The following is a 69,711-nucleotide window of genomic DNA, read 5'->3' as shown; positions in this document are numbered from 1 at the left end:
TAGGTTTCACTGGGTAGTAAAAATTCCTATAGAAAGGATGGTAGATCGGTGAGTTGGATGTGTAGCGGTAGTTTGATCAGCGAAAAATTCGTCTTGACTACGGCCCACTGCATCGAAGATCCAAAGTAAATATATTATACACTAATTAATCACTAATGGTAACATCTACAAAACACAATTTGTTTTACAGCGAAATCATAAACGTTGCGATTTTGGGTGATCTAGACTCGGTAGGAAAACCGAATTGTAACTCTCAAGAGTACAGAATTATCAGAAAAGTGGTCCATCCGGATTTCCGAGCTCCATACAGATACAACGATTTGGCGGTTGTAGAACTGGAGAGACCTGTGGAAGTGACGAAGTACGTGAAACCTGCATGTCTTCAGACGCGGTACGATATTGCGGACGCCTGGTGGGAGACCAGCGGATACCAAAATCAACGTCTATACAATATGCGTCTCTATGAAAGCACTTTGTTTAACTGCGATAATTACTTCAAATCAAAACGATTTTCCACTTTCCTACCAAAAGGTGTTAATTATACGACGCAATTCTGCGCTCAGAAATCATCAGAGGAGACTCAGATTCAGGTTGTTAATAATGTTCATCAGTTTGTAGTTGGGTGTTTAGATTTATGATTTATTTGCAGGAAGGAACTGGAGGACCACTGCAAACCATTAATTGGCATTATTTGGATGGATGGACTGTAATAGGTGTGACAGTGATTGATGCCGTCAAGGGTATCGGATTGTATACTAGATTATCTCATTATATTCCATGGATTGAATCCGTTGTTTGGCCATGAGATATCTAAGATTCAATTAACATTTATTTTCTAATTACTTAGTACATTTACAGCTCAAATTAAGCGCAAAATAAGTAACATGTAAATGTAAATAATAAACAATAATTCTTACAATTAGTTTCTTATAATATGAACAAATAAACATTAAAAGGGCAGAAAGACCCATCAATACACTTTTGGAGCAGTTTAATTTGATTTTGTTTTTGATATTATAAATATTATTATTATTTTTATTACTTTCAAACTTTTTCTTGTTTCAATTTGATAGGCAACCAAACTTTCGTTATTTATTACTACGAGTTCACGTATATTTAAATCAAGAAAAAGAACATCTTCTAAATAAACTCAATGTTTTATTAAAAAGTTTTTAAATATTTTCTATTACAAATAATTTATTTGTATCAAGATCAATTTTTATTCATTAGGCAACCAAACTTTCCCTATTTTCTCGCATGTGGTTAATATAGGTTATGTTTTGAAGTAAGCAAGCGTAAGAGTAACTAGTAACAAAAACGCGTACTTAGTGTACATATCTATTTTCTACAGTGTTTAAATTTTGTTTTTATTGGTTCTATTACATGTAAGTATATTTAATTATTATTAATTAAGGAATTACTATATAGTATTTTCTGCAATTTTGCACTTAAATAATGAATGTAACAACAGCTTGGTGAATCAAAACTAATTATAATTTGTTGTAGTATTCAACATGACTACATCTTTAGCACAGCAGTTGCTGCAATTGCAAGTGCCACAAACCTCTTTGGAGATTGGCAAAAAGAAGAGGGCTTCTCTGTTGTTTGATCCGAAAGAAGCAGCAAACATATCCAAAGAGATATTCTTTGAGTTGGGACTTGATGGCTTCGAGGAACTTAAGAACAAGAATCCACAGTTTGCTATATTTGAATCCACATTGTTTCACATCTCCTCCAAGGATTTTGAAAGGACATTGAAAACAGCCTCAGAGAATGAGACTTTGGACAGTATTATAAGGAAATTCTTCTACCATCTATCACCATACTTTTTACTGTCATGCTCACACAAGGCCCTCGAATGGCTTATATACAGATATTACATTCACCAATTTAACAAAGAGGATTTCTTGATGCTTATATTGCCATACCATGAGACGAATATCTTCGTGAGGGCATTGCAAACGATGAAGTTCAAGGAAGGCGAGAAATTCGCATGGTTGAAGCCGTTGCAGAGCACCGGCGTTCAGTTGCCGAAGAGCACATTGTATGGCCATGCGGCGAGTCAACAGTATTTCTTGAATTTCGTTTCCACAAATATTATTAACGCAGTGAAGGAAGTCCAAAAGCCGTCGACGTTAACGGTGATGTTCAATTTCTATTGCACGGTTTTCACTGGCGCTTTGGATGTTTGCGACAATATACAGGAAACGCATATCTCGCAAATGATTCCCGCAATTACCAAAGGATTGAAGTCTGAAATCCCAGATTTTTGTGCCTCTTCTTACATTATTCTATCAAAGATGCTGACTAACGTTACACTGTCTGAGAAGATTTTGGACTCTGTAGTGCAGAGATTGACTAATTGCAATGTTTCCACGTTGAACAACGAATCTGTTTTGGCGTTGGTTATTTTGTATCAATCTCAAGAGGAGTACACAACGATGCCTATCGCGGCAATTAAGAAATGGACGCAAAAGGTTTGGGTTCCAAAGACTTTGCAGAGGTTGAGTGATCAAGGATATCTGATTCAACCACTGCTACTTGCACTCTTCAATGGAAGCATTCCATTAGCTATGGAAGAGGTCTCAACTGATTCATGCAGGACGTTTGTTGATAACCTTATGAATGAACTAAAACTTGATGATTCTATTGCACAACAAGTTTTTAAGTAAGTTTTTTTAAAATTATTAATAACAACATTTTTGTCTTTATAATTATGGAAATGTAATATTTATATTAATTAATTTGTTTTAGTATATTACTGGATTCATATGATACTGAAACAATGTATGAGCCTGAGAACAAAGTTTGGATGAGCAAATTGCTGGAGACTATTGATAAACAGAATCCGTGCGCATTCGACAAAGAAATCAGTAATTTGATGGCGAAAAGCGATGGCAATACATCGAAGCAATTGGCGCTGAAGTTGATCATGAATTCTATGGAGGGAAAGAACGGAGGTTTGGACTTCGAGAAGCTTTATCATCCTTCAGCTGAAATCCGCAAAATGGCAATCAACAGTATGGTGAAGAAGTTCGATCAGCTAAAAGACAGGCAAAGGGAGGCAATCCAGGATTCGCTTCTTGATCGATTACAGGACATAGACTCGAGCGTCGTCAATGAAACTTTAAAGATTCAAGGTCTGTCTGAGATAATAGGCGAGCAACAGTTTATAAAGATTTTAATCTCTGTATTAACGAAGAAATATGCTGAAGTCAACAGCGAATTAATATCGACCGCTTTGGGATTGCTTTGCAAGTACAATCCGGATGAGAATGTTCAAGTATTTTTAACGATTCTGGCTTTCTTCTTGCCGATGACCACCGAAGATGTAAAGTACTTGCAGATATTAAAGACGAATCTAACGAAATCGAAGTGCTTCAAACCTCTGCTACAACAGCTGAAAAACGATTCAAACCCAGAGAACATTTCCAATACTGTGCATAAGTATTTATCCGAAAATAAATTGAATATCGATTGCGGAAAATTGCTGGAAACAATGCAATCTGTAAATTTAGAACGAGCCATCCATAAATATTTGGCCATGTTAGTTTTGAGCAATTCAATGGACGAAGCCAAGGCCGAAGACAATTACAAAGTTCTTCAAATCTTCTTCAGTTACTTTAACGGACTCAAAGTAAAGACGAGCAAGAAAATCCTTAACTGCGCCTTCAACGATAAATTACCTTTGGACGGATTTCTGTTGTGCCTCAACAAACTAATGATTAAAACCGAGAAGATCTCCAAGATCAGCTTATTGGACTTTTATACGGAATCTGATGATAACAAGTTCGTTATACTTCTCTTAGAATTCTTGCTGATGGGCGCTTTCCATCCGGCTCAATCCAAAGCGTACGAGACTAGTTTCAAACTGTTTTTGAACCATTTCTGCGTCGATTCAAACGAAAAAACTGGTTTACTGTTGAACCTCTCGACGGCCGACTCGAAACTATTGAATAACAGCACGAAATTGAGAAGTCTGAAGTGCGTTTCCGTAATTCTGACTAACAGCAAATTGGATTTAAACTCGCTGATCGCTTTGGACAAAGTAACGGTTCCATATTTACTAGTGGGATTGCAAAATGAGTTTCCGGAAATTAGAAATCAAGTGTTCGATATCTTGGAAACATTTTTGACTTGCAAGAAAGAGAATTATCATGATTTGATCACTGGATTGATCAATAGGAAGGAGGAAATATTCACCGATAATGAGCAATTGCCTTTTGCTGTTAATATCATATTAAATGAGAAGAAGAAAGTGAAGATTTTGGATGCTTTATTGAATATTTGCGGAGGTGTATATCCCATCTATTTGAAGTCCGGTATGGTAAAGGCGTTATCATCATTTGAAGAAATCAAGGTTTACGATCAAATTGCGAAGATCGGTATTGATATTTTGGACGGATCGGATTGGAACTCGCAGAATTGCAAGATCATCTCGGAGAGTATAAAGCAATTTGGTGAAGTTTTAGCTAAGCGAATTGACGCGAAGAGTGTGTCTTGGGAGTACATTCAAAAGGTGTTGAAAAACGATAAGATGTGTTTGATTCACGACGATGAAGAGTTCGATGAGATTCCTCCAACGATTATGTTGATGAAGCGCATTAATAAAGAGGTATTTGAGAATCTCAAAGATGAAGTGAAGAAAACCCTGTTGGCAATTATTATAGATATGTCGACGCATTCATCCAACACTTCGTTGCCTTCTGCAGCTGGTAAATTATTTAAACATATCGATTTGGATGCCGTGCTAGTGTTGGATATACTGCAGAAAATGAGGGATGCTCAATCACCAAAGATGAACGAAGCCAAGTTGAAGAGGCGCGTTAACATCACACCGACAATTGATATTTTGGACACGAGCGTTTGGAAGTACGGAATAACGATGCTGGAGTTCATCCAGGACAAGAAGAAGATGAGAAACGCTGATAAACTGATTCCTGTTCTCTTTGATATTTTGAAAAAGTGCTTGGAATTCGAGGAACAGGCAAGTCTCGAGTACACCAAGCAGCTTGTATTATCGACGATTTTGCACTATTGCCATAAATTGAATGTGTCCGATGTGCCAAAGAGTGTATTCAATATGGAATTGGTGGTGCAATGCATCAGAGCTTCGCAGAATCCTCAGACCCATCATCACGCGTTACTTCTTCTGGCACACACCGCCAAGTTTCTACCGGATCATGTGTTGCAGCATACAATTGCAATTTTCACCTTCATGGGATCTTCCGTTTTACGTCACGATGATTCTTACAGTTTCCAAATTATCAACAAGACCATCGAAACTGTTATTCCGATTTTGACGGCTGAAGGAACTGATGCTGATTATCTCAATGTGCTGCGCGTCTTCGCCGGAGCGTTTATGGATGTCCCTGAGCATAGGAGATTCCCATTATACAAAGCGTTCCTGGAACAAATCGGCCTTAAGGATAAACTGCACGTTTTCCTGCTGCTGATTTGCGAGCACATCGTAAAATTCGCTCATAACAAGGATAAAAAATCGCCTCGATTGGAGAACGCGACCAATCTGTGTCTGCTCTTCCCGCTGGAGGTAATCTTCCACGCTTGCTGCGAAATCTTGAATTACATAAAGAATATTCCTGAATTGAAAGATGAAGCAGTTTCCGAGAAGAATGTGCATTTGATTCCAATTGATCATTTGTCGGAGAAGGAGTTCAGACATTACAGATACACCGCCCTGCAATTTGTATCCGGACTTCTTGTAAATCCACGATTAGTTAGTATGGTGGCTTCCGTTGAGGGAGAATCTCTGTTGGAATTGGAGCCCATCTTCAAGCAAAGTATTGTTTACGTCTTGTCCATCATCCAAAAGACAACGCAGATTTCCACCGAGCATCCATACAATATGTTAACAAAGTATTGGAAATTCACTTTGCATCTTTTGTACGATGTGCTGGATGGAATCAACGCTCTATTAACCGTTGACATGTTCCTACTGGTAATCAAAGGTTTGATAACGCACAGCTTCTTCAACGTGAGAAAGCGAGCATTGGAGCTACTCAACTCGAAACTGACGCATTCGCCGGAGTATTTCGCCGAGTGCAAGGATGACGATATGTGCGCAATGCTTGGACCGATCGTCGGCATTTTCAAGATTCTCCAAGAAGAAAACTTAGACAGCGAGCAAGAGATGTCCGTGCAACTCGCTCTGATTTCCATCAAGCTATTCGCAAGATATCTGTGCGAGACGAAGACGGAGAACTTCGAGACCATCCTCGACCTCGTCACCGATATCATAAAATCGAATGATTCACCGAACATCCTCGCCTGCGCTTTGCTTTGCTACGGAGATCTCTGCACACACCTCAAAGCCAAAGCTATCACGACGTTGGAGAGATCTATGAATGTTATTATTAAGGTAATTATGTTGCACAAGAACAATCCGCCAGGCACCCCACCCTCGATGTTACTATTGAGTACTATGACGGCCTTGAGTAAAATAATGGAGACCTTGTATCTCTTCCTGAACCCGTACATCGAAAGACTGTTGTTTGCGCTCACCTCCATTGGAGGCACCTGGGCAGTACACGACACCGATCCGAAGGTGATCCAACTCTACGCGAAACTTACAATCATAAAGAAGAAAATGTCATCCATCCCAATGCGTTCACTTATATCAGGCGTGGAATCCTGCTTCCTGTTACTCGTGGCCAACGACAAGTTGGAGGGCGTCGGCATGTTAATGGAAATCCTATCCGATGGACTGCAAATTATTTCCAACTCGGAGATGAAGTCGGTCGTGTCCGAACTCACCGAGTTCTTCCTGACAGCTTTGGCGTACCGAGAGGTTGTGCGACCGGATGTGATTTTCTTCGATGTCGAAGGATCTGTACTGGATGCTCTCATGCAATTGGTTCTTAAGATGTCCGAATCTTCGTTCAGACCCATCTTCTACCAGATATTCGATTGGGCTTGCCACGACTCTGAGGACACTGAACGAATCATCACCTTCTATCGGATGGCCTACAAAATTGCTGATAATCTCAAAGGGTTGTTCGCCCTCTTTGTCGGACATTTCCTGCAGAACGCCGCAACTCTCCTCGACGCCTGCCATTCCAAGAAGTCGAGCTTGTATTACAACGAAGAGAATAAAGTTATTCGATTGGTAGAGAATATCCTGGAGACGATAAACTCTGTCTGTATATACGATTTCAGGCATTTCATGCGTGTACGTTTCGATATAATGTGCCAGCCGCTGGTCGATCAATTGGAGAACGAAATCGGTGATATGAATGGCAGATGCACGGAGGTTGTGATTCCTGCTATTGTGAACTTCACCGTCGCCGTTGCCGACGAGGCCCTCTGGAAACAACTTATCTACCAGATTTTGTTGAAGATGCGCAACCCGAAACCTCAGATCCGTTCCATCTCTTTGATCTGCTTGCGCGACATCGTCAAGAAGTTGGGTGAAGAATTCCTGCCGCTGCTTCCCGAAACCATACCATTCCTAGCAGAGTTGTTGGAGGACGAAGAGGAGAGCGTCGAGAAGCTGTGCCAGAAGGTCGTCCAAGAAATGGAAGTTGTTCTCGGGGAACCCATCCAGAAATATTTTTAAACAAAATTTTTCATAAAAGAAATAAATATACGTTTACTGTTACAATTTGTATATACCATTTCCATACCATAATCTAATCCGAGATAAATGTATTTCTAGTTTTATAATTGGTTTTACATATTAAATTATATATATTTGCGATTTTATCCATAAAATTGTGAAATTCTATAAATCTTTTTATTATTAATTCTATACATAAATAATTTGTATAGAAGATAAAAATAAATATGAAATTTTATGATTTGTTTTTCATTTCTTTTATATTCATTCAATTATTATATTCATCTTTAAATATAGAAATATCAATATTTATTTTTATAATTAGATTACATTTTTAATATAAAAATAATTTACATTACATAATTTCATATACGTGATTCAATTTATATTTTAAATTAAAAAAATTATATCAATTTATTATTGATATACAGTGAAACCTCGCTTAACAAGTTTAATCCGTTCCAAAATTTCCGGATTTTTACTCGTATAGTGAAACACGTTTTCCCATATAAACGGAAAAAAAGTATAACTTGGTCTCGATTTTTAATGATTTTGCTTTTCATATCTTTATTCTTTTTATTCATAGACATGTTAAATTTTGCACAAAAAAATCACAAGTTTGGAAATTTTGTGATCACAAACAAAACTAAGATGCAACTAGAATGAGCACTAATACTAGGAACTGTTTTCCAGTTTATATTACTTGTATCAATTCGGATACTTGTTGGAAATCTCTTTATACTTTTAATATTTGTTTATATAAAAAAGCGTTTATATATTATAATTATGGTTGGACAAAATACATTTGTGTTTTGCATTTATAGCAATATATTTGCTTCTCTTCTCATCGTCACTCGTTATGCGAAACGTCGCGCGTTAGCGAAATGTTCGTTATGCGAGGTTCCACTGTAAATCTCTTTTAGCCCTATTTCTACTCCTTTCGGGTTTATCAGCTTCCACAAACTTTTTGTATCAGATTTTCGTGATACATGCGACCATAGCCAGGCATGATTCAATTTATATTATAAAGTTAACTGTCAGGTATACCAACACATTTTATATATTCATCCAAAAAGATTAGGTTGGTAGTCCGATGACATTGAAGCTGCAACTATATTTATACTAATTTTTCAAATTTTTAAAAAGTATATAAAGAAATCTTTTATTTTATTACGCATACGACCCTATTTGAAGTCCCCCAAAACAGAACAACTTATAAATCTACCAAAATGAATTTACTAATTCAAATTGATGATTCTAATGCACGTTCCAGGCTAAAAATAAATAACTTTTATCAATGTCCTCCTACTTTGGACAACTTTCAAAACTCACTCGTTTCTGTTGCTTTTATCTCTTCTAACCATACGCATTTTCCTTTGCCGATCACAAGAGCTTGAACATTTCAGCTGGCATTTTCTCAATTATTCTATTTCTCTCGATGTAAAATAAGAGACGCGGAGGTAGGATAATTAAGAGGACGCTCGTGTCAACTGCGAGACCATCGACTAAGAATAGATCTCGAGCAAATTTGGGACAGTCCAGAGAAGATAATCTCTTTTATTTCCGTAAAGACGAGACACGTTCCTCTTATAAATGAAGAATATTCGCGAAGGACATATAAAAACAAAGCAGTTTAATATGCATATATCCTTGGAGATGTTATAAATTTGAAAGACAAGACACGTTGATTCCTAATTTGATGATTTCCGAAGGACGAATAAAAACAAAGTGGTTGGTGTTTATTTAATATACATATATTTGGGGTTTCAATAAATATTTTCTTGTTGTTAATTCATAATTTGTATAAAGAGCATTATTATTATTTGTTTTCATTCGGTTTCGACAAGCGCTCGAAGCTCAGCTCTCCAACGCCTCCTCCCACCCAACAGACAAACAAACAAATAAATAAAACAACAACAATTGACCGACATTTCTCTCGTTAATTTTTTTTTTTTTGGAATACGATGTAATCTTATAAATTATTCAAATAGTATAGACCGTTGCTTATATAATAGGAGCGAAATGGCATCTGCAGCAGTTCAATTCAACTACGTTCGAGGATCAAGGCAGATCGCACGTGCGCTCCACCGAAATCGTGCCGAGTTCCTCTTCAGTGTACAACGCCGTTTTCCTGTAAAAATATCTAAAATCAAATTTTAATTTTTCATTTCGAAAAGCGGATGGTAAAAGTTTGGGTTTCGATTTGGATTGCGTTAATTAAATTTTAAAGAAAACGTTACCTCTTCTTGTATTTGTAAATAACAAATACTATAATAGAATTTATAACAAACAGTGCTAGGATGATTATGGAGGGGACCACGACATCTGCAAAAGAAAAAAATGAAATTATTTTAGTTCAATCTTTGTTTTGTTATGATTTTGAAAACAGTTTTTTTTTTTTGTTATTGATTAAGTTTAAATTTAAAAAAGAATAGTGTTGTATCTCACCGGAAAGGCTTTCTTCGGTCATCTTGCCTGTCGAAGGTTGTTTGGTTTCTCTGGAGAATAGGTCCTTGGTTTGATCTGGAAATTAGGGTAGAAATTTGCGAGTGAGTATAAGGCCGTGCGGATCTATTGATTTTTTCTTTGAAAAGCACATGTGCGACCCTACATAACCTGAAGCGTCTGACTCGGTCTGGATGCGTGGAAAATGTTACTAAAAAAGAGTCGCGGCCTCGCGCTAATCAGTTACAAAACATCGTAGGAGCTGATGAGCAAACGCTTTACAACAACAGAAACCTTATCAACAATTTGTACGATGTTTCGATTATCTATGAAGCCCACACGCGTTCAAAAAAAAAAACAAGATCTATTTGCATTGTATTTCTCGAATGGAAATGGATCTTGTGCTTCGTTATAATTTTGATATTTCGAGGGGGATATTTCTGCTGCACATGCAAACGGACCAACGCGAAACTCTGGTACGCATCGAGTCGCGCGCGGTATCAAAATAAAACGGCCACTTCCGCTTCCGGTCAGCGCAACCGTCTATCCACGTGACTCATTCAAATTTGCGAATACAAAAATTACATTCCCTATCCAATTTAGTAACTATTCCGAATTGCAATATATGAAAAAACGATTGCGATTACAAAAACGATTGCAAACTGCGATTTAGAAAACGTTAATCAGCGCTATAATTGTATATCTGATAATTGCAGCGAGCGACCTTCGATCTGCGCCGTTCCTAGCGGAATATATCACACAATAACAGTATTTTTTAAACACGGAAATAATGAAATGTTGATGAATTGACGAAATGAACTTACTTCTTGCAGAAGGTAGCGACAACTGTCTCTCGGTGTAATTATCGCGATGAGGTCGTTAAAATAAATTTTTGCTGAACACGTCTGCGCTCGCCCACGCAGTGAATCGCTGTGTGAGCGTAACTTAACGAACGGCTTTTAGCTATTTACCATAAACATAAATAAATTTTCAATAAGTTTTTATCTAAATCAAACACGAGTTACGAGCGTAACGGCGGTGGAAGCGGCGGCAGTTAGTTTGTAGACTAAATTCTATTTTGATGATCACAACAAACTCTGTTATCGCCAAAAATATAAATGAAAACTTTTAATGTCAGAAGGAACGTGGATTTGGACAATGGAAAAAACGGTTTATGTATTGTTGTTCGGTTGTAAATATAGATAAGGCTCTTTGTTCGGATAGGGCTTTTATTCACAAAGGCTAATGACTCTTTTCTCCAAGAATTAAGACTGTTTCAAAGGTCGCGAGTTGAAGCGAAGAAGATGTATATTCGTTATTAGAACTGTGCGATAACGATAAGATATATTAAATAATTTATTGGTCTGGTGGCTTTCAACAAATCAACTCGCATTTCAGTACTTGCAAAATCAGTGTACTTTAAAGTAACATCTAGGATAACTTGTATTAGTATCATTAAATTAATTAAAGATTCTTAGAAATATACGAAAACAAATCAACATTCTCTTCTATAACTTTCATTTATGATAATTTGGGAACAATAACTTATAATGCAATATTTTTGTTAATTATTTTTTTAAATAAGTAATAGTAAAAATATAATTTTATTGATAATATAGATTAATATCAATGACTTATTATGAAACAAATTTCTACCAAATTTAAATCAATTCACATTTCAATATTTGCAAAATTTATTACGCCTTTTTCTTAAGCCTTCTAAATTTAAATTATTTATTGTACATATGAAGTTAATAAATAATGTAACTAAATTTATCAATTTTATTATAACTAAACATTTTCAGAACTAAATTTCTTTATAAATAATCGATTAATAAACTTTTATTTAAGTTTTTTTACAAAAAAAATGTTAATATTCAAATTACATACAAGAAATCAAGTAATATTTTAGTATATGCAATAATATTGCGAAAATAAACACTAAGAAAAAAAATTAACTTTGTTGATGATAATTTAAATTAATATATGGTGCTATATATTCATTAGATATTACTAAAAACACAAATAATTTTCTTGATGAAAATTTAAATTCATATCAATGAATATTGCGCTTAAAAAACTTAATTTAATTGAATTGGAATACATTGCAAAACTATAAATCTAAAAAGAATGTAACGAATAAACAAACTTTTCAGCATTTGCAATTTTTTTTTCATTAAATAAATTCACGATAAATTGGATTTATAATATATATATATGAAATTGGAATAATGAAATATAAAGCTTATATATTATATAAAAACAGGAAGACAGTGGAATTCCAACTTTTGGATATAAAGAAATGCACACATAGATAACGACAGTTATCGCACCAAATAAACAAATGAAAGATTATGATGGGAAAGATTACTACCACTTTTTTTAAGATAACAATGTGTACTTCATATTCTAAATATAAAATGCAGTTTATTTATCATTTAGTTTATATAAGAATTTTTAAGAACATTTCAGAATAACTATATATGAAGCAAGTACAGATATTTGAAGAAATATAAAATTGAAGTAAACATCGAATAGTGCGGGTGATTAGTTTTGTCAATACCTCGGACTGTTTGAAACAGGACTAATCGAGAAATTATATTAAATAGAAATAAACTGAACGAAAAGAGACTTGACTGTATTAAGCGAAAATAATGGCATTTTTATAGTAATATTTTAGAATTAATTTTTTTATTTTGCTCACTTCAAATTTAGTTTGCTTTGAAATTGTCGAAACCGGACTATAGTGAATCTGAACTGGTCGAAGCCGAACTAGGTTTTGTTGTATTATATTTTACGAACAAATATTTTAATTGGGCACAAATTACTAATTTTAATACTAAGTACCAAATAATAGTAACGTTAACAGATGTTATTACAAAATATACAATTATACAATGATTTAATTACATTGTTTTGGTAATTTTGTTACTTTAATTTTAACTATATAAACAATATTAATGCAATTCCAAAACTTATTTATTTTAATATCTAATTACTAGGAAAGTCTTAGTTTTATTTTCATTAACTAATATAATAACTTTTTGTAATACCGTCAATCAAATTTCCGACGTTCGAAATCTCGACGTTTGAAATGCCGACTGTATCGAAATCCCGACGTTCGAAATCGCGACTGTATTGAAATCTCGACAACTATAATCTCGACTGTATCAAAATCCCGACTATATCGAAAATGTCTACAATAACATTAATAAATTATTCCGGAGCGTAGTGACTTTTAAATTGTTATTAATAATAGATAATAACAATTAATAATTTAATTGCATCTGAGATTATTTCATAATGTTATGGTTTATTATGAATAATTCAACAAAATCAAATAAATTAATAATAATTTATTGTTACTAAAAATGTTATTGTAAAAATTTTCGATATAGTCGGGATTTAGAACGTCTTTTTAAATATTATTTTTTTATAAATGCATTCATTAATTTATTGAAAACTGTTAACTTAAATATATTAAATAAATGCTTTAAGAATAATCGATGAATTTAAAATAAAACCTGTCAAAATGACGTATAAAAATGAGAATCAATTAAATGTTTTTAAATAACAAATTTCCATATTTATTTAAATAATTAATACAACTCAATATTTCTTTATATTAAACTGAATGTAGATTGAACTTTAACATGTATTGTATTTTTTTTTCTTGATTTACAAAGAGATTTAGTAAATAGATAATAGATGGATCTATAATAATGTAATATAAAATGACATATAATTAATGCTAATTAATATAATTTAATTTATTATAATACACGTTTTTATATTATTTTGTATTTAAAGAAAAAAGAGAATCAAATACAGTGGAACCTCGTTTAATGAGTACCTCGAATAACGAGCGACGTTTCGCATAACGAGTGATGATGAGAAGAGAAATCCCGGATTGCGCGCCTACTACAAACTTGTCTACACATATTATATGTATTTTTGAATATGTTTCATTATACGAGTAAAAATCCGGAAATTTTGGAACGGATTAAACTCGTTAAACGAGGTTCCACTGTATTGTAATTATTAAAATGGAATATTGATTCATATAAAAGAGAATGCATTTGAGGTTGAACATGTGTTGAAGATTTTCTTAAATTGATTAACGATAAATATCGTATATACAATCTATCAAATATAACTGTCAAAATGACGTGTAATTATAATTAATGGTAATTAATATATTTCAATTAATTATAAGACACGATTTTAGATTATTTTATATTTAAAAAAAAAGAATCGTAAAAATTTACAATTATTAAATGTGATCAATTCATAAATATCCATATTTATGTAGTAAAGTTATCACAAATAAAGACTGTCAAATATACCTGTCAAAATGACGTATAATTAATACTTGTGATAATTAATATATTTCAATTAATTGTGATATTATTTTTTATTTAAAAAATTGAGAATCAAATAAATATTACATTAATTAGAACTTATTCATTTTAAAGTGAATTCAACCTTAAGAATATGTGCGTAGATGCTTTGTTATTTTTTCCATGATTTACAACGGATATGGATATGTTTGAGAGCGTTTATGTTGTTTGGTATGAGTAAAGTGCATTCGGTGGAGAGAGGCGCGATTCTTTTCTTAGAAATTGAAGGATCATTGCATTACACGCAATGCTATTATTCCGTTGGATATTATTATTATTATTATTTGCCTTCGCATAAAGCAAATTTGCATTTACATTTAGCTTCTCCCACGGCGAAAATAACGCAATGTTTCTTGATAATAGATAACCCAACATACATGAAATTTAAATTTATAATTTGCATCTGTCATAATTATATTATGTTTTTATATGATATTTCTATAACTACAAAAGCATAAATCGTATGGAATTTTAGTGAGTTTTGATAGAAATATTACATTTTTTTTATATTATAACTACGACGCTGTTTCTATTCCTAATTGGTGCTAAATATAACTTTTATGTATGATAATCTGACATCACTTGGAAGAAAATCCTTGACTTAATTGAATGTATTAAAAGTATAAACATGTTCAGCATCATCAATTATTAGAATTAAATTATTTAATTACAATCATAATATTTGGGCAGAATTATTTTTTTATTTGTTTATACAATTAGAAAAATTGTTAGTGATTAATTATATAAATTCATGATATAAATAATTTATTTTTTTAAGTTTACAGTGGAACTTCGCTTCACGAGTTTAATCTGTTCCAAAATTTCTGGATTTTTACTCGTATATGAAACAATTTTCCCCATACAAACTAATGTAATATACGATAATGCGTTCCATTTTGGAGTCATTTTTCTCACAATTTATTTTGCTCTTTAAGCGAAATGCTCGTTATGCGAGGTAACGAGCACCTCGCATAACGAGGTTCCACTGAAATAAGGTTTTAAATCTAAGTATTGTAAATATTTATTTAATTATATAAGTGAAAATAGAAGAAAAAATGAAAAATGACAAATTTGAAATGATGTATGCAAATATTATTTATAATTATATTTATTTCAACCTTTTTAATTTAAAAGACTAAAATTAGAACAAAATTATTGAATTAATAAACGCTAAATATTATTAAATTTTTCTAAAATGATGATTCAAATCAACTGAATGTGGAAAAATCTATTCATATTAAATTTTTCTTCACTTTAATTAAAATTTAATAAGCTGATATAGTTTATAAAAAATATTTCAATTTACTTAATGCACATAGTAATTTGATAAGTAAATGAATTGACATGCAATGAAATGTTTTCGTTTATGAAATTATGTATGTATAAAAAAATATGCATCACTAATATTAACACTTTGAATAAAAGATTAATAATTACATTATTTTAGTTTATGATACAAAAATAGATAGAAATAACTGAAGGGGTCAAAATGTTTTTTTTGTATATTTGATAATATATTAAGTAAATTAAAATAATAAATAAATATTTATAACTAAATATTTTTGCAAGGAATTAAATTAACACATTAATCAGTAAAAATCATGGTCAATTCAATTTTTTTTCTAAAAATTGTTGTTTTCCAGTTTCAAATTACAGAAAAAAAGTTGTTTTTTCCAATGTATTGTAATTAATAAATAAATGAAAAAAAAGTAATACATTTATTTAAAATAGTAGAAATTGTAGCAATATTATATATGTTTTAAATGTGCTGTAACCAATGTTTGTATAATAATTTCAATATAGAAATTTGTTCAGACTTCACACTTATTATAACAATTATACGTGTTACAGTAAGTAATAATAGTAGATATTTTACATATATACTTTGTCTTTGTCAAGAATGTATGCAAATTGCGTTATATTTTAACTTTGATTACGATTCCTTGATAGAAAATAAAGACAATTATGAAAAATAACCATTTTTTTGGGTAAAAGCCTAAGTAAAACAAGAAAAATGTTTGTATGTTAAAAACGTAATTGTCCTAGTATAAATTCCTAGAAATTACGTTTTATATATATGAGAATTAACTGAACAGTAAGACCTTGTTTAACGCTGATTCCATATATCGATACATATATTTACCATAAATTGATGTGACTTCGTTCAACACTGTTTCATTTAGCTTGAAATGCATCTTAAGCGTTAAACGAGGTCTTCCTGTATATTGTTATGATGATGTTATAATTGTACTCACTTATACAGTTTGGCAGTGGCAGTTGGTAATTCCATGAGTGTCCGAGGCATTTGAGTCGTTTTTCTCTTTGCAATGAATCGGGAAATGCGAATCCGACGCAGCACGTGAAGAGGACATCCGTGTCATTCCTATGCACTAGATATCCGTCAGCCGGGGAATTGGGCGTAGGACATCCTATAGCAGTGTAATGGAATAGAACGCCCCTCTTGGCTATGAGATTCTCCGTCGCTCTCAGATTGATCTCCAGCACGTCTCCAACAGAAACGATAACTGCAGGAGGTTCCTGCTCCAAGCAGGACACGAAAATCTTATTCTCGTACTCCTTCACCTCGAACACATCCAGACAACTTTCCGGGCTGTTCGACGTCCCTATAATTCGGATGAAGATGATGAATGTTTACCGTTTAGTGTTATTATCGGAATTACGTGCTTCGGAGGGTCGGATCTCTTACCTATTAGCGATAAATCTAATATTGTCAGCTTTATCTTCTGCATTGGAGGCGCGCTGATCCTCCATCTGCAGTCGTCTCCGCCCAGATAGAACTTGGGATAGCCGGGATTTCGGATAAATCCCTCGGACACCCCGAAGACCTCCGGCGATGGTAACGATATATTGTGGTTGCAGTATTTCGAAATCCTTCTATCTGTTTAAACACAAAGCAGACAGGATTTAAACTAAATGCTTCATTACAATGTACAATGTTCACATTCGCAATTGGTTTCGCTACTATTTGAAACCGGACTTATCGAGGACTCGAGACTTGCAGAGAAAACAAAATATTATGCTGAATTGAAGAAGTTATAGACAAATAAATAATTAAAATTAAATAGTTAACAATTTAAAAACGATAATATTTGGTTAAATCAGAAGATTTGTAACTTTCTGATTGAATCTATAATCGTTTCCATGAGTTATCGACAATCTCTGGACGTTTTTATGTTATACCATTATAGAAATATTTATGTCTCAGAATCTCTTGAAAGAAAACGTCTTGATTTATGATAGATTTACAGGCCAATGCACAAAATGAATATAAAAATCCACTTTAGAAAAGCAACTTTTTGAAAGTTTTTTTTTTACCAGATAGTACAACTAACTTTTATTTCACTCATATTACCACTTTTCTTTTACAATATACCAGTAGTTATTTAAGTTTGTTATATATGCAATATTAATTAATAAATATTAATTTTAGAAATATTTTGGAATTTCTTAAAAAAATGCGTATATTTATAATTATTTGCGAAACGTTGTAATAGAACAACGTTTCAAGATATGATGAGATGTAATGTATATCGCTAAGAAAGTTCCTCCACGTCTAAGAATGATCTTGTACGACTACAATTCTCGAGTTGAATTTTGTTTAGTTACATAAAGTGTAATTAATAAACTTCTAAGTTATTCTAATTACAAGTAGCATAGACATAAGTATACGAAAACTTTAGATTATATATAGATTTTAATTAAAACCGTTACCCAAATGTATAAGTTTAATTATATTTAATTAAAGTTCGTAGTTTTATAATTAGTAACATTATTGTCTTTATCTTAATTTTTGATCGCAAAGAACGAGCTTTTATTTAACGAGACAAATAAAGATAAGATAATTCACTAAATTTGCCCCTGTTTGTATGAAGCAAGAGAACAAATTTCAAAGTTATTTTAATTAGAGATAATTTAGATGTTAACTATACGATGTGGAATTTGATTAAAACATAAATCAATGCTGAAATTGAACGAGGACATCCCGAAATTAATTGAAAACGGATAATCGGCAAATGCAATTGTACAGCTGGTTGCCTAATTAAATATTGACCAAAATCGAAATTGTCGGAGTTAATTAGATCTGTTTGCACAGCGGCTTCAAATATCCTGTTTATCCATGGATTTATAATCCCGGCACGGCCGAAATTCCCCATTCGCACATAAAGCGATTAAGAGCAACAACAAAAAAACGTATAATAATACTATTGATCTTCGCAATTCCATTGATCGTGGTGATCGATGAATGGAGCAATTATATCGGCCGTGAAAGGTTTCAAATCTGACAGATTTGAAGAACGACCCGTACCATCATTGTTATTGCAACGGTTTCGTGCACCTTTTGAATTATCCCAAAAAAAGCATGATTTACTTCTGTATCGAAGTGTTAATATTTCGTTTCTTACGAGGTCAGACGTAATGGACTAAGAAAATAAATTGAAGTCTCTTGGGGGATCAGAGCTCGAAGAGTGTAGAATTACGATTTCGTGCTGCTTCTCCTCTTGCGCTCGATGTAATTCTGTTGTGAGCTTTGTTTATTTAATGACCTCTTCCTCCTTTCTTCCATTCCTATTTACGCTCGAAATGAAAGAGAATACGAATGATCCCGTCGAGTGCGCCGAGTTCGACCCAAAGCAGAAAATTATTCAAAGATTTTCTTATTCGCATTTACACAAAAGCTCATTTTTTTCCTTATAAAAATTGCATTTAAATTGTATTTTTATTCAAATTCCGCATTTCAAAAATAATTCCGTGCCACATATTTTCACAATAAAATGTGTATATCCATGTACATTTTTGCGTTATAAATTCATAAAGTGAATTCCGAATAGTAAATCTGTAGTTTTTGCTGTTGTTGTTGTTTGTCGTTTTTTGCTGTTCTGGGTCAACGATTTAATAAAAGATTTACCTGCAACGCAAGCGTATTTTATGGTGAAATTTCCGGGACCCCAACGATCCGCTCCCGGGCAATCCTTTATCAGGATGAAGCTGCAGTGGTTCACGCCCGAACACCTGGAAACATTGCAAAGAACGTGATTAAAAATGAAATACTGACAAATAATTAATTAATGATTGCAACCCCAATTCTCCCAGTCTCCCCAACTAAATTACTAATTTAGGTCACTGGGTCACCGCCAATGTATGTTTGTTTGAATAATTGAACGCAATATTAACGGGTTGCTAAGAGAACAAACATTACCTAGTAACACCAACATTCAAATGTTATTACATAGAGTTGTAAATACAATAATTATGTCTATTTTTAGCATATGAAATGTAATTTGCAGTGAATTATCTTAAATTGAACACACAAGGAAAAAGTGTCTTTATGTTTAATAAAAAGTCATTATATGAGAGCTGTCACAACAATTATTAACCTTTTGACATACAATGACTTGTTCCAGATGTCTAAAGTTTATTTTAAACATAATAACTAGTAACTTTTCAAATCTGTAACATTGTAAAGAAATAGTAATGTTTCTATAATTGTGTCTCAACATTGAATATTATGTCCAAAATTATATACTTGTCATTAAAATTTAAAATTACGAATTTATTTAAATATACAGTCATTCCTTATATAGTCCGGTTTCACTATAATAATTATATGAATTTCTAAGTTGCAAAAGTCAATGGTAATTATTTATCTTTAAAATATTTTTTTCTAGTTTACAATTTTTCATTAACTTTTTCGCACATTTAACTCAATTATCAAAAATATTTGCAAATTATTGTGTAAAATGACTACGGCAAAAGTTCGGCTTCGATCAGTCCTCATTCACTATAGTCCAGTCTGAACAAATTGGATTTAAATTAAGCAAAATTGTGTTTTCCCTTTATCAAGTCCCTTTTTATCATTTTATTTTTAGTTCATCGATTAGTCCGGTTTCAAACAGTCCGAGTTATTAGCGGAACCAATTATTCGGACTAAGCCAGATATATTAACTACATACTGTAATTAATTAGAATTACAGTCTCTGAGTTATTATAAAATTAGTACTTCTTCATCTTTTATGAATTATATCAATTTTAATTATGTTTTATATTCAAGTGATCCGGATCGATAGCGATTGTCAACTTTGTGGACAGTAAAAAAAATACATTTCAAGTGCACATGCATTGTTGACATCATGTCCATGGTATGAATTTACAAAGCAAACAAACGTACGACAAGTATTAATAAAATTTCATAATACCGAGAATTTCCGTTGTGAGCGTTTGCCAAAAATCAATGCTGTTTATATCCATCAAATTCAAGAACACTTCATATAGTTTATAAGTGTTCGAGCGGGCGTAAATATTTGTGGCAACAAAACACCCTTGTCGACAGTTTTCGGTAAACAACATTTCCGTACATTATTTTACATCTGGCGTATTATTTATATCACAACTAATATGATGTATAGAAAAAAAATAAGTCAGATACACATCAAAATCAATATGAAATTTATTCACTATATAGTTCTAGTAATAATTGACATATTTTGATTTTAATGTTTAGCAGATTGGAAATGATTGGACCGCATAAAAAAAATCGCACAAACATAAAATCGAAATAAGACAGATTCTACTGTACATATAAACTGAATCAAAATAGATGGAAGACAAGTTTATTATAATATAGAGACATACTTGAAGAATATAAAGTTAATTGAAACAACTTTTAATTAATTAATAACCAAAAACTGGAAATTTATATAAATGAGCAACAATTTTAGAAGATGTGAAACCATTTAAGATAACAATATTGTATTTTTATAAAGTAATAATAATTTAAAACACCGATACCTCGAATAGTCCGGTTCGCGTTTTGTTAAAACAATAACAATTATAGCAATACCTCGCATAGTCCGGGTAATCATTTCCACCGATATATCGAACTATTTGAAACCGGACTAATCAAGGAACTAAAAATAAACCGCACAATAAGAGACTTTACAGTATAAATGAAAAAAAGACAACCATTTATGTATAAAAATATTTTAGTGTAGTATTTTTTTAGAATATTGCTCAATTCAGTGCAATCCAAGCCTGTGTAAATTATTGTTTCGTTCAAAATTTGAAACATTATAATATCAAATCGAATCAACGATTCATTCAAACTGTCCGCACTTTTATAAGTAATGTAGAATTGGTGCGTGCTAATTAATAATTTGCATTTAACATGCGAGTAATTGTTTCCAGAAATTCCAGTTTAACACTTTGTCCGAGTGTGTTAACAAATAGTCGTAGACACGAGGGTCGCATGCATAATGCAATAATTCACACGGCAAGGGTGGAAAGGCAAGGCAAGGATCATAGAGGAAGGATACTTCTTCGATTCGGGGCCGCTGTGAAAATGTGGGACAAGGCGAATGGAGTTATGACTCAAATCAAACACTGCAGCAGCGTGCACGCCACTTCTGTAGATAGATCCAACTATTTTTCTATAGAGCAATAACAATTTACTGAAAGAGGTGATTTTTCATTCTAATATACTTGAATACAGTCTTTATGATCTAGCGTGTTATTTATCATAAAGTTTTGAAAACAGATTAATAATTTCCATGACATTCTAATACCCTCGAATTGTCAAAGAGTTTTGAAATAAGAATACCTCGTTTAGTCCAGTTTTCAAATTAATAAGATAACATTTATAATCAGTTCATTATTAATATAATAGTAATTAGTAATATTTAAATAATCATTATTTCTACTCATTGAAGTCCTGACTACGTGAGGAATTATTGTATTAGTCCAGAATCGAGAAATAACAATACCTCACTTAGTCCAGTTTTCTAATTAACAATATAATTATTGATAAATTAGTAATAAGTAAATGATAATAATTACTGCACATTGAATTCCGGACTATACGAAAATGTATTTTATAAGTCCAGAATCGAGAAATAATAATACCTCACTTAGTCCAGTTTTCTAATTAACAATATAATTATTAATAAATTAGTAATACGTAAATGATAATTATTTCTACATATTGAATTTCGGACCTCGCATAGTCTGGTTTTTCAAATTATTAATATAAAATTTATAATCAGTTCATTAGTTCATAATATATTAGTAATAGTTAAATGATCATTATTTAAACACATTGAATTCCGGATTATGCGAAGATTTAACAATACCTCACTTAGTCCAGTTTTCAAATTAACAATATAATTATTAATAAATTAGTAATACGTAAATGACAATTATTACTACATATTGAATTTCGGACTATGCGAAGATTTATTGTAGTAGTCCAAACTCCAGGATTAAAAATACCTCGCATAGTCCGGATTTTCTATAATTAGTTCATTATTAATATGTTAGTAATAGTTAAATGATCATTATTTAAACAAATTGAATTCCGGACTATGCGAGAATTTATAGTATAAAAATATTATTGCATACATTTATAAATGTAGAAATAAATTTTTTGACTTATGTATTTTCTTACATTATTTACGTTTCAATTGATTTATTCGTTTATGTAATAACTGCTTCAATAAACATTATTATGATTTATTTAAATTTAGTATTTATAAATGCTCGCATAGTCCGGATTCATATTGATATAATAACAATTATTTTTTGCTCGATTTATTTTTGTATGCATTTAGTTTCCTCGATTAGTCCGGTTTCAAACAGTCCGCGATATTGGCGGATCGTCATAAGAAAGGATTTTTTTTTGTTACAAACTGAACTTTTACAGAACAGAAGTTGGTTAAATTAAGTACTGCGATCAATAAACAAACTGTGTGCTGATTCTATTTATAAATCGAGGCGCAAAAAAAAAAATCCGTCATCGTTACATCATCAGAATGCGTTGTGATTGTTTGGCTCTATCGTTCCAATTGTGAAATGGAAATAGAAACACGGTGCTTAATGGAAATCGATGGAGAATAATCATTGCAATGTTATACACGTCGTTAAAGAATTCCTGCTTTACGACGGATATTGATTTATATACTTTGCGTTCTGATTTGGAACACGTGATTAATATTGCCCCCGGAACGTGCGGTAAGGCTCAAACAAAGTTCATCATATTTCCGTTGCATAGGTCAATAATAGAGCACTAACTCAATATAAAGCTCATTTCGTTGAGCGCCTATTTGCGATCCCAATCATCGACTTGTTTCCTTCATTCGCTTCATTGATTCCGAAAATGTTTGGTCTACCACAACTCAAGAACTGTATTTATTTCAGTAACTTTTATTATGTTACTTTATAATGTTAGTAAATTATTTTATGAGTAATCTTATATTCAACAGTTATCTTCAATCATAAAAATAGACTGTGATATCATGTAATTATAACTATTGTTATAAACATATTTGAAGAGTGACAGCACGATCTGTCACTTGTCATTTGAAGTTTGGTTAAACATGTCAAATACATGTGTCAATAAGATAAACTATCATATGATTTGCATGTAATAAAAAAAATCAATCTTCAACAAATAAAGTTTAAGTTATATAAAACAAGTTGATGATCATATTAAGAAAGAACAAAAAAAAGTTAAACATTGAAAATGATAAGCACGTATACGATATTTATATTGAGTAAGTTAAATTAAAAACTTTAACAATTTAAAATTCAAATGTCCCTGTAGTTTATGGGTTTCGTGCGTACCAGAAGCGAGACAGGCCGCAGAGTTATGGACCGTAAAGGATTTTATGATCATTGCGTGATAATTGGAGCGAGTTCAGGAGGCGTTTGCTTTTTTTTTTGCACAGTTTTCCAGCAATATTCGTTTAACCTTCCTTTATCGTGGGATTTGTATTAATAAAAACCAAATGGGAATCACGAACGATAATTATAGATAGACATGAGGCGACGATAACAATCGCATGAGTCAGAATGTGCTGAAAAATGCAAGTTTAAAAAAAAATTATTTGACATATTTAAACTGTCATTTGTCAGAAATATTGTGAACTTTAAATAAACAGTTTTTTTATTTCTAAATAAGAACGAGCAAAAGTCTTGTAGAAACACAATTTTCAACAACAATAGTGATAACATATTGACAATGTTACAAGTATTGAATATCATGTGAAATTTATTTAAACTTGTCAAATACTTGTTTTTGGTTATAAATAAAATTGTACAATATTGAATGTCTGTCAAATGTGACAATATGAACTGTCATAAGTTATGTGACATTTCTATTAAGAAGTACAACACCGTCAATATCCTGGACTGTTTGAAACCGGATCAATTCAAGACTTTATTAGAATTAAAAGTTAGTTTTTTAATAAAGTTTTCATATCGCACTTTAATAAATCCGGACTGATCGAGGTCGTATTACTGCTGTTCTTGTCTTAATACAAATATGTTAGAAAAAATATCATACATTAATATAAATGGGAATCACGAACGTTAATTATAGACGATAAAAATCGCATGGGTCATAATGTGCAAAACAAAAATATGCACCGGTAATTTTGCCGTCCCTATTTCTTCAACCCTTCGATGCTTATCGACCAAAAATGTGAATTAAATACAAGGTTTTGATAACGTGAACTGTCATATGTCATGCGATGTTTAAGTATTATAAATAACTTATTTAATAAAAATTATCAAGTACAAATTAATTGTCTTAAAATAAGTATTTTTTGTAACAATTATGACAACATGCATTAAATATCAATTTAGTTAATATTATTAATTACAGTAATCTTAATTGTTATGTTTTAAACTAACACATTTTACAACAAACTGTCAAAAGTGACAACATGAGATGTAATAATTGTTCTGATATTTAATAAAATTTACCAAGTATAATTTTACTAAATTGTATAACATAATAGTTAAATTTATCTAGTAGTTAGTAACTTTTAAAATAAGCATATTTTATATCAATTTTTACAAAAGATATAGTCAAATATCAATTTAGTTAATATTATCAATTACATAAATTACGAAATAGTCTTAAATAAATATAAACTGTTAAAAATGACAACTCAAAATGTCATAAAGATAAGAATCGCATGACTCATAATGTGCGAAAAAAGTAAAACAATAAATTTGAATTAAAAACGCATTTAACGGTGGATGATATCTGGATGAGATCTCAGATATTGTCCTGATCCTTGAGTGTGTCGAGATTGAAAAAGCGGCGCGTGGCCTGCAGCGTGCATTGTGGGGTCACTGGGTATGTAGGGTGAGTTTGCAGATTGGGGGTGTTGTTGATATCTAAATGCACCGGCGGTCTGCAACAAAGACCTGAGGATACTGGGGAAAAATGAGCAGGGGGAGAGCCCGGGGCCAATTCACAACTCGCAGATGGTAAGGCTTACAAAAGGAGAGACGTCCATTACGGAATGCTTGTAATTGGAATCAGTTACAATAGAACCTTTTTCCTATTCCATACGCTGCGATCCGCAAATTTTAATTTGCATATTCATAATTTAGATAAGGGTACATCATATGATTTACAAAAGAAAATTTTAATTAAATAACCATAATAACGGGATAATCTCTTCATTTTCTTAATGTACAAACATTGTAACTTGGTTACAGTATTATTTAAGAGATTCATTTATATATGATATATGAAACTGTAATTATTTTTAATTAATGACATTTTGTTGTCGTTTTTCAAGTTTAACAGTAATTCTGCTATTATTTTGTATTTTCAAAATACAATAACTTACTAATAATTGATACATTTAGTCCAACGCTTTTCATGATCATTCATTCACTCAGAAAAATAGGTATTGTACAAATTCTCAAAATTTCCATAACAACTACAATGACTTTAGTATTCTATAGATTATTTCCACGTAAATAGGAAATCGGGGTTGGAAATAGGATTAAATATGAGAGAGGGCAAAATCTGGATGCCAATTAGAATTCTCATTCATAAAGTTTTGCTGACTTGTTCAATGGTGCATTGTTCTGAAAGAATATATACAGCAAGCAGCATAGTGCAGCTACGATCAGTCCGGATTCACTATAGTCCGGTTTGAAAATTTCATAATTAACTAACTTTTAATTGAGGGAAATAAAAATAAATCCTATAAAAAAAATACACAAAATTATTATTTATACTGTATAAAGGATCTATTTTTGTATAAATTTAGTTTCTCGATTAGTCCGATTTCAAACGGTCCATGGTATTGGAGAAACCAATTATGATTTTTGTCAAATTTATTTGTTTTAGTATTGTTTTCGGAGTTCCAGATTTAAAGAAAATAAATTTAATATGTCACATTTAATATTGAATAACAATTTGTAGAAAATGGACTTATTTTTCATCAATTTGTTTATAATGTTCAAAAAATGCCATTGATGTGTCAGATTATGTTTTAAAAGTCGTTTCAAAGATGGCACTTTCAATATGCCAAATGTTGTTTTTCTATTATCCTTGCATAAAGTCTTACTACTAACTTATTACTCAAACAACAATTGTAACTAATATAAAATTCAAATAAAGAAATTTGAACTTTTTAAAGCAAAACGATAATGTCTTTACTTTTGAGAAGGATAGAAATAAAATAGCAATAAAATTCAGCAAATTGCATTAAACGTTGAAAAAAAAATATGTTAAGTAAAATTATTTGCAGTTAAAAGAGATACAATTTTTAATTCAAAACAATGGTTTCCCACATTTAATGTGAGGAAAAAATAGTTATAGATCATACAAATAACTTAGTTTCTTCATTTTTATTTATAACTTTTGTATTATTAAATAAGAATTGTAATAATACAAATATAAGACAAAATATTTTTTACTTAGTTCGATAATATTTATATTATTTAATGAAAAAATTCGTTAATTGTTCATAATAACTTAGCTAATTAGTTTTTATATAAATATTTATTTTAATTATTCTCTCATGTCCCAGATGGCAAAGTTCTAAACTAATGAAAACGCAATTAATACGTTCTAGTTTTCTTTTCCTATCCTTTCCCTTTAATAGGACACGAATGATATTTATCTTCATGGAGCAAAAACACTTGTACGTGAAATTAGTTTTCCCAGCGATAATTGGGTTTGAATCCTACTTTCTTTTCCGCGCTTCAACGAAGTTGTTGTTTTTTATACGCCGGAGGCATCCCATCAAATGCAGTTCCCCTTTTGTCCCCGGGACGATCAATATCTGTGTATTACGTTCCCATTAGCGAACAACGAATAGATTTGAATTTTACTGGTTTGATGTTTGCTGTAGATAGGAAAATTACGATTTGCATCAAAGCTAAACTGTTCAATTTCCAAGGGACCTTCGACGGTGAAAATAGCACGGATTGCGAGCGAAAGCTTACAAATAAATACCTTATCGAATCTTATTTTTCTCTGTTCGTGATTAACGTCTGTTACTTAGTGAAAATCCAATCACATTTCATTCTTATCTCGCAATACATTTTCCGTCTGTCAATAGTTAACAGAAAATCAATGATTCGAGATAAGCGTGCTACAATTTTAGTTCGTTTAATATCTGATTTCATACAAATTTAATACAATTTTAGTTTAAAATTTATAGAAAATCAATCTTCAACTAAATACAATTAAACTGAGACTATTAAAATAAGTTAAATTTTAATGATAAATTTTTTAATAAATCTTTTGATGTTTTCCATAATATTTTTTTTAAATTTATAGTATTAAGAAATCATTACAATTTGCAGTATTTTTAACAAACAATAATACAATCTTATTGTTTTACTAACAGCTATTTATTTCATTTAAATATAATTTTATACTCATAGCAAAAATACTTGCTTAGATTGTAAACGAATCTGCAATAATTAAGGAAAATTTTAAATTATGAAAAACAATTTTTTTTAAATTAATACAAAATGTAATATTTTTAACAACTGTTATTTTTATATTTTTCTTAAGTATTAAATATTCAAAGAAGAGAAAAAATACTAATAATTAGTCATTAATTAGCAGAGACTTCGGTCTTTAGTAAATAAACAACTTTTTTGTTAGAATATTTTTGCTTATTTAATTATAACGTGTTGGATATGAATTTAATTTTCAATTTTCCATTAATAATTACACAAATCTTTGTACAAAAATAGCAAATAAATATTAAGAAAGATTATAAAACAAATATTTCTGTATTGATTAGTATAAATGTATTAATTGTACAAAGATAATTGTATTGATTTTAGAAAGAAAATGATGGAAAATAAATAATACAAGAATTATGAATAATTTAGGTGAACTTAATTGAAAGGCAGTAGACTCAATCGCATTTCATTGATTCATTATTTTCATTAATAAATCTCGATTCACAATTTTTCAGTTTACTAGTCTTACCTTAAATTAAGACATAAAACTATCTTACTATGTATATTACATGACAGTAAATTGACTGAGATTACCTGCCTGGATTAGTTAAAGTAAGTTTATGTTCCATACATACGACGGAAAGATCAATACGACGATACTAATTGACTTAGAAGCTTTACTGAGACACCTACCTAGACCGGATTTGAAAGGTATAGTAAAGTGTATATAGTAATACCTCGCATAGCATGGATAGTTTGAAATCGGACTAATCAGAGAAAAAACGCATTAAAATAAAACGCACAAAAACTGCAGTTAATAGTCCTTAGTTTGTTATGAAATTTTCAAAACGGACTCTAGTGAATTCGTACTGATCGAAGCCGCATTACTGTATTGTGTCACTTGTGTATTGTGTATTATTATATAATTTATTATATTATTAAATCAAAAAGTGTTTTTTTTATTAAACTTAATAGTTCTGTTAGGTTAATAAAGAAGTGTTTAGGTGCAATTTACTATGTGCTGGAAAAACAAGTAGTTGAAGAAAGAGGAACACGAGTCTGCATGTTGTTTATTATCCAATCTATAAATAAAGTAATAGGAATAAACATCAACTAAACTTAATCTTTGAATTTGCTAGTTTTAAATTATTTAGATTAAACCTTAGACTTGTTATTCTTTTTTTCTTTGATGTGTACCCTTTCACTAACATTATGTGGATTATACCGATATTTCAATAGTAAATGTATGTAGCAAGAGTTTCTAATTTTTGAAAAGATTTTTTTAACAATAAACAAAAATGAAATTTAAAAAATAAAAAACGATATAATAGAAAAAATATGTATTTTCACTTACTATTTATTGACAACATTTAAAATTAATTAATTAATGAAAAAAACAAATTATAATAATGAATAATTTGTAATTTCTTTATAAACATTGCAACTGAGTAAATATATAAAAAATTAAAAAATTAATAGAGGATATAGTAAAGATTTATTTACTATATCCTTGAATTATTGAGTTTAACGAATGAGTTTCTTAGAAAAATATGAAAAAAAAATAGATTTAATAAAATAATTGTTTGATTTTGAAAATTATTGAATTATTTTTCATTAAATTTTATTAAAATATAATTATAACTAATATGAAAAGGCTTTATTTTATTTTAAACGAATTTAGAATAATTACGGAAAATTGTAAATTATGAATAACAAACTGAAAAGGACGAAGTTTCATATAAATTTATAACGAAAATTCTAGGAAAATATTACTAGAATTTTCTTCTGCCAAATATTTTGCCTTAAGTTCAATTAAAATATGTGCATATAAAAAACAAATATTAATTATTAATAATTTAACGTATTCATGAATTTCCTTAAAAATAATACAGTTTTAAAAAATATTTTGTAATTTGATCAGTAATAAATGTGTTTGTGCAGTGGATATTATTGGAATATGCGTTTGAGTGTTTTCTAACATAAAGATTGTAATACGAAAATAACGAAATTTCCCACAAAATTATGTTTTGCAGCAAAAATCTTAGAAAATATAATGTTATTGTTTCTTTAGCAACTATTTATTTTTTATTAAATTTAATTAGCATATTATTTAAAAAAAATAATAATTAAAAATCAATATACTAAATTAATAATAAAATAATTTTGTGTTTTTTTAAGTTGTTACTACTAATTTATTGGTTAATTAGTGTATTAGGATTGCATTTCCTAATCCATAAATAACGTAATCCTCAAGAGTCTCCTACACTAACTAGGCTACAGGAGGTAACGTTTAAAGAGGATCATTATATAAGTAAATAACGAGGCACTCGGTGTGATATGTGGGGCACTTAGAAAATAATATTTGTAAGTCGGCAAGTGTAGTTAAACAGACGAATGCATGCATACACATCAGCCTCAGCCTGTGCGACTGACTGTGTGTGTATAGTATAAACCGTGACGCCGGGGCATAAACAATTATCGGAAAACGGAACGATCACATGACGAACGACAATAAATACCGCCGAAAAGTGTTTATTCCGCGGACATCCCCTAATTCTTTTTATTACCATTTACGGGGCAGTAAATTCAAACAGCAATTTAACGCTCCGTCAACTCTTTCATCAGCTGTCCGTTATTATATGGGTTGTCATTTGGGAAATGAATTAATGAACTTTATGTTTGATCGATTATAGCAATCCGTTTTGTTTTAACGATCAGAGCAGAAGGCAACAATCTTTGATCCATCTACCTGTCATTTAAATACACTTTTTTTTCATCTATTTTGAAAGCGTAAACAGTTGAAATTAAAGCGAACGCGCAGAAATGCTTCAAAGTTTTTCATTTAATACGCAAATTTAAACTTTATTTTTACCTTTCGCACAAAACTCTCGTAACTAAAAAAGTTTGCAAAAGTGAATTGGGACACGTCCAGAGAAACTTCTGGATGTAATAATTTCTTTATTCTTATATAAAGTAATTCAATTACCTAAAGAGTATAAATATTTAGATGCAAGTTCTAATTCGATATAATGAATATAGTATATAATAGTAATCGACCTATTGTAATAATTTAAAGATAATCAAGTATAATCCGAATATGAAATAATACTATATAAACATTAAATTTGACAGCTGTCACTTTTGCAGTAAACACATTTGTAAGAAAGAAACTAGACAAAAGATGCTTAAGTTAATAATTAGAAAATGCTTTGAAATTTACATTTTCCTTACGAAATATTGAAGTTGTATTGTAAATATTGAAATTCCTGTGGGATCAATTCTAGGGACCAAAACTTTAGTTTTTACCCCAATACCCGATCCCTCGTGATGATCATGCATTATGTATTTATGCAGATGATATTCGTTACAAACTGTGCCTTACAATATTACTTAATTCAACAAAAACAAATTTGTGTTAAGCAACATTATCATATTTAATTTAGTTCACTATGGTAACTTATGTGCGTTGTCAAATGTCAATTTTAAATTTTTTACATACATCTTTACATATTTTTAGAGCCTAATAATTTACTCATTACGTTGACGTTGAGAATAGTTGTTGTTTTATAAATATAAATTTCTTAGAAAAAATCACTAGAAATATGCTGAATTTAAATATTAGAAGTTCTTATGTGATAATAGTTTCATATAATAAATTTTGTGTTATTATAGCAATTGTTTTATATGCTTAATATAAAAAACTAAAGTTGAAAGTTAATATAAAATTTTGCAAAATAATTATCTTTTCATATTTCTTTACAGTAAAAATCCGATAAGATTAATTAAATTGATAGATACTAATTAATTACGTAACATTACCTTCTATTCAGTGCGAGTCTAGGATGAACGGGAGGAAGCAGACTGTCGAAGTCCTGGTAATAAGTGGAGTTTTGATCTTGAGCATGGAAAGAAGCGTTAAAAACTGCTATCACAGAATTCAAGTGCCTACACGTTAACATCATCGTGCAGCTCTCGCATTTGGTTATTTCTACATATTCTGCAACAACAAAAAACACATAAATTGATATTTATAATAATCATGGAAAACTTTACATATGCAGTCAATATTCAAACACATAATTTTATAAAACTTAAATACATCAATACCTCGCATAGTCCGGCTTCAATCAGTACGGATTTACTATAGTCCGGTTTGAAAATTTCAAAACAAATTTAATTTTAATTGAATACAATAAAATTATTTTAAAAAATAAATTGCACTAAACTATTTTCTTATTTATTTTTTTTTTTGCCTTTTTGTGCTGTTTATTTTGTTGTATATATTTAGTTCCTCGATTAGTCCGGTTTTCAAATGGACGGAACTGATTAACTGCACTTTACTAGGTATTGTTGCATATATTAATTAATTTTAATGTACACTAGATAAAACTAAAATTTAATTAATCATTGCATGAACATTAAAATGTGTGAAAAATACCAACTTTTATTGATTTAATTTGGGCCAAAGTTTAATTAGTCTAAGTCTGTATGTATAAATCTGAAAATGTATATTGAAGTTTTTATATTTAGAAATAATGAAATTGATTTTAATTATAAAATACTTTTGTTTTATACGAAAGTTCTTTTTGCAAATAAAATTCTGCAACAACATAAAATACGATATTCATTAATTATATACCAACCATTCAATTATTTATTTATTTTCAATAAAAAAAAATGCACACTAATTTATTATTTAAATATATACATTTCTGAATTGGAAATTTGGACCTAAAGTTTTTTTTAATTAAAATGTATTTTTCATAATTAGTTTTCTCAAAAAGTATATGTTGCTTTCTTGTTCTTTCTCTAATGTTAGCAACAATAAATTGAATACTTAAAAAAATAATATTTTAATTTTTTATTTCATATTATTGTGCATAAAACTATCAAATTAAGATTTAATGAATTATGTAATACTTTGACAGATTGCTTCTGAAATTTTATGTATACTAAAATCTTGTTACTTTTGCAAATTGTGTACATTAATGTACTTAATATAGGGGTAGGTCATGGGAATAACGTGTATTTCCATTTAAAAATGAATATATCTTATTACTTGTTGCCATGGTTACATTTAAAATAACCGACGATTGTTTATGACAAATATGTTATAATTGTAATTTTAATGATTTTAAAAGAAAAATAATTGAAATTGTTAGTGTACTCACCTATATAAGCTAAAGTATTTTGCATAAATAAAGCGAAAATGGTAAAATATTTTAGGTCCAGCATAGTATGCAACATTTTTTCCTCTTTTTAATCTTAATACACATAATTAACAGGACCGGAACGAGCGACCCGGAAACGTAAACATTTGCAGCGAAGTTGGCGCGAAAAAAAAATAGGAATAAAACTAAGGACGAGAAAAGGGGATGGAATTCGAGAGAGAGTCGCGTCGTTTCGACGTCGACTTTCGACGCCAATGTGCGGGAGCAACCACGAATGCGTCGCGACGGCCTCCAACTTTACGCCCCACTTCCACACATCCACCAATACACGCTCACATTCAGCACACGTACACATCTGTGTGTGTAAGCACACACAAGCATGCACACAACCCCAAGGTTACGTCACTTGCAACCCTCGCGCGCCGTCGCCACCGCCCCCGCGCTGCGTCCCACTGAACCGAATATCTGCGAGCCCCAATTCGTCCCTCGCGTTACGTAACCGGGCCAAAGAGGGAACAAATGAAAAACACCGAGAGAAAAAAAAAACGCACAGTACTGTACTTTAAGCGCGCAAAGAAATTGCACTTGTTTCCGTTTTAACGGATGCGGCTTTTCGGGGGTGGCCACGATCGCATCGAATCATTGATTTTCATTGCATACCCAATTTCTGAATCACTCCTTCTCCTCTCCCCTTCTGAATTTATGATTTCATTAAAATTCGCCGCGTTATTTGTTGTTTTCACTCGAATTCGCCCCATTCTTCACAATTCTAAATCAGATTTGTCCACATACGCAGCTGCCTTTCCCAAATCTGACACTGACAACAATCAGCTGTTATTAGCATGTCCTACTATGTTTTTATGTATCCAATAACATTTACAACAAATTATCATAATATGTCTTTCTGCCCTATGTATCCAAGGTGTATTAAGGAATCGATATTTGTGTTAAATAAATAATTGTTATAATTAGTGAACAAATGCAGAAATAATGCAATTTTATTTATATTAAACTAGTTTTACAAGTATTTGTAACATATGTATAAGTAAACACAAATAATGATTGACAGAACAAACCGATGACAGTAAAGCTGACATATTTTAGAGAATGTATTAAAAAAAAAGATTTTAAATGATTTGATCAATTTCTAATTACTCTTTTTTTTGTTATGTTAAATAGTTTTGTAACTAAAAGTAATATAGTTATATTATTTACTATAATATCAATCAATAATAGTAAATTGTGACAAGTCAAATCAAATATTTATAGTTACCTAGACAACCAAAATTTGTTTAATAAATACTAGCAAATGAATGTCTAATAGTGATTAGTAGTTATTTTTTTATCAACATTTAAATTAAAATTTATTTGCATTTTATTGGAAAACTAGGACAAAAAAAACAAAGGTTTTATATTTCTCTTGTGTGTACTTATTTAAATAGTTGTATAATTATTATAATAAATATTGTTATTATTATAAACAAAATACAATTTTTACATTACTGCTTTTTAAGATTCATGAATTGTTTTATTACTATCGTAAAATAATACATTATTTATCGATATTTTATGTTATAAAACAATATTTTTTTTTATTGATACTTCATTTCTGTCCTATAATATTATTGCGTAACGTTACGAGCGAAAACACATCTACAAAACTACGTCAACATTTTATACGTTTTTTTTTTTTGTTATTGATCAACGATGGTTCTGCGTTACGTATTTCTCAATTGTCGTCACTATTACAACCACAATATTTCTAAGTATAGATGGAACATTCCGAATAATAAGAAACAACACAAGTATTTTTAAACAATTTAGTGTATTCGCTGTAACGATTGATTTAATACCCAATGCATATCATCATTTTTAAATAAATAGTTGAAGGAACAGTAAAATATGTGTTTCTAATAGAGAAATAACAAGATGTGTGGTATGAAATAAAAATAAAACTACTATAATAAAACGTTTATTGATATTTTTATAGTACTTTTATTAAGATACTTAATTGGTTTAAAAGCTATATTTTGGTAATCGATTAATATAAAATTTGTAAACACTCTTGATTTTTTTTTCAATGAAATATAACAACAAATATTTCAATATTTGTGTTAATGTGTTAATTAAATGCGTTCATCATGCGTTAACAACATTTTCTACTTTGTTAGTGGTGAATCATCCATGAAACTTTTCAGAATTTATGAAAGGACATAATGAAATAAAGTTATGATAATGTTAAAAGTTTGAGTAAGAAACCTTAAGTTTCTTGAGCAGTGAAATACGGATTAATGGTATTAAAACTTTATAAAATTAAACATTAAAGTAAATCATAAACTAAGTTTATAACAATATTTCAAAAGATAGAAAATGTTTGATTGCTGTAATACGCGTTCAAAGTTGAAAAATTGAAATTAGAACGTTCGAAAAAGCAGTGTTTTCACATTTCATTGATTTACTCGAAAACTATACTAGATAAAATGAATCCAATATATGCACATAAAAGCTGAATGTTTGGGGAATCCTGCAAGTATAGATACATTCCTGTGCTCTTGTTCATATTGCTGTAATACGCGTTCAAATTGAAAAATTGAAATTAGAACGTTCGAAAAAGCAGTGTTTTCACATTTCATTGATTTACTCACTATACTAGATAGAATGAATCCAATATATGCATATGAAAGCTGAATGTTTGGGAAATCCAGCAAGTATAGATACATGCCTGTTCTCTTATCCATATTACTGTAATACGCGTTCATTTTATGAAATGGAGGGGGGGAGGCGTCAAATGATTACATACTTTTGAGGGAGGCGTAGTAACATCAATTTTGGAAACCACTGATTTAGAGTAAGTATTACAAAATAATTTATTGTTAATTGTGTGTATGATGTGCTGCAGTACTTGTAAACAAAAAGGTTAATAAAAATTGAATAAAGCGTAAATTATTAAAATTTATTTCGATTGTACAAACGAAAAATAAATAAAAAATAGGGTAAAGCCATTTCCATGGTGACAAGGACGAAGGAGCCAAAGCACTAATGGATTGATCGATTAGGTTTTTTTTTTTCTTGAAAAGCTAAATTTTGGTTTGCTTTCTGTGCGGACATTTATTTGTTTTCCTTTTAAAATTTTCTTATTTGGGTTTTGGTGTAGTGGATGGTGATAATGATGCTGCTGCGATCGTTGTTGTTGTCGTTGTTGTCGTCATATTGAAGACCGCAATGTCGTCCGGTAAGCTAATTTGGAACTGCAAGAGGACAACTAAGTAGGTGACCATCGTGGCCAACAACTAAAAATAAAACCAACAATTAACCAACGAAAGTCATCGCGATGCGCTAACCGAAAGCGCGGAAGAAGAGAGGAGGACCTTTCGGAATGCCGCTATTTATTTGCGGAATTCCCGAGTTTATGTACAGATGTTTACTTACGGACTTAAATAAGTTCCTATTGACGTCAAAAAAACCGCCCAAACTCATATTGGTCGGATTCATTTCGGTCGCTCTCAGAAACATATTGATCTAAAAATGAGAATGTTGAGTATTCAAAATTCTAATCAAATACTCTCTATTCGTACTTCTTGTTGGGCATCTTCGTTCATCCACGAGAGTTTCACCAATAGCAACTTCTTCTGAAAATTGACCCTTACCTACAATTTTGATTCAATTATTGTCATGATAATAAATGAAACAAAGAAGGCTTACACAATTCGATGCGTAGTGTGCTTCGTCGCAGATAAAATAAAGCAAAGCGATCGAGAAGATTGCAGTCACCGTTAGACCGACATCCTTGATCCCGAATCCGTCTTGCAGAGTTGAGAGTAGACCGTAAATCGTTAGTGTTATTATCAAGAAGAGATACAGACTGAGGAATGTTAGAACGTAGCAAGAACCCAATCCGACGTCGCGTGTAATTTTTGCCAGGAGCATCCAGAGCGATCGGAACTCCGCAACCCTTGCAGAAGGACCTGAAATTGATTGAAGTTAAACTAGTTAACACTATTAGAAATTAAGTACCTATATTTTTAAGCGTCTGCTCAAAGTCTTCGGCTATTATAGTTGCAACTTTACCAATCACATCGCAATGCAAATACCAAAAACCTCCAGTAATGTACGTGATTGTATTTATGTAGCAATACGGAAGAACCTGAATCAAAAGTAAAAATAAGTTTAAAATATGTTAATTGGTGTATGAACGCACTTGCAAGAATCTGAAAAAAACCATGGTTAAATGCGTGACAACCATAATAACGCAAGAGAGGATAGGTAAAGCCAGACTTATAATGAGAGGTTTGTTGCCTGAAAAACGATGCGTCGATTAATTTGTCTTTTTAACAGAAACGATGTGATTACCTGTGAATAGAGGTAATGATTTTTGTTGGATTTTTCTGTAGATCCGTTCGAAAACGGACCAATCGTTGAAGACCCTAACCAATTTGATAGCCTCGTACCAGGAGACGGGTAACATCAGTACCGGCACTAGATATAAGGTGAAGAGGTAACCGATTACCGCCTCCTCGAATCGTCCCTCCGCCGATTTCACGATCTCCACTTTGTCCCATTTGATGTATCCAATGTATCCTACCATTACGAGAAGGACGAACCCGGAGTACACCAGGAGGACGGTCGTAATTTTGAATTTGCCTTTCGAAACGAACGACACAGGAAAGATTCCCATCGCCCTTGCCAAGTATATGATCGGTTTCAGGGTGTCGTACACTATTGTTTCTGAGATCATATGATTGTACATCATCGGATTGTAGTTGCTGTTCGGAGCTGGAGCAACCTTGGTGTAGGATGCTTTCGCCTCGAAACTGACCCCATCGAGGAAGACGGCCTTCTTCGGTTTCGATCCATTCAGATTTAGCCTCTCGCCCAGCACGTTGATACCGACACTATTGTTATTGAACATCGTCCTCTCCTAACACATCCTCGCCGAATGACCAAAAATCGTCCAACTCGTTTCACTTATATTAATTGTGAGCGATTAATGTTTGACCTCAAGTAAAGGCGTCTCGGTGTTTACGTAGCATTAAAATTTTAAAGGGCCACAGCAAGTCGGTCAAGTTTATCGAATTATTAACGAGCTGCGGTCACTCGAAAATCAATGAGCACCGTGAAAATTATCCCTGTAATAACTTTATATGGAAATGATTACAAATCGCAATCGTAATTGATTCAAGATAAACCCTGATGTTGGATTCACAAGAATTTCATTTTAATTATTGATCAATCATGTTCTAGATGTTTATACAAATCATCCAGAATTTTTAATTACAATTGAACCTCGAATTGCTCTGAATAAATTTTGGAAAATGAGCAAAAAAATATATAGAATATTAATTTAATAAACTATTTTAAAATACGAATATACGCTTTGTTGCTGACGTGATCACAAGCCAATCGGGATGAGTATTCGTTTTGCATGCTCGCTTTGTATTGCAATTATGCTCGCAAACCAAGGTTCCACTGTATTTATAACAAAAAATTGACGTAAAATGACAGCTATCATTTCGTGATTTAATTAAGTAAAGTCCCTTAGGTTGAGAACCGCTGATCTAAATTATTGCGTCTTTTCTTGCTGAATTTCAAAAACAGTAATCGTCAATAATCGTTCCTAGTAATCATAAAGAATTATTTTTCTCTATACATCGTCATTACTAGTTTCTAATTATTTGAATCAAATATTTATACGGTGATCAACATTAAAATGACAAATTGCAATTTCTTATTTAAGCATGATTACATTGAATAAATAATCGAAACTAAATATTATATAGACATTTGCAACAGTTGATTTTTTTTATTATTGTAATGTAAAAAACTTATTGCTGCTTCTAAGCTTAACATTCCTGGTTTAACTTTTTCGTAATTGAAGGTCAAACGTCTGATATTGGAATTAACAGATTTGATGAAGCTTTAGGAAAACAGTATCAGTTTGACAAACATTAAGTAACAATATACCATGCCAGACATCACAAAACGACTAATATTTTAAATTAAATCATTTCATGAATTATACATATTTCATATGTATATTTAAAACGTTCGATAATTTATTTTCTTTCTTTTCTCAAGAATTGTTTACATCTCACATCTTTATTTATTTATAAATTACATGTATATGATTTTTTTTTATAACCGTGAAGATCGGTATGGGCGAATGCCAATAATATTTCAGTGTCCTTATTATATATAATTTGGTTACAGGTACATAAGCATTTACCTTTTATATTTGTACCATGTTTCTTATGCGACATCTTTTAATCAATAGCCGAACTGTTTATCAGTTAATAATATAAAATAAACTGTAGCTTATTTTTTTTAGATACTTAGGCAAAAAAGAAACTGATGAATTGCTTGATTTTGTTCCCCCGCGTCAAATATAACGATAACCACTTTACGATGCATAAAATCAAACGTGAAACGTGTGATGGAAAAATGTTTATCAAGGTAAAATTATATTGATACGCTTGTTCAGCGCCAATAGTTGGTAACAAGTATCCACAAAAGTTGAATTTCATGACGTCAACTGTTTGTTATTAATTCGGATTTTTCACAAGTGATTTCGGTCACCAGCTGGCGTCGTGATCGTCAAATGTTATCATTATCCCCATATTGGCGATACTATAACTAGATACTAGATTTCAGGTTGCGCGTTCTACTGTTTCTGTCAAAATATGCGTCTTAGGACTTACGCAGTTCCAAATTTATATATACGAGCTTATACGAGGGTAGTCCCAGAAGTACCCGACGTCACTATTGTGGTCGAAAGTACCAACCTTATAAAGCTTAAGTTAAGCTACATTGTTTAGTATTTGTTTGACAGCCATCAATAGTGTACGATCTTAGTGAATTTGTAAAGATGGAAAAAATTGGTCATCGTTATGCGATACAAGATCTTCATTTGAAAGGTCTCAATACAACCAATATAAAAGCAGAGCTAGATTCTACTCTGGGGGATTCTGCTCCATCGTATTCAACAATAAAGTTTTGGGTGGCAGAGTTTAAACAAGGTCGTACGAACCTCGAAGACGAACATCGCAGTGGTCGAACAATTGGAGTGACTACGCAAGAAATGGTGAAGAAAATCCACAAAATTGTATCGGCGAATCGTCGATTGAAAGTGCGCGAGTTAGCAGGCATGGTAGGCATTTCAAAAAGTGCTGTACATCGCATATTAACTGAAAATTTGGACATGAAAAAGCTAGACGAAGAATGGGTGCCGCGTTTGCTCTCAGTGACAAAAAAACAGCGTCTTGAGGATGACGTCGTACCAGGAGACAAGAAACACACGACGAGCGAGGCCGGAAATAATAGAGCTGAAAGATATCCGGATATTGAAAATATACCGGAAGTGCAGTAAGTCATCTTTAGTTTATTATGTTTTAAAATGTTTGATACAATAGTGAACACTGAAATTTAAAACAGTTGGTAAAAGTACTTTATAATTATATATTAATTACAGTCGTAAATACTAGATCGTATTACAGTTTCTTTATTGATATGCACAATACGCATTCAACACTTTACATATCATAACTATAAAATTTAATGCCCTGTATTATTCAATAATTTACATAACACTTAAAAATAGCGTCAGTGCTAAAAGTGATAATTTACTAATTGCTTGATCAAATAAATATTTTTTTTAAATAACTATATTTCAATTTAAACATATGTCAATTAAACTAAACATTAGTTTAGTTTGACAGTTGATACTTTTAAATAATGATTAATTGAACAAATTCAATGCAATTGCTTGTAATAACTATTATACAGGTTTGTTTTTAGTAGCAGTAACATTTTCTTCGTAATTCCTAATTAAGTTATACATTGCAAATTTTACTAATTAACGGTTTGTTTGCTTTTTGATATTTTCTTAATGTATATTTGGTTGCCTGACAACGTGGTTTATGTCATTTTAAGAAGGTTATGAAAACAGTTATTGTCAAATGTCATTTATCGCGGTTTTGATGGCTTACTTTGTGTTTGGCCGAATCGTTTGTGTACGATAATATATGGAACAGCGACAATGATAGTTATTTTTGATTGGGATTATAACGTGCAAATGTGAATGGGTTCTATTTTACATGTTTATGAAACTCAAAGGAATCATGTAAGCGAAATGTTTAAAACCACTGAACATCGTATATGCTGTGTGCCTTTTCTTTGAGTGGTATTATAGTATAATGGTCTTTCAGAACTCCCAGAATGTCGCAAAGACGAGGCAGGAAGAGGGGCCCATACAAGAAGACGCGCATGAGGTATGAGGAACTCAAAGAGCTCGCCGATTCCGACGAGGAAGACGTCAAAGTAGTACTAAACAAATCTAATGGTGCGATATCTTCCTTTACTTGTTTTAAAAAAATATTGTCATGTTGCATTTAAAAGTTGGTATATGCAGAGCAGACGGTACCAAAACGTTGTGACCGTGCCAGCGGTACTCAAACAATTCATGTTCGTATTTCCCGCCATTCGTATAAGTTTTAGGGGATTTCGCATTCTCTTGAAACGTCAATATGGCTACCGATTTGGTAACTTTTTGAGAATACTTTAAAAGAATTCGGTAAAGTTCACTTTAGTGGCCTTAGCAAAAGTGATCTCTAAAGAAAAATTGAAGTTTCTGCTATTCCTTAGTTTTCGTGCAAATCAGATCCTCAATTACCAATGTAAATGTGTATTATTTAGTATTTGGAGAACATTCTGAGTCATGATAACACCAACCTTGCTTATTTTTAAAAGTGACATATTATTAACATTAGAAAAAAATAAAAGTTTTTCCTTGAAAGAAGGAATATTGTCAAGTTAATGTGGATAATTCTAAGTTTATGTTAAACATAACATGATGAGAGGCAGACCACCTAAACGAGGAAGAATTTATCGAAATAACACTGACAATAAGGTGCAGAGGCTTAACTACAGCGATGGTGAATATATAAGGAACAGCCCCAATAATAAGTTGTTGGAAAAAGATGATTCTGCATTATCAGCAGTTGACAAAAGTTAGTTTCTTATAATAATGGAAATTTTATTGTAACCATGACAACACATGAAACATGCATCATTTTATATATTCATTTATTGATTGTAATTCTTATGTGTATAAACAAATTTTAGGTACAGCTGAACCAAGTGTTCCGGAACTTAGAGCTGGTTCTAAACGTGCTGCCAGTAAGGTGGCTATGAAACAACTGCAAAAATTATCAAAAAGTATTTTAAATGATAAAGTGGACGAAGAAGGAGAAACTTTAGAAATATTATCAGATGCTGATGATGAGGTAAATAACATCATTTCAAATTATAATAGAATATTTTAAAATGTTTTATTTATATATAAGAACTTCTTTGCTTTATTTATTTTATTTGTCCTATTTTAAAATCAGCAATTTTAATAATAATAATATTTATTGCAACAATAAATTACAAAATAAAAATAAACTTAATAACAAAATAAAATTCAACTGCTGCAAATGGCCTCATTCATCCATTTAAATTTCATACTTTCTTACTACATTTATATTTTAATGAGAAATCACGAAATAGTAATATTTATCGCTTTAGTTCGTGCCTGATTTTCAAGCAACATCAACAAAGAAAACATATAAAGTATCGCAAAGGAAGTCTTCAGATGGAAACGGTGAGTTTCAATTGAAACAATTTGGAAGAACCTCTGTTTATATATATATATTTTTTTTAATTATTTTCAGAACGAGATATTTTGGTTTTTAAAAGTTTAAATTCCGGCAGCACATTGAATTTGGAATGCTGGACGGAAGAACTAAGCGCAGCACAACTGGAGATGAGATCTCGCAGACAACGAGAGTATTTGGAAATGTCTGATAAAATTGAATCTCTTATTAAAAAGACCGGCGCGGAAATAATCTACGAAGGGTTTTCGTTTACCGCTTTCGAAATTGAAAGTGCACCAACGACATGTGCGACTGTCCCGGTCTCAATTTTACCATCCACCAGCCAGCAACCATCAATACCAATAGCAACCGCTTCCACCTTGGTTCCTACAGCTATGATCACTCCTACGCCCGTTGCTATACAACCTGCTGTAACTGCAGTAACGAAACCACCACCACCTCCGTCGGCAACTGCTACTGCAACCACCCCGTTTTCTCTAGTACTGGACGCAAGGTCTGGTCAAGTTGTGGGAACAGTAACACAAGCCAGCAGCTCACCAGTTCTTGGTTCTACCAGTCTGAAGACAAGGAAGCGCGGCAGAGCTGCTACGAATTCCCCGACACCTACGAAAGTAGCTAAAATGTCTGTAAGTTTGAGTTATACTTTGTTTTCGTTGTCACAATTATAAATAAACTTTGCTGCTTTTAGAACGTGTCTCAACCTCCGCCCTTAGTTGCGCTTAGGGATGATCCGAATATGATAGTTCCAACTAAAGTACAAGCAATCGCTCCAAAACCGACACAGGCTTCATCATCATCATGTACATCTCCGTCTCCATCTGTCGCTGTTGTCGATCTTACTTCAGAGGATTCGATCACCAAAGCACCACCAGCCGATAGCCGAGAAGTTGCTTTTAATAAACTCGCTGGTAGAACTTTTCCGTCGCTTGTGGTAATGGCAAGGCCCCATTTACGTGTATCACCAACTTCTGGTTCTGCTGCGGATCGTACCAGACTCGACCAGAAAGTGAAGGCAGTTTTGACGCATTCAGTGACGAAATTTACCGAGTGGCTACTTCAGCAAGGTATTATAAGAGCAGAACAGTCTTGCTCGGTGCACAATTCTAAATTGAAGCTGGGCATGTATAGCGAGTTGTATAAATTTCCATTTTCGGGCGGCTACGTTTGGATCTCCGAGTGTTGTCCGTTGAAATTTACCTCCGTCTTTCAAGGATCTTTATTCGAATCTACGCCGCACGCACCGAGCGTTATACTAAAACTAATTTATCATTGGTGTTGTCAAACTAACGTGCAAAATGTTGTTCAGTGGGTGAGGGTTGAGAATTTGTATGTGAAAGGTCTAAATACTTGGCTGAGGTCTGTATGCACTGTTGCCCTGCATACGCACATAGAACGACTCGGAGGTCCTGGAATTAAAGTAGAAATTGGCGTAATATCTTTGGGAACAACCACTCAGGACGGACAACAGCGACAGGTGAAAGTGGAAGTGCTCGGTATTTTAGAGTGTGGCAGTAAAAAGTTACGGTTAAGAGCTGTAGAACCTTTAACCGAAACCGAACGGAACTATAGAAAACGTTTTAACAAAATTTTGGAACCGTTAACCGCGTGGGTTCATCCGTCCAGTATAATTGTGACGGATTTAACGGTGGATAAAGGAACGCTGCACGCCCTAGGTTTCCTAAACGTGCAACAAACAAATTCGGCGCCTGGCAATCAACAGATCATGGAATATTTGAGAAAAATTGTACCGCGAATGTTCCAAAATACGTTGTCGCTTCTATCACGGCAGATTATTCAACAATTTTTAGATGAGTTGGTATGGCGAGAGTGGTATGGTACTACAGCTGCTGAAGCATTCGATAATCTCATGATCCACCTTGCCGAACAAACGAAAGTTGATACTGGACATTCTCTGATTCAGAGACTAAATAAGGTCTCGAGTTATCCTTTTAAAAATTGGAGTATTTTTACTTATTTGGCTTCACATAAGCCGTTACCTCCTATGGAACATCAAATTAAAAGGCAACGGCGCAAACAAAACTTCCCGAAATCGGGAAGTCCGACCTTCGAACTCGTCAAACCGAACAGATCCACGACTCCACTTGACATTCCTGAGCAGATGGTCCCGTTGGAACATTACTATTATGGCACGATAGAGGCGGGACTGAAAGAAAAACCAGAACATTTTGATCAAATCCTCAAGTGCTTAATATGCAAGCAACAAGTTTCTAATAACATCGAATTGATGTTGCACTATTTCAAACATGCCCAAAACATATCGATGTGCAGCACTCAGTGTCATTACTGTTTAGCTGTACCGTCTGCGAACGAAGACATTGAGACTCATATCCAACAGCAGCATCCCAATACCACGAAAGTCGGAAGTTCGTTCGTTTGCATCATTTGTGAGAGCAGTTTCCCGAACGTCTACGATTTAGGAAAGCATCTATCCAAGATCCACGGTCCATCTGAGCTGCCTTACCAATGCGATTCTTGTTTATACCGATGTTCCAATCATAAGCAAATCATCGACCATTTCCATCAGGTCCACAAACACGAATCTATTCTGCAATGTCCTTACTGCATCAAAACCGTGTCTTTACTGTATAATGGACGTTTCAGTACTCAGCAATTGTCGTCCTTCCTGAACCATCTGCAGAAACACAGTAAGAAATCGGTAGCGAAAAAATGCACAAAGTGTGCATTATCGTTCGTGTTGAAGGACGATTATAAAGAGCACATTAAGATGCACATTTCACTTAAAAAGGATGTCGATCTAATGCCGTGGCCCATAAACGGAATCTTAGCACCAAAGTGTGTAAAGGATTACGAGATAGTCAAAGTGGATATATCCAATGTGACCATTGATGCACCCGAAAATACCAAATGCAAGGAGTGCGGGATCGACCTCACTACTGTCTCACATTTCCCGTAAGTTATCAATCAATATTAATTATTATGAAATAGCAAATAATTATTTTTATTTTAGTGGAGTTCTATCTTGCACGAATGACAATTGTCGTTACATTACTTGCTGCAAGATATCTATGGACAATCATGAAAGTCTCTGCAACATTGTGTCATTACCAATACCATACATGAAATTGCCCTTCAAGATGTATTGCGTTTGCGATTATACTTCAAATGATGGTAAGTTGTTAGACTATTCCTGAATTCAACTCCCAATTATTTTCTATTAATTATATTGCATTAATCAAACGTATTTTTTTCCCGTAGGTAACGATATGGCAAAACATTTAGCAGTTTGTGAACGGAGATCAGCGTATCCCACTCAGGAAGCAGCAAAAACTGCGACAGTGACGCACAGCATGCTAGATGTGCTTGGACTTATCAGAAAGCCGGAAGAAGCGCTTGTGGATATCGAGCCGCTGGTTAGGAGTAGTAAAGATGAAGATGACGAATATAAAATGGACAAAGACGTGAGGGACGCTCGAGCTGATGAGATTCTCCTTATAGAGGACAATCCTGCCAAATTGATAGAACTCCGACCTGACGATCTTGAAGAAAATAAGACTGAGGATGTATTAAATGGCGGTGATGACCTCGAGGAAACAGAAACTGTAGATGTTATCCGCCCCGAAAAGGATGACATGATTATGGAACCGATGGAGATCTCGACGGATCCAATAAGCAACGACGATGAACTTGCAACAACAATAACAGAGTCACTAGATGCTCCGCCTCTTCTTGATCCTATAGCCACCGTTTATGTTGAAACACCGCCCACAGCGGATGCTGATAAATCTATTGATGCTGATATCTCTGATCTTGCTGACACTTCTGTTGATGCGCTGGCGAAGGACGCTGACACCACGGTCGATGCTGAAACAACTGCAGATGATGTATCTAATCCACTAAGCGATACAACCACACCATTGGTTGAAACTATGGTAACGGAAAGTAATAGTCTAACGGAAACCGCCGACGACGAAGAGTCGGCCGATGTCGATAAACAGAAAACCTAATTTATTTTATGAAATAAATAACTGTATAGCTTTAGTTTATAAGGTTATTACTTTTTTGTTTGTTTTTATATTATACATATATAAATATATTTACCTAATGTTAATTGTATAAACTATTAAGGTTTCTTGAACTAAAAACAAAACGTAATTAAAAGCGGATCTTTATTGATGAAAAATATAAGAAGAAATAACGATAATTATTCTAAATAATGTTATTTGTTTTTTTATCAAGAATCGGCGGTTGGCGATTTTGTATTTTTAAACGCTCGGTCATGGCGTGCCGAAGGACGCTATGTTAATAAAAAAAAGAAAACTTGTTTTTAAAAATTTGTTCGCAAAATTTAATAAACATGTTTAATAAATAAACAAATCTTTTTTAATGCAACACTAGTTTATTTATTTATTTGTATGTGTGTACATGGTAACAAAAAAATAGTAATCAAGGATGTAAGGAGGAAAACTACGGACTGTCATGGAAATGCGTTCGTCGTTTGTCTTTCTTTTGGTGGATACAACAAATTTGGTTTCACGGTAAAAAGTATCTCTGGAACAGAAGACATAAATTTAGTATTTATTTATTTTCAAATTTGTAATTTACCTTTGGATCGGCTTTAGCAATGCATACATGGAAGTTGTAGGCTTTTCCGCATTCTTCCGGACTATCTACAAGCAACAAATGTATTTATTAAAACATCTTTAACTACTTTGTAATAATAGTGTTTCATACCTGGAATATCTCTGCATTTTTCGAAGATTTCTTCCAAAATCGGTTTAACATCTGCGTGCATTCCATCCAATATATGTTCATAATGAATGGTACCATCAGGAGACATCTAAAAATTTGGTTTTTATTATATGTGTAATTTTGGAAATCTTCTCGTCTTACCCATTTCGCTTCGTGCAGCATGCATTTCATATAACACTTGAATTTTTCATCGGTGTTTGTAATCTTATATGTTTCAATGTCCGCTTTTTAACAGAATAACAAATAGTAATCAACATTTCAGATTAATTTCATCTTACCATCAGTTAAACCGCCAATTTTTGCAGTGCAGATCTTCCTCAGTCCCAGAATAAAATCCACAATTTCCGGTGGTAAAATCTATAAAACCAGAAGATATTTTTGTTAATTTCATGTACCTTTCATAGTGCGGGTACTCGGTTCCCTCATTATAACCGCACTTATCGAGGACTTTAAAAACGCATATAAATGAATAGAGACTTGAGTGCATAAAGGAAAAAAATCTATTATTTATAACTTTGTGCATTATTTGTTTGAGAATTTATTTTTCATATTTAATAAGTACAACATTCAAAAATTATTTGCTTAAAATTATTATTTTTTGTCTTACCGCTCGCATTTCTGGAGGAATTGCATTTAATTCTATAACAGCAAACGCTAGAAAAAGAACTAAGACTGCTTTCTGCATTTTGGCTGATTAGATTCTGTCGCAACTGAACCTCATACGAACCTTTTTATTCGTTAGTTCGATATATCATTAGCATTAATTATAATCAAAGTTACGCAATATCCGTGATCAAGACAATAATTTAATTAACAAACAGAAATTAATTAATAATACTATGATATTAAAAAAAATAATTGTATTGTTAATTACTAGCGTATTAAAACTTGTTTTTGTCACGAAAGTACACATGTTTCATTGATTAAATTACTGAGTGTTACTGGAAAAGGTTACAAGAAAAATAAAATTTAAGTAAAATCAATGGAAACATTACTGAATTTAATTCGAGTAGCAAATGGAGTATTTCACTATACTTACCTGTTTTTCTTTAAATTGAATAATACTTATTCTTTTTATGACAAAAACCGTTAATTCAGTAATAATTAAGCACACTCTAAATACGTGTAAAAAAATGTATTTAAGCAAAATTAAGTAATCAAAAAAAAAGTTTACAGTTTACTATTGAAATTGTATACACAAGCATTTAAATATGTAAAAAATAAATATAAATTAAAGAAATCAATTAAAAAAAAAACAATTGTAATAAGAATTTATCACAGAGATGTTAAGATAAAGAAGCATTAAAATAAGCGTTTACAGATTATATTTTCGACAATTTAAATTAATTATATAAATCCTAATTATAATTAGCTCGGTGAGGATTTTTTTTTTCTCATTTTTGTTTTTTAAATTTTAGTTTTGGAAACTACTGTGTAACCCGTTATGTATATTTTTTTCTCATCTTTCATAAATACTCTCTAAACCTGACGTTTTATTCCATATAATTTACGTTTAGACAATTAGTTGTAGTTAAAATAAGCTAGCGTTTGTTTTAACAATCGGATGTGTTGAAGTCGACGCCGCTGGTTTTGGTGCCGCGCGCCAATCGGTCCAACTCGGCCGCAGCGTCGGATCTCATCGCCGCTTTCTCCGGTTCTGATACGTTCAACTTGGAAACGTTTCCTCCAGCTGCTGCGGGCTTCTTGTTAAGAAGCGAATTGAAGAAGTTTGCCAGAACGCCCTCTCCGCCCGGTGAGTTAACGACTTTCGGTCCATCGAGCTGTTTAAATTACAAGTAAAACAAAATTATTAGAGGATGATTTTCAGTTTTTTCTTTTATGTTATCCACGAACCTTTTTCGGAGATCCTTGGATGCCCTGGGTCACTGGAGAACGGGAATTGACTTTGCCGATGCCCGAGGTACGCGGAGATTCCGTAATCCTCATGCCGGGTGGGGCCAAACTTCCTCCAGCCAGAAGGGTCTGCTGCTGCCTAGTCAAGAAGTTCTGTTCCTCCTCGGCTAATATTTCAGTTTCGCGAGTCACAGTCTAATAATAAAAATGGAAATATGATTATATAAATGTCATATAATTTTTTTTGTAAGTTTGCAACATTCACCTTTCTAGTGACTTGCTGTACGATAATATCACGATAGTAGTCGTCCGGTTTGCAGGTGTGCATGTTTTCGTGCAGTATAGCAATTTTCTTCATGTTATCCCAACCGGCCGGTATGAAGACTGCATCCTTTTCGACGACCAAAGCTGGAGTTCTGAAGGGAAGACTGTAGATGCGATGGGTCAAATACTTGTACAGAAGATCGCAATTTTTATCTTCCTTAGCGCTTGTATAGAAAAGTGCCGCTCCGTACTGCAAGCAGAAGCGACGAATCCATTGCTGCATAAAATCTAGATGCTCATCCTTGTAGTCGTGTTCCTTTTCCAAAACTTGCATATAATCTGTCTATAAAGCAATAAATATTGAAAATCATTCCAATTAGAAATATTTAAGTTAAAAATATAATGATGAAAATTTACCTTGGTCACAACAACTACAATATCCAAACCCAAATTATTGGTGAGGGTAGCTTCTGGTAATGGTAAACTATCATCAATGTCATTATCATCTGGATCACCCAGGTTCCTAGAACTTCTCTTCATAGGTGAAGAGGGGTCCAGTTCATCCCCAGGTTCCACATACTCTTGCCACATTTTGATAATGTGTTGCCTGCAAATTATTGTTGGTCAACAAACATTGTAACAATAAAAACAGAGAGCAAAAAAATAAACAACCTTCTGGCTTGTCTGCTATCAAAATCCAATTTAAGTTTATCAAGGTGGTCAGCAAGGACTGAAGCCCAATGCTGCAATTGCTCTAAAATACCCCATGGTGCAGTCATTGTGACTGTGAGTATAACAAGAGTGTGCTGGAAGCTCTCATTGTTCAATGCAAATTTCAAGAGATCAGTGTGGCCTGGATCTCCATCCAAAACCCACACACTCAAGCGGGTATGATCTGAAATATCCCAACAAAGAAACAGTTACATCATTAGGCCACAGGGAAAGTATAAATATTTACCATCCCTGTAATCATCTCTGACATCTATGTAGGCGTATTCCAGACCGGAACCCTTCTTCGGGTCTTCGACGCCCTGAAGTTTAGCAACTAAAGTTGTTTTTCCAGATTCGTTGTCGCCCAAAACGACGACTTGCTTGCAGGACGGTAGCTTCTGGTTGCCATGGGTCTGGACATCGTTCAAGATCGAAGACCTTTGATAGAGGCAATGTAAGTAAACTGAATTTCGTTGGAAATAGGAAAATCGCATACCATAAATTCTTCTTCGAAGAATCTTCAGTTTTATTTTCTCCGGACATAACCTCCGCCGAAGATGTCATCTTAAACGTCACTCAAAAATACATGGTATAAATCGGTAAAAATGTCTAAATTGGTGACTAATATGCTATGTTGCCAACTTATTCCGTATATGGATACAAAATTCACAGTTATTTTTGGTTTTCATTTGTAGTCGATAAGTGGTTGTTGCTCGTGCTTCTTTTAATAAATATTTTGAAACGTTTTGAAGGTTACACAATTAAAATCTTATTCGATTCTATAACAATCTATGTTAATAAAAATTCTATTGACTATTTTCATTCATCAATTATATATATATTTAAAGTTCTGTATTGAGTAAATCATTTCAATATAAATTCTTATAAGAAAAGCAAAATTTCAAATTTAGAAGAATTCTTAATTCTTATCATCCAGTTGGTAGCAACTTTTGAATCGCGTAGCGTGTTGCTAAAAAAAATAAATAAAAGCAAGAAACGTCACAGCAGTCATAGTTGAAGTTTATTCCATGTTCAAGTGAGGTTTTTTTTATTGTCAAAGATTTGACCTGTGTTTGGTACCTTTATGTAAGAATGAAGCAACTTTAAAAGTGAATCAAAGCGAGTGTCGACGATGGAATGAGAATAGATGGAACAGATGTTTCTGGAAAGTTCTGTGGCAGGCAATAATGGCAAAATTTGGAATGTCAAATGGCAGGAATCAAGAATCAGACTCTTCATCTGATGAACCAGAAGACGTTAGCTCAGTTTCGACAATTATGAGACCCATGAATGCTTCCACGCCAATCTCAATCACAATCCAATCCCTAGTGAAAAGTCTTTGTGAAGTTTATGAACCACAAAGCAATGAAGCTGAGAAATTGTATTTCTCTATATGTAAGAAATTAAATGAAATTTCTATCATAGATGAGAGCTACAAGATGCCTGAGTTTGAGGGAATGAGGAATCAGAGCCAAAGAGTGTTCCATCATCTCCTCTCAAAAGCTCTCAGTAATGATAATGTGATCCCAAAACAATTGCATTGGCCCAACAATGATGTTACTGATGAATGGTCTCATTACAAAAGGGAATTTGAAGAGGTGTCATTTATTGCTGGAGGTGGATTTGGAAAGGTAATTCTATATTGTGTTACAAGTTTGAACTTGTTTTAACCTGTGGAATATTGTTGGCACAATGCCAATTTATTTTTATTTAGATATGTATATTTTTCTGAATGGATTTTATCATAGTTTACAATAGGTGATGGATAAAATTTTATCTATCTAATGTTTTTGTTTGTAAATATGAAAGTATAAAAAAAAATCCAATTGGAAATCTTAATTTCAGTTTTATGTAAATATTGAATAAATTGCAAGTATTTTTAGGTGTACAGGGTTAGACATAAATTGGATGGCACAGAGTATGCAGTGAAGAAGATTTTTATACGCTCAGAGGGAATTGAGTCTGTGAGGAATTACTTATCAGAAGTGAAAACATTTGCAAGTCTCAATCATTCCAACATAGTACAATATAAAGCTGCATGGCTGGAGCTAGGTGAATCTCAAACAACGCTAGACAACAATTACGATTACAGTGATGATTTTGAAGATAATGATGAAGAGGATACCGAAGAAGATACGGAGAAGTCGCAATTACGCGATTCTTACATTTATCCGAGCGTTATCTCCGATATAACAATGGAACAAGGGGATGGAGATAGTTCTGATTTTCGAGTGAGCTTCGAAACATCTACGCATCGATCGTTTTCGAATGGTCAGAGTACTAAAAGGGTATCGAAGCGCACGAAGAGAAGCAGTATTTCGGAGGGTGGAAACGCGATTTGTACAACGGAGGAGATCAAGAGGATACAGCTGAGAACTCGTCAGAAATGGGCAACACTTTTCATTCAGATGGCGTACTGTCAGAGCACTTTGAAGCAATGGCTAGATACAAGGAACATGGCAGAGAAGACCATAGATAATGGAGCGTTAGTTCCCATTTGTAATGCCAATAGAGTTAGAACAGTGATGGAAATTTTGAGGCAACTGCTTCAAGGACTCTCTTATATACATTCTAGAAACATTGTGCACCATGATATAAAACCTAGTAACATTTTTATGCAGTTGGAAGATGGAACGTTGCTAGTCCAATTGGGAGATTTTGGTTTGGCTTGCCCTCTGCAAAGCAGCCGACATTCACTTGCCTTCGGTACCAAACTCTACGCGGCACCCGAACAACTCAAAGGTGAATGCGATCGAAAGGTAAACTAATTAACTTGAAAATTATCGAATGAAATTTTTATTGAAATTGTGTTTCAGAGCGACATGTTCTCTTTGGGGATAGTCGTATTCGAACTGGCCGAGACGTTCAGAACGAGCATGGAGAGAATAAAATGCATCGAGGATTTACGAAAAGGTGCAATTCCAGTTCACGTGAAAACCAATCAACCTCAGCTGGCGCAGATCATCGGTGAGCTTATGATGAAAAACCCAGCTGAGAGACCTGCTGCTGCGGATTTACTCAAGAGGATCAACACCGAGGTCTTCGAGTCGGAGAAGGTTCGTCAACTAGAGAACATGTTGGCGGAGAAACAGGAAGAAATCATCAAGTTGAAGCAGCAACTTGCACAGGCTCAATCCGATCTCCTGTAAAACTCGAATTATTATTGCCAAAATTATATTACTTTGTCTATTTTATTTTTAAGGCCATTTACAATAATTACATTATTGCATCGTCATATTTTTTTTTTCATTGTTATATTGTTGCTGCGATGAAGACATTTTTATTCGATAACTTTCATCGAGCGATGGACGGCAGTATTGTTTCGGCGCTTTTTGGCGCCACTTGATTCATCGAAATTCCATTTCTTTGTGTTCTATCAAACGTTTTCGTTATTTAGTTTTGGATTCGAAGAATTGTTTGCAAATGCATCTGTTTGCATGTTTTACATTTGAAAGTTGAAATTATTTTTTTACGTACATTATTGATAGGATGAAGTCATTTACTTTTGTACAATTCTCAACATTATTGTACAAAGCATCCATGACTGAACATAAGTGATTCATGAAAGAAATGTGATAATTTTGAAAGTTACTTAATAAATAATTTTTAAATTGATGTTTTTTATATTGTATCTATTATTTATTTTATACTGTTTATCTTCTCGAGAATTCCCGAAAAAAAAAAAACAACTACATTAACTGCTTTTTACTGGAACGCAAATACAACATTATTTTATTTCTATTACGATGTGTGCCAATTTATCGAGGAATCTTTTCAACATTGAAATGTTTATTTATTCTAATTTCAAAGTTCACAGTCATTATAATGTAGAATACTCCATTCTTCTCTATTTGATCTTATTTTATTGGGTCTATCAACCAATTATCATAGAAAATACAGATATATAAGAGTATAAATATAATAAAATAATATTATATATTGCAACAATAAAAATAAAAATCCCGACGTCCGAAATCTTGACTGTATCGAAATCCAGACTATATCAAAATCTCGACAACCATAATCCCGACTATATCGAAAATTTTTACAATAATATTTTTAAATTATTTCGGAGCGTAGTCACCTTGTGCTACACTTTTATTATTAATAACAATAAATTCTTATTAATTTATTTGATTTTGTTGAATTATTCATAATAAACCTTAACATTATGAAATAATCTCAAATACAATTAGATTATTAATTGTTATTATTTATTAATAATAACAATTTAAAAGTCAATACGCTGCGAAATAATTTAAAAATGTTATTGTAGACTTAGTCGGGATTATGGTTGTCGGGATTTCGATACAGTCGGGAATTTGATTGACGGTATTTCGGTTGTCGGGCTTGGGATTGCCACCCATTCTTATGCTTTATAAAGTAAACGTTTTGCAAATGTAGATTAAAATAAAAATCTTTATTTCATAGTTGTATTCTACATTTAAACTTGCACAATTTTCATTATTGTGTTGTTTATGAATGTCTACCTTTGGTATCAAACTTTGATAGAATATGTTTCATAATACTTATTCAGACTTTAACATGTTTTAAATAAATTATATAATCCATTCAATCATAAATTGGCACTGATTAAGATTTATATTTTATATAGAAAATTTTCTTCTTTAGAGTGAAAACTGCCAACGTTATATTTTAGTAGCTAACTTCAAGTCGTTGTTACTGTGAATAGAATTGCCTGCTCGTAGCATTTCGTATTTATTTAATTTTATAAATAATAGCTAGCAGTAGTTTTTTTTTTTGTTAAAGAATATTACTTTAAGAATGGCAGAGGATAGGAGACTCTGGATAGGAAATCTGGATCCGCGAATAAATGAGTAAGTATTAATTTCCTACCCACACAGTTCTCAAACTAATTTCTTCTTTTTTATTATTATTGGTATCAACTACTTAAACTCGTGCAAAAATATGGAACAATTGATAAGTTCGACTTGCTCTTCCATCGAAGTGGGCCACTGTCAGGTCAACCTCGAGGTTATGCCTTTGTCACATACACTCGCAAAGAAGATGCAGTGAAAGCTAAAGCCATGCACAACACATTGGTGGGAAACAAAAACATAATTGTAACCTGGGCTCACAGTGTTCCAAATGTAAGAGTAATATATATTGTTTGTATAAATTTATTTATTATTATTTTGATTATAGGAAGATATGGAGAAACCTAAAAAGGCTGATGTCAATATTCCAGCATTATCCTTAGCAATGACAGACAAGAAGACAGATCGCATGCATCAGATCCAGGCAATTGAGGCTAAACTGAAACTAATGGAAAAACAAAATTCCAAAGAACTGGAGATCAACAAGACTGTATCTGAGGAACTGCCAATCATATCTCAATATCAGCAAAACAAAAGCACAACAACAAAACTTCCTATGGTTAAACGGAATCCAAGGCAAAACTACAAACCATACAAGAAGAATTGATGTTTATGCATTATATTGCAGCCTTACTGAATAGTGTTCATTGTTGTAAAATGATATCAAAATGTTACAGAGTGTATTAAGATTATAATAGGTTAAAGATCTCTTTATTTATAACTATTTATTTAATAAACTAATTTTATTTAAATCTATTTTTCGTTCTGTACAAAATCTATTCTTTAGCGTTAATGAATTTTCCTCTCATATGGTTTGGAAGTGGACAAATTCCAGGACATGGAACCTGGCCAGGTATCTCACATATGCAATGTTTATCGCAGTGAGCTCCAAAGTTGGCAGGATTATCTTTCTTCTCTCTGGCAATGGCTTCAGCCCTCAAAACTTCCCTAAAATAATAAAAAATTCAATTCCATCTCTTTAAATAACCTAATAGACAAATTACTTTGTTTTTCCTACAACATCAACAAGATGATCATATATTTCTTCTTTTGATTTGCTATCAACATCAATTAACATTTGGTGTCCATTCTCTGAAAACAATTTATTAGTTCACACATTGCAACATTACAATTACTATTAAATTACCATAAAAACATTTAATAAAAGGAGAAGGAGTCAAGTTTTTGAATGTGGCTATTTGCACATGTGGGTTCTTATATTGTACTTGAGGGAGATGCCAGAAGACGAAATCTCTGTAAATTATTGTAGAAATAAGTAGAATTAAATCATTTTAAGAAGGTGTTGTTAAAGAACTACCTGGCTCCTTTATGGTGATCACCATAAACATTGTAATTGACAGCAAATATTTGTATTTGGTCCTTCAGGACTAATTTACCAGCTTCCAAAAATTGAAGAGTACGCCTGATAGGCGCATTTCCTTTCATAAAAGGCATATTTTTTTGAAATTAATATTTCTTCCTAACCTTAAATACAAACTATTACATATGAAGTGAGCGTACGGTCGGTCAAATGTCTTGACGTTTTTTATGCAATTAGTTCAAAATTTACATTGAAAATAATCAAAATTAAGATTAATAAATATCAAATTCTTATCAGTTTATAATTACAGAAGAATAATTATTTTTTTACAAATATAAAATGTTGGTATTAACTGTATTATTATAAAATATTTTCTTTTAATTTGTATTTATAATTCTAACAGTTTTAATTTAATGAAAAGATTAGTTTATGTAAAGACGTTCAATTATTAAATAGAATGAATAATGGCTTATTTTCATTTTAAAATGCTTTAGTAGTTCATTAGTTACATATTGTTTTCTTGCAGTTGGTAGCACTGAATGATATTACGGCTCCTTGCTGGTCGATAAAACAGTTTCTTTCCTTTTCGTGCAACAACGTTGTCAAAATGGTATGTTTACAAAATTTATCCTCCAAAATCTATAAAATCCTATAGTTATATTGCAATTGGTTCCTTCATACAACATTTTATAATTCACTATTAAACGAATCGTTCGAGATTTTTGCAAAAAATCTATTTTAATTTACCCTTAAAACTTTTAACCGTTCTAACAAAAATATAACCTTAAAATACAATTGCAATGGTAACATCAAAGTGCATTTTTGTATAAATAGATTTTAACATGTTCCGTCTTCTGTTTTCAGTCTCTCGTAATTCCAGAGAAGTTCCAACACATCCTTCGTATCATGAGTACGAATATCGATGGTAAACGTAAAGTTATGTTTGCCATGACTGCCATCAAGGGTGTTGGTAGGCGTTATGCTAACATCGTCTTGAAGAAGGCCGATGTTGATTTAAACAAGAGGGCTGGTGAATGCTCCGAAGAGGAAGTTGAAAAGATTGTCACTATTATGACTAACCCACGTCAATACAAAATCCCAGACTGGTTCCTTAACAGGCAAAAGGACATCATTGACGGAAAATATAGTCAAGTAAGTGAATACAAGTGATCTATTGAGTTTAGGAGTTTCTTTGGGATGTGAGAATGTATTTGCTAATGGTTTGTGTGTCTTTGCAGTTGACCTCCTCTAACTTGGACAGCAAGTTGCGTGAAGATCTTGAGCGTATGAAGAAGATTCGCGCTCACAGGGGAATGAGGCACTTCTGGGGCCTCCGTGTCCGTGGTCAACACACCAAGACTACCGGCCGTCGTGGACGCACTGTCGGTGTATCCAAGAAGAAGTAAACTTGATTATGTATGATTTACATTATTTAATAAAAAATGAAAAGAAAAAAACATAAAATAACACATTAATTTCTAAACCTTCATTAAATTGTCCCAATCCCAAGTACAATCCACATTCCAATCATTGTGAGACACCTGATGATTGGCAGCTTTGACAATAGATCTACCTCCTTTACTAAATCTTCCAAAACAGATGATCATGATGTATAATACTATTTGAATCTTTGGTATCATATTTGTAAATTTTATTATATGGATTTAAGTTTTAGCAACGATTTGTGGCTCAATGTTTGATAGAAGATCGTCTTTGTTTAGTTTCTATACATAGTGTAAATCATTTACTTCTAAAGACTTCTATTAGTAGAGTACAATATATTATAACATATTGTTAAGTATTTGATGGCTCAAATACTCTTCATTCTTTCATTTTTTCTACATTTCTACATCAATATATTGATAAATAACTTAAATAAAGATCAAATTCATGTTTCTAATATATTAATAACATTTGTGTAAACATCAAACAAGACTGGATTAACAATAAAATTTTGATGAAAACCCAAAGTTCAAATTGGAAGATTTTTATCTTTTGCATAGTTCTTGATTTATGTCCATAATTATTCGATCATGACCATCACAGATAGTGCACTTTTACAGGGCGTTTTTTTACATCCATCAATTTATTACAGTATTATTCTCTACATGAACGAGTCAATTTATTCCAATCATTTCATCTCTTCCGCACGAACTTTTACAATTTTTCCTAATAATTGCATACAGCAATGTAGTTCGGGTAAACGATTCCGTCAACATCCCGGACTGTTTGAAACCGAACTAATCGAAGAACTAAATCAGTGATTCCCAAAGTGGTCTATATCGACCCCCAGGGGTCTATGACAACCTGCAAGGGGTCTACGTCAACGAAATGAAAATTTGGGGGTCCATGAAATGAAAATGGGGGTCCACGATAGTGGATCTCAACATACACTGACAGTACCTATTTACTATCTATTATACTCTCTTATAATATAAAGACATATACATTATTTAGTTGCTAAAAATTTGAGTATTAGATTGTATGAATCTCTTCAATTAGTTGAATACTTCCATCAATTACTCCTTCACACTGAAGTACGCTGTCTGTCGAAAGGCTTATGTTTGACAAGATTTTTTGCACATTTTGAGACTATTTTAGAATTTCTGGATACTAAAGATAAAATTTTAAAATATAATTTAATGAAGTGGAAAACAGACATCGTCTATTTAACAGATTTGTTTAGAAAATTTAATATGGTTAATTTGCAGTTACAAGGCTACAGTCTAAATTTGATTTATATAACAAATACAAAATTTTATTTTGAGTAGTTTTAATTTATGTATAAAACTTAACATGTGTTTTTACTTTAAGTTTTTAACACTAAACTTCAATACAGTTAGAAATTTACAAAAAAAATCAATATCAGGTAAGTAGGGGGTCTACCCAAAACCGAAAAACATGGCAAGGGGTCTACAACACAAAAAAGTTTGGGAACCTCTAAACTAAATAAATTAGAAATAAGTGATATAACAGTAATAATTTTGGGTACTTTTTTTTAGAAATTAATTTAATTTTGCACAATTAAAATTTAGTTTGTTTTTGAAATTTTCAAACCGTATTATAGTAAATTCTCATTTCTCAAATATCTAACTTTCATATGAATATTTTGGATCCACTCTATATATTATAGTATCTCATAAAATCACTAAAATGTGATCACTGCTTTTTCGAGCGTCCATTTTTCATAATTACATTTATGAAAGCGAATTTTAGTCGAATGGATGAGCACGCCTTATATTCCCCAAATATCCAACGTTCTTCTTCAACTTCTTCCTCCCCCTTTTTCATTTGGCTTCCGCATTACGCGCCAATAAGCCAGCCACTGTCTGTATATTCAAAACACAAAAATAAAAAAAAAAACTTATTCTTCGGATTTCTTCCTCCGCCCAAATAATTAGCTTCTCCCAATAAACCAAAACTTCTTTCCTCAGCCCAAATAATCAAAATAAACAACTTCTTCTAACGCAACTAAAAAATAACTATTAAATCAAACTTAAACTAATTTCTATAACATATGTACATAGGAGAGATACGGCAAGACAGGTAAAAACAATAAAGGTAACGGATCGAACATAAATGTAAAACGAATTTCGAACCGGAGTCCCAGCGGTTCAGAACTCAGGTTCTTGGAGAGACCTCGGATATCCAACGTTTATATGCTTCTTTTGGATCCACTCCATCTATTATAGTTTTGTTAGAAAATCACTAAAATGTGTTTCATTTTTGAAAGAGAATTACAACAAAATAGATGAAATCTAGATAATAACAAATTATTTATACAGAAATATTTAAATTTGTATATGGAAAACAAAACCTCAATATTTCTTGAAATATTGCAGAAACTTAACTGTGAATTTTCATACAATTAGCGTATTATTTCTATTAGATTGAAGGTATAATTTGGATTTGAGTTATTAATTTTGAAAAATAGACTTAATTTGTCTTTAATTTCAAAGAGGTGTTGAGCGACGATTTTGAAGAGAAAAATAATTCATATATAAGACTATTCAATGCTGTATTTGTGTTATGTTATTAAAATTGTCGTTAGTTAGAGTTTAATGTTTTAAAGAAAGTTCATATTTGTATTAATTTGTTGTATAACTAACAAACGAGTATCGGGTTGCCATTAGTAGGTTTGGCTTTTAGTTGCATCAAAGTTTTAGTGCAGGAGTCTTATTTCACAAGATGTGAACTATGCAATCAATAATGTAATATATTCAATAATATTATATATAGAAATAAAGTATATCTAACTTCAGAATAAGTTAACTTAAAATATATGCTAAACAAGAAACATTAATTAATTAAAATAATATATTTGATCCATAAAACTATAATACAATACTTTAATAATTAATTACAATTAGTGACTTCCTTCAAGTAATCTTTTGTAACTTAGAATGGTTTTTTTTTTCAACTACAAATCTGATACAAGCATCACAATTCGTCAGTATGAATATATTTCTAATTTAATTCAAAATTAATTTAATTTGGGAAAATATTTTCTTTTGAAATATAGCTAGAACAAAAAGTAGACAGCAAAGTAAATCCAACTTTGATCTTCTAGTTAGAACCTGACCAATATGACAACAAATGTTATATAAATGTTATTTGATCTTAATTCCCTGAATTTTCCGTCTCACATGTTTGCGTTTTTAAAATCAATAAGTTCAAGTACAAAATTTTCTATTTCAAGATATTCAATTATGTTTCATACATTTTGTATATTTTGATGGATTAATCTAATAAATGATGTAAAACTGGAATCTGCAAAGCTAAGTTAGTAGTTAATGTAGAGCATAAAAGTTGTCTGAAATTAGAATAAAATTGAATAAAAGCTGCATATTTCATGACTTTTTTACAAACTTGAATTAAGCTTCAATAAAAAATATCGAATTGAATTATTTCAAAGGAAACTAAAGAGAATTTAAAGTAAATTTAATAGATATTTCTTGGTAATTAAAAAAAAAGTAACTAATTCATAATGTAATTTGATAAAAAATCGTTTCCTTCAATATCCCGTACTGTATGAAACTGGACTTTAAAACAGTATAAAATTAAACAGTTTGTACAATTTTTATGGAATATTTTTTAAACAGTAACCGCACTATACAAGGAATTGCTGTATATTAGATTTTTCAAGCAATTTTATTAAATATTGTTAAGTTTTTATTTAGAAATATAAAGGATTACATGAGAAAGTTTGTTAGTTTCGCTTGGATGTGATTGCAATATAATAAAGGTTACACGCCATACATTGCTTCATACATTCATCAATGTTGTAGAAGCATGTGGCCCTCTTCGACCCTCTTTAGATCCATATTCTCACACAGCAGGTGCACATGAAAGTTCTATATATTTTTTTAAAGTGCATATCCGCATTATATTTTTTTAATATGAATGAAACACGGGTAAATAAGTATTTGAAGAGGAAACGGTCGTTCCGGCCGGTTTCAAACATAATTTATTATCCCATAATCTTATAAGAAAATTGCCGCAAACAAGAAGCCTATGAGACATCTTCGTTTGAACATCAATAGTAGTAAAAAAAGAACAAAGAACGCAGTCGATTTTCACTTGTAGAATTGTATAATTTTTAATTTGTACGGTATCTTAATTGTTCTTGTGAAAGTGATTGAATTGAATCGAATCCTCGATGATTTAAATCGTGTTATCCGGAGATGGGAGAGAAGTCCTTTAGATTTTGAAGCGGGCGTTTAATATTTGCTTTAATTAACGACAGATTAATTTACTCTCGTCTGGAGGAACGAAGTTTTTGTGCTCGTGTAGTGGAGAAGCCTTCCGATTATAAACTGTGTGTGTGTGTATTGAAAAAGGGATTTCCTTAATTGGAATTTAATGCATAATTAAGTTCAAATTAAGAGCGCAACTCTTGCCTCTGCGCATCGAGCATATTCTCAACGAAATTTATTGTTGTTCCTTATCCTCTTCCATCCCTTACTTCCTCCTTCAAACATTTCCGGTTGTTTTTGTTTTGTTGCTGTTGTTGTTCCCTCTTCCATGCATTTTTCAGCGAATCGTCGAGGTTTCGAAAACGTAATCTTCTTATGCCCGTCGACGTACATAAACCATTTGTTTTCAAGGGGATTCCCCTCCACCCGCAAAAGGTAAATCATAGATATATATATACAAATATACAAACAAAAAAAACATAACGGAAATGGATTCCTGCAAATCCTAAGAACCGAGTTATTATTACAACGACTTAAATCGTTTAAAAAAGAAACGAACGTCTTCCTGCTCGAGCTCAACTCATCCCCCCACTAATCCTATTGTTTCCAAAGGCATCTAGATCATTTTTTTCCCGTCCTTCTTTCAGTTCTCCATCATTTTCTTTTTTCAGCTTTTCTCTCGGTGCGCTTGTTTTCATTAGTTACGGACGATTGAAATTCGTTTTTATCGTCGATCCTTAAATTGCTCGCTCACCTGAACCGCAAGGATAACAGTTAACTAAATTTAGCTTTCATAATTACAAGAAAAAAAGTTGCGAACATATTTCCTATTTGATATTTTAGTTCGTATCAAATCATAATATTGATTTGTAACGTTGATGAAAACATGCATTATCGTAATTCCTGTGAACGTAATAGAATTTACAGGAGAATTTTAATGATTCTGAATGTTTTTATCTGCATAACAAGTTTAATTAAAATTATTTTAGTTCGTAAGTCTAATTTGTTCGTAAGTCGGTGGAATTTAAAAAATTTCAAAATCTACTCATCTTATCACACTTTATCGTGGTTTTTACTTTTATATATGTTAAATTTCATATTACTGACTGCATAAATTTGAAAAAAATATATTAAAATAAACAAAATACTTATTTACAAATACGTTTCAATGTAGACATCATAATTATGACGACAAAATAAACAAATGCAGCAAAACAGATAGTACATTTTCCAAAAATATTATATTTTATTAAATAAATTATCAATTTTTTATCACTATATAACTCCTTCTAATAAGTTAGAGCTTTTAGAATTTTGTTCGTAAGTCCGAGAGTTCGTAAGTCCGGGGATACCCTGTTGTTCAAATAACAAATAACTTTGACACAATTATGAAATTTCTATAAATAGAAGTTGACAATATACATCAATACCTCGATTAGTCTTAACATTCTTTTTTATTGTCTTTATTGTCTTTATGTTATTATGTCATACTTTCCATATATAATAAAACGATATGAATAAACAATGAAAGAAAATTGTATGGATTTCTGCATTTTAAAGATTAAAAATTGTTATAAAAGTTTTCTTTTCTTCATTATAATTAATTGGAACTTTTTAATTATTTCCTTCATAGTTTATTCTGTGCTTTTGTTGCAATGAACTGTACATATTACAAAGAATTGAAGTGATACGTTTAGCATTTTAATATTTGAATAAATAAATAATTTATATTTTTACTTTCACTTCTACACGAAAAGAAAACTAATAAGATAAAGTCATATACTAACGTGAAAATAAATACAATTTAATACAAATTTTTCTTTATCCATTTCATAGTTTCATCGTTGGATTTTCCTCTTTCAATGAAGAAAATTTATCAATGTATTTACTAATATGTATATTTCTTGTTCATGCTTCAAATGCAAAATAACAACACGGTTTTATTTCAAGTTATTTCAGGTTAATTTAGTAAAAGAATGAAATAAAACACTTTATCTAAGAAAATTGGTTTTAATTACTTTTTTTTTAAATACTTTTTATATTTTAATTTATTTTGATTGTATGTTATCAAAATATTAAAATTTCATTGTAAATTTAAAAAAAAAATAGTAACCAACAATAGATTTTAGTAAACAATATGTCGAACTAAAATTGTTTCAAATAACCGTTAACTTTGGGGGCCTTGGGCTAACATTGTTTCGACGCCCTGAGCTAACACTGTTTTGTGTTTGCATCAAAACAAACTATCGATTTTGTATGTTTATGAAAGTTTTGTGTTAATCAAATTACGCCTGGATGTGTAAAAATCCACTTTGTTAAGATACTATTATTATATTAACTCTGCAGGGTATTCGCCGGTGTTGCGAATAACAAGATTAGTCTGAAGTGCTTCAGTTTGATACTCGATTTTAATATGTCAGTACGGTGCGGATGCAATTGAAGGATTAGCTCGATCACCCAGCCACGAGTCGCTGGTCTTAATTTACTTACTTTAGTCTACCTGGAGGAACGCGTCTTCATAAACAAACTCTTTAACGAGCCCCAAACTACCAGCAGTTTCAGCACAACAGTGTTTAAACTTACATTGTCTCGAGAAACGCTGCGTCAAAGCGTCGCAACAACAATATTATTAAAGGACTTTTGTAGTTTTCTTTATCTAGCATGAAATACTATTGTCTTCTATTGTTTCATATTTTACATGTCATTTTTAATTGATGTTTAATATTGTTTATTGGATCTAAGAACAATTACAGAAAGAAAATAATTAACTTTTTAAGGTTTTTAACCTTTTTTTTTATTGCTTAACGATTATTTGGTCTATAATTATATATGCTAAGATGGTTACATTTACAGTTTTTCTGCTCTTTTTCGCTGTTTATATAATATAATCATGTATGGTTACTCTTTTTTATACTGCACAAAACCCGAACAATTTATAAAAAAAAAATGATTGTGCAATATGATAAATCATTTATAATTATGCAACCAACCATAAGTAATTTAAAAAAATAATAAGTTGGTACAAATATCAGTATATAGTTTTTTTTAATAACGATACTCTTTTGTAATTAATAAACAAGTTTGTTAAAAGAAGTGTAATTAATAATTTCAAGTATTGTTGTAATGTTTGCTTTATACAAATGTGTGCGGGAGTTATTAAGCTAGCAGGAATTAATACGTTGCAGTTCATTGAAGCGAGATGAAATTAACGCAGGAAAAAAGCGCAGCAACGCAGATTTATTATCGGCGGAGGATTAAAAAAATATATGTATAGAAGAGAATTGGAACAGGATATTAATAATAAAGGTTGGGCAGATGCTGAGTAACAAAATTGCATATACGGCGGTAAATTTCTCAAACAATTCCACTGTCACCAACTGTCACAGGGGCCAACATTAAAAATGCCAAATGATAAATTGACTGCACATCTAGAGATGGAGCTGTTGCTGAACCGTTTCATTGGGAAATGCATTCATCTGTAAAAATGTTGTTTATAATTTCATTAAAATTTCACTGTTTTTTTTTTATTTCGTTCATTTTTACTATTAACATACAGTGGAACCGCGTTTAACGAGCACATTGCATAACGAGCAAAATGAATTGTAAGAAAAATAACTTGCTTAACTGAGCGACGTTTTGCATAACGAGTGACGATAAGAAGAGAAGTCCCAGATTGCGCGCCTGCTACATCATTTTTAAAACTTGTGTACACATATTATGTGTATTTTGAATATGTTTCACTATACGAGTAAAAATCCGGAAATTACACGTTAAGCGAGGTTCTATGGTTTTCCTTCTGCCAAGCATCATAAAACAATGCTTTTTATGATGTGTTATTTTCATATAAAAAAACACATCAGAAAATCCAATTCGTATTCCCTGTTTAATTATCTAAAGATTTTATTAAATTAAATGAAAATAATAATATTTGTTGTAATATTAATAGAAAAAGTAAACAAAAATAAAATATGGCTAATTATAATTGTTAATAACAACTAATAATTATTGCATTATGTAATAATAGTTGGAATGTTTTTGATAAATATATATGTACACAATTAGTTATTATTAATTAATTAAAGTAAAGTAAATACATAATACAGTGGAACCTCGCTTTACGAGTTTAATCCGTTCCAAAATTTCCGGATTTTTACTCGTATATTGAAAAATACTCGTTATTCGTTACCCGTTATGCAAAACGTCGTTAACGAACGACGAGTCATTTTTCTTACAATTAATTTTGCTCGTTAAGCGAAATGCTCGTTAAGCGAGGTTCCACTGTACTTGCCAAAATATTACTATATTATAATAAAATAATATTACTGCGTATTTCTGGATTTAAATAATCTCATTTGTGAGATGATACAAAAATAATATCGAATGTTATTAATTTTAGAGTCGAGTCTGTAGACGTATAAAAAATCGTTTGTTATTTTGTCCCTATTTCTTTTATTTTAAATGTTGAATGTTGGTAATGGAAGTCGGTAGGGCGATTTATATTGTATAATGGAATAATAAATGTTCTTTATAATTTATTCAAATTGTTGAAAGAAACCATGCTCTCTGCTTCTCATCTGATCTAATAAGTCTTATACATATATACCTTTTTATATAGTCCTTATTTAAGTTAGAAAATTAATGTCTTTGAAATAATAAATATATTTGAATACGGGTTTTTAAATCGTGTACAGCAATAAATAATACAGCAATACCACGCATAGTGCGGCTTCGATCAGTGCGGATTTACTAACTTTACAAAATACATTTTAAACGAGTAAAATAAAATTAGTACACAAAATTATGTTTTTATACATAAATATACAGTCAAGTTTGTGCTGTTTATATTTGATGTCTTAGGATAGTGCGGGAAAGATGCGGATTATACGTGCTATGCGAGATATTCATGTATGTTCATAGCAATTTATAAATAAATTTAATTTCCCTCTCTAGATTCTGTATTCCTAGAAAACCAAATATCCATCCAACATTTAAATTTTCAAATACAGGTAGCCGTTCCTAGAAAAGCCGTCGCAAATCGAATCGTCGTATAATGAACCATTATTTATAGTGAGTTACCTCACCTTATATGGTTTAGTTCTATATAATTGTAAAATCAGCAATTAGAAAGCGTTATTTCGCTGCGGCGTTATTGTGAATCGGCGTAAATCAAACCGACGCAAAACGAAGTTTACCTGTACTTAATGTCAGTATATTGAATACTTCCTAGTCCTAGCTAGATTTTATTGTCTCTTTTCACACAATTCTTGTTTTTGTATGTACATAGTATCTAATTAAATATATCATGAAATGTATCTTTCCCTTTTGTCCAGATTTTGTTTATTATTGTAATCAAGTTTGTTTAGAATATTTCTTATTTTAAAGTTTATATAATGATAATACAATAACATAGATATTTAACTACTACTATTGAGCAAAGGTCTTTCCGCCTTATTATTGTATTAAATTACTGTATAATTATATATTAATATTTAAACATATTATTCATTTATATACAATTAGCATGGGTATTTCTCCCCGTAAATCTATGCAGTTTTATTGCATCCCTCATAAAATTTGGGGAAATTCCAGCTTTTCAAGTAATCACCAAAGTATATAAAAGCTCGTCGAAACCATCACATAATCACAGTCTTCTCTTCCCTGTACAAGAGTGAACATATATCGAAATGGCTTATAAACATTCTAAAATCATCGTCCCAATGAGTCGAGAAGAGGCCATATTGACTCCAGAGTTATATCATCACCGTTACTTTTTCTCTGGATACTTGGATCACAAATTTGTGAAGAAGCAGATGAAATCTGTCAATCCCAATATTAAACGTTTGATCATCAATTTTATGTGGAGGTATCCACCATTAAAGGGATATACTCTACCAGAAATGTTAAACTTGGAAACTGCTGTAAATACAATCGTCATAGATCTACATAATAATGATGCGATGACTATAGAGTGGACAATAATTATAATGCACATCGGTGTTTCAAAGATGGACAAGAAAACCAAAAGCGTATGGAAGACATTTACCGATAATACTTATAATATTGATAAGTTCATGGACTTCATTATAGTAAGTATTCATAACTTGGAAGGTCAAGAAGATTTGAAGAATAAAAAGAAATTACTCGTTGAATAGATTTTTCAGTTTATTTGTTGTTGTTGTAATTTGTATATGTAAATTTATTGACTTATATATTTTGTTTTAATTAAGCGTAATAAATATTGAAATATCCCGATTACAAATGGTTGAAATGCATTTTTATTTTTTGAAAATTCGATATTTTATGTTGTTTTACTTGATTTCAATAATCAAAAGAACTCAGCTATTCACCCGATCTGCAATATTTATGTAGAATTTTGAATGCTCGAAAGTGCTATAGTTTATTTCAAAAGTTCCAAAATTAGGGAGATCTCTTAAGAATTATCACAAGATCTTGCCGGTCAAAAGTCAACAGTGAAAGAGCATTTGAAAAAAGAGGAAACTTGGGTGCCGCACTTGCAGAAAGCATTGGAATATCGAAAACAATCTGTTGTCTTACAACAATTGTTACTGGGTACAAGAAGTGGATTCTCTACAGCAGTGCACTCCAACCTTTTTATTTTTGCGGACCGGTCAAAGTTTGATAATTCTACCGCGGCTCGCTAAGGAAGGTGGGACGTTGATACAGTTACACCAAAAATTGAATATAAAGTGATTTAACATTTAACTCTTTAGATTCTTGTGAGTTAAAATAAAATGGAAATCATTTAATGTTCCATTTTATTCACGGACCGGGGGTTGGGGGACCACTGCTCTACAGCAATCAAATTCATAAAATGAGGTACCCGTGTTTTCTCCCTTCTTCCCCAATGACTTTGAAAAAGTTTGGTGAGATTTTTTGAGAATTATTCATTATGAATTATTCATTAGACAGCAGAGGTGTATTTTACCAAATTAGTAGGATTAAAAGCGTAACTGCTTAATAAACGATCAGTTTTAGTAAACGATAAAAAATAACGATACAGAAAACATTACGCAAGACAAAATAAGAGAGCTTGATTTAGAAGTTCAGCAACATCTGCAATATTCACCTTCTGAATATAACCTTTGCTGCTTGAAAAGAAAAATACAAATGTTGAACAAGTTTGAAATCATCTATAGTGAATAAAATTGTACAGTTTTTGTTTAAATAATTTCTACAATAAGCAATGGCTATAGTCACCTGTATGACAAAATTTGATGTAAAAGTTGGGAAAAATGGTCGTTAAGCACCGAAAGGATGGCAGAAAAAGGAAAAAATATGGCGTAGCAAGAC

General features: G+C 31.9%; 12 protein-coding genes across 13 annotated transcripts in view; 7 read left to right on the top strand and 5 right to left on the bottom strand.

Moving 5' to 3' along the window:
• The window catches only part of LOC108561432 (serine protease snake-like), a 2,258-nt gene extending 1,380 nt beyond the window's left edge, over nucleotides 1-878 (top strand). Inside the window, exons 4-6 of the mRNA XM_017919366.1 lie at nucleotides 4-125; nucleotides 191-590; nucleotides 650-878. Of these exons, the coding sequence (XP_017774855.1) occupies nucleotides 4-125; nucleotides 191-590; nucleotides 650-805 (678 nt within the window). The 3' untranslated portion in view covers nucleotides 806-878. The remainder of the gene's footprint in view (nucleotides 1-3; nucleotides 126-190; nucleotides 591-649) is intronic.
• A 405-nt stretch (nucleotides 879-1,283) lies between these two features.
• On the top strand, nucleotides 1,284-7,653 carry LOC108561435 (HEAT repeat-containing protein 1). The gene is made up of 3 exons (XM_017919370.1): nucleotides 1,284-1,385; nucleotides 1,507-2,668; nucleotides 2,755-7,653. Exons 2-3 carry the CDS (start codon nucleotides 1,515-1,517, stop codon nucleotides 7,574-7,576), a joined length of 5,976 nt encoding a protein of 1,991 aa, XP_017774859.1. The 5' UTR covers nucleotides 1,284-1,385; nucleotides 1,507-1,514; the 3' UTR covers nucleotides 7,577-7,653.
• A 1,843-nt stretch (nucleotides 7,654-9,496) lies between these two features.
• On the bottom strand, nucleotides 9,497-33,617 carry LOC108561440. Its single transcript, XM_017919375.1, has 8 exons — nucleotides 33,336-33,617; nucleotides 31,984-32,161; nucleotides 19,349-19,452; nucleotides 17,129-17,320; nucleotides 16,677-17,045; nucleotides 10,025-10,099; nucleotides 9,817-9,901; nucleotides 9,497-9,707 (listed from the first exon to the last, which is right to left on the bottom strand). The coding sequence occupies exons 1-8, from the start codon at nucleotides 33,409-33,411 to the stop codon at nucleotides 9,638-9,640; spliced, it is 1,149 nt and encodes a 382-aa protein (XP_017774864.1). The 5' UTR covers nucleotides 33,412-33,617; the 3' UTR covers nucleotides 9,497-9,637.
• A 2,827-nt stretch (nucleotides 33,618-36,444) lies between these two features.
• On the bottom strand, nucleotides 36,445-38,244 carry LOC108561429 (gustatory and odorant receptor 24). The gene is made up of 7 exons (XM_017919362.1): nucleotides 37,686-38,244; nucleotides 37,534-37,631; nucleotides 37,350-37,479; nucleotides 37,038-37,300; nucleotides 36,911-36,982; nucleotides 36,765-36,854; nucleotides 36,445-36,625 (listed from the first exon to the last, which is right to left on the bottom strand). Exons 1-7 carry the CDS (start codon nucleotides 38,242-38,244, stop codon nucleotides 36,470-36,472), a joined length of 1,368 nt encoding a protein of 455 aa, XP_017774851.1. The 3' UTR covers nucleotides 36,445-36,469.
• Nucleotides 38,245-40,164: 1,920 nt separating this feature from the next.
• LOC108561428 lies at nucleotides 40,165-40,698 on the top strand. Its single transcript, XM_017919361.1, has one exon. It carries the CDS (start codon nucleotides 40,198-40,200, stop codon nucleotides 40,696-40,698), a length of 501 nt encoding a protein of 166 aa, XP_017774850.1. The 5' UTR covers nucleotides 40,165-40,197.
• Nucleotides 40,699-41,276: 578 nt separating this feature from the next.
• Nucleotides 41,277-47,155, top strand: LOC108561434. Of its 2 annotated transcripts, XM_017919368.1 has the most exons (8): nucleotides 41,277-41,451; nucleotides 41,537-41,670; nucleotides 42,453-42,613; nucleotides 42,897-42,972; nucleotides 43,043-43,611; nucleotides 43,674-45,916; nucleotides 45,975-46,135; nucleotides 46,223-47,155. In XM_017919368.1, exons 1-8 carry the CDS (start codon nucleotides 41,426-41,428, stop codon nucleotides 46,969-46,971), a joined length of 4,119 nt encoding a protein of 1,372 aa, XP_017774857.1. In that variant the 5' UTR covers nucleotides 41,277-41,425; the 3' UTR covers nucleotides 46,972-47,155. The 2 variants fall into 2 exon arrangements, with proteins under 2 accessions (XP_017774857.1, XP_017774858.1); XM_017919369.1 differs by lacking the exons at nucleotides 41,277-41,451; nucleotides 41,537-41,670 and adding an exon at nucleotides 41,833-42,337.
• Nucleotides 47,156-47,357: 202 nt separating this feature from the next.
• LOC108561433 (general odorant-binding protein 83a-like) lies at nucleotides 47,358-48,435 on the bottom strand. The gene is made up of 6 exons (XM_017919367.1): nucleotides 48,324-48,435; nucleotides 47,995-48,073; nucleotides 47,858-47,940; nucleotides 47,699-47,804; nucleotides 47,570-47,634; nucleotides 47,358-47,515 (listed from the first exon to the last, which is right to left on the bottom strand). The coding sequence occupies exons 1-6, from the start codon at nucleotides 48,399-48,401 to the stop codon at nucleotides 47,498-47,500; spliced, it is 429 nt and encodes a 142-aa protein (XP_017774856.1). The 5' UTR covers nucleotides 48,402-48,435; the 3' UTR covers nucleotides 47,358-47,497.
• Nucleotides 48,436-49,003: 568 nt separating this feature from the next.
• LOC108561430 (cytoplasmic dynein 1 light intermediate chain 2) lies at nucleotides 49,004-51,135 on the bottom strand. Its single transcript, XM_017919364.1, has 7 exons — nucleotides 51,042-51,135; nucleotides 50,793-50,983; nucleotides 50,507-50,729; nucleotides 50,252-50,441; nucleotides 49,836-50,177; nucleotides 49,571-49,765; nucleotides 49,004-49,497 (listed from the first exon to the last, which is right to left on the bottom strand). The coding sequence occupies exons 1-7, from the start codon at nucleotides 51,107-51,109 to the stop codon at nucleotides 49,270-49,272; spliced, it is 1,437 nt and encodes a 478-aa protein (XP_017774853.1). The 5' UTR covers nucleotides 51,110-51,135; the 3' UTR covers nucleotides 49,004-49,269.
• Nucleotides 51,136-51,500: 365 nt separating this feature from the next.
• On the top strand, nucleotides 51,501-54,160 carry LOC108561437 (probable serine/threonine-protein kinase ifkC). The gene is made up of 3 exons (XM_017919371.1): nucleotides 51,501-52,176; nucleotides 52,429-53,304; nucleotides 53,362-54,160. Exons 1-3 carry the CDS (start codon nucleotides 51,733-51,735, stop codon nucleotides 53,692-53,694), a joined length of 1,653 nt encoding a protein of 550 aa, XP_017774860.1. The 5' UTR covers nucleotides 51,501-51,732; the 3' UTR covers nucleotides 53,695-54,160.
• A 1,063-nt stretch (nucleotides 54,161-55,223) lies between these two features.
• On the top strand, nucleotides 55,224-56,077 carry LOC108561438 (probable RNA-binding protein 18). Its single transcript, XM_017919372.1, has 3 exons — nucleotides 55,224-55,383; nucleotides 55,446-55,656; nucleotides 55,712-56,077. The coding sequence occupies exons 1-3, from the start codon at nucleotides 55,331-55,333 to the stop codon at nucleotides 55,988-55,990; spliced, it is 543 nt and encodes a 180-aa protein (XP_017774861.1). The 5' UTR covers nucleotides 55,224-55,330; the 3' UTR covers nucleotides 55,991-56,077.
• A 30-nt stretch (nucleotides 56,078-56,107) lies between these two features.
• LOC108561439 (probable 28S ribosomal protein S25, mitochondrial) lies at nucleotides 56,108-56,905 on the bottom strand. Its single transcript, XM_017919373.1, has 4 exons — nucleotides 56,702-56,905; nucleotides 56,531-56,637; nucleotides 56,388-56,475; nucleotides 56,108-56,331 (listed from the first exon to the last, which is right to left on the bottom strand). Exons 1-4 carry the CDS (start codon nucleotides 56,836-56,838, stop codon nucleotides 56,160-56,162), a joined length of 504 nt encoding a protein of 167 aa, XP_017774862.1. The 5' UTR covers nucleotides 56,839-56,905; the 3' UTR covers nucleotides 56,108-56,159.
• Nucleotides 56,906-57,243: 338 nt separating this feature from the next.
• LOC108561431 (40S ribosomal protein S18) lies at nucleotides 57,244-58,168 on the top strand. The gene is made up of 3 exons (XM_017919365.1): nucleotides 57,244-57,314; nucleotides 57,569-57,856; nucleotides 57,943-58,168. Exons 1-3 carry the CDS (start codon nucleotides 57,312-57,314, stop codon nucleotides 58,108-58,110), a joined length of 459 nt encoding a protein of 152 aa, XP_017774854.1. The 5' UTR covers nucleotides 57,244-57,311; the 3' UTR covers nucleotides 58,111-58,168.
• Nucleotides 58,169-69,711: the final 11,543 nt, after the last annotated feature.

The sequence above is a fragment of the Nicrophorus vespilloides genome, unplaced genomic scaffold (assembly GCF_001412225.1).
Source record: "Nicrophorus vespilloides isolate i.1.1-1 unplaced genomic scaffold, Nicve_v1.0, whole genome shotgun sequence".
Lineage (NCBI taxonomy): Eukaryota > Metazoa > Arthropoda > Insecta > Coleoptera > Silphidae > Nicrophorus > Nicrophorus vespilloides.
Note: the sequence above shows the minus strand (reverse complement) of the source record. Positions and strands in the feature narration are given on the sequence as shown.

Coding starts and splice junctions, on each gene's coding strand:
- LOC108561435 (XM_017919370.1), top strand. CDS start 1,515: ATGACTACATCTTTAGCACAGCAGTTGCTGCAATTGCAAGTGCCACAA. Junction 2,669..2,754: donor ATTGCACAACAAGTTTTTAA/GTAAGTTTTTTT, acceptor AATTTGTTTTAG/TATATTACTGGATTCATATG.
- LOC108561440 (XM_017919375.1), bottom strand. CDS start 33,411: ATGTTGCATACTATGCTGGACCTAAAATATTTTACCATTTTCGCTTTA. Junction 10,100..16,676: donor GCCACTGCCAAACTGTATAA/GTGAGTACAATT, acceptor CCTAATTTCCAG/ATCAAACCAAGGACCTATTC. Junction 9,902..10,024: donor GACCGAAGAAAGCCTTTCCG/GTGAGATACAAC, acceptor TTTCTTTTGCAG/ATGTCGTGGTCCCCTCCATA.
- LOC108561429 (XM_017919362.1), bottom strand. CDS start 38,244: ATGTTCAATAACAATAGTGTCGGTATCAACGTGCTGGGCGAGAGGCTA. Junction 37,480..37,533: donor TTTTTTTCAGATTCTTGCAA/GTGCGTTCATAC, acceptor CTTTTGATTCAG/GTTCTTCCGTATTGCTACAT. Junction 36,855..36,910: donor ACGAAGATGCCCAACAAGAA/GTACGAATAGAG, acceptor TCTCATTTTTAG/ATCAATATGTTTCTGAGAGC.
- LOC108561428 (XM_017919361.1), top strand. CDS start 40,198: ATGGAAAAAATTGGTCATCGTTATGCGATACAAGATCTTCATTTGAAA.
- LOC108561434 (XM_017919368.1), top strand. CDS start 41,426: ATGTTTATGAAACTCAAAGGAATCAT. Junction 41,671..42,452: donor AGTACTAAACAAATCTAATG/GTGCGATATCTT, acceptor AACAAATTTTAG/GTACAGCTGAACCAAGTGTT. Junction 46,136..46,222: donor CGATTATACTTCAAATGATG/GTAAGTTGTTAG, acceptor TTTTTCCCGTAG/GTAACGATATGGCAAAACAT.
- LOC108561433 (XM_017919367.1), bottom strand. CDS start 48,401: ATGCAGAAAGCAGTCTTAGTTCTTTTTCTAGCGTTTGCTGTTATAGAA. Junction 47,941..47,994: donor AATTGGCGGTTTAACTGATG/GTAAGATGAAAT, acceptor TCTGTTAAAAAG/CGGACATTGAAACATATAAG. Junction 47,635..47,698: donor AAAATGCAGAGATATTCCAG/GTATGAAACACT, acceptor TGTTGCTTGTAG/ATAGTCCGGAAGAATGCGGA.
- LOC108561430 (XM_017919364.1), bottom strand. CDS start 51,109: ATGACATCTTCGGCGGAGGTTATGTCCGGAGAAAATAAAACTGAAGAT. Junction 50,730..50,792: donor CAGAGATGATTACAGGGATG/GTAAATATTTAT, acceptor GGGATATTTCAG/ATCATACCCGCTTGAGTGTG. Junction 50,442..50,506: donor GATAGCAGACAAGCCAGAAG/GTTGTTTATTTT, acceptor AATAATTTGCAG/GCAACACATTATCAAAATGT.
- LOC108561437 (XM_017919371.1), top strand. CDS start 51,733: ATGGCAAAATTTGGAATGTCAAATGGCAGGAATCAAGAATCAGACTCT. Junction 52,177..52,428: donor CTGGAGGTGGATTTGGAAAG/GTAATTCTATAT, acceptor AAGTATTTTTAG/GTGTACAGGGTTAGACATAA. Junction 53,305..53,361: donor AAGGTGAATGCGATCGAAAG/GTAAACTAATTA, acceptor ATTGTGTTTCAG/AGCGACATGTTCTCTTTGGG.
- LOC108561438 (XM_017919372.1), top strand. CDS start 55,331: ATGGCAGAGGATAGGAGACTCTGGATAGGAAATCTGGATCCGCGAATA. Junction 55,384..55,445: donor CTGGATCCGCGAATAAATGA/GTAAGTATTAAT, acceptor TTATTATTATTG/GTATCAACTACTTAAACTCG. Junction 55,657..55,711: donor GGGCTCACAGTGTTCCAAAT/GTAAGAGTAATA, acceptor TTTTGATTATAG/GAAGATATGGAGAAACCTAA.
- LOC108561439 (XM_017919373.1), bottom strand. CDS start 56,838: ATGCCTTTTATGAAAGGAAATGCGCCTATCAGGCGTACTCTTCAATTT. Junction 56,476..56,530: donor TTTTATTAAATGTTTTTATG/GTAATTTAATAG, acceptor AATTGTTTTCAG/AGAATGGACACCAAATGTTA. Junction 56,332..56,387: donor GATGTTGTAGGAAAAACAAA/GTAATTTGTCTA, acceptor TTATTATTTTAG/GGAAGTTTTGAGGGCTGAAG.
- LOC108561431 (XM_017919365.1), top strand. Junction 57,857..57,942: donor TTGACGGAAAATATAGTCAA/GTAAGTGAATAC, acceptor GTGTCTTTGCAG/TTGACCTCCTCTAACTTGGA.